The sequence below is a fragment of the Chroicocephalus ridibundus genome, chromosome 1 (genome assembly GCF_963924245.1).
Source record: "Chroicocephalus ridibundus chromosome 1, bChrRid1.1, whole genome shotgun sequence".
In the NCBI taxonomy this organism is placed as follows: domain Eukaryota; kingdom Metazoa; phylum Chordata; class Aves; order Charadriiformes; family Laridae; genus Chroicocephalus; species Chroicocephalus ridibundus.
Window position 1 is genome coordinate 185,702,294 of NC_086284.1, and position 72,089 is coordinate 185,774,382.

General features: G+C 39.9%; 1 protein-coding gene across 1 annotated transcript; it reads left to right on the forward strand.

Annotated features, from left to right (window-relative positions):
• The first annotated feature begins 3,733 nt into the window (after nt 1-3,733).
• Nucleotides 3,734-49,171, forward strand: LRIG3 (leucine rich repeats and immunoglobulin like domains 3). The gene is made up of 19 exons (XM_063323085.1): nt 3,734-4,096; nt 11,353-11,424; nt 11,708-11,782; nt 26,241-26,375; nt 27,385-27,528; nt 29,686-29,829; nt 30,152-30,295; nt 30,717-30,860; nt 32,270-32,350; nt 33,024-33,095; nt 33,469-33,540; nt 36,570-36,733; nt 40,269-40,589; nt 41,627-41,908; nt 42,498-42,950; nt 43,160-43,318; nt 44,415-44,558; nt 44,645-44,920; nt 48,050-49,171. Exons 1-19 carry the CDS (start codon nt 3,903-3,905, stop codon nt 48,292-48,294), a joined length of 3,321 nt encoding a protein of 1,106 aa, XP_063179155.1. The 5' UTR covers nt 3,734-3,902; the 3' UTR covers nt 48,295-49,171.
• Nucleotides 49,172-72,089: the final 22,918 nt, after the last annotated feature.

The following is a 72,089-nucleotide window of genomic DNA, read 5'->3' on the forward strand; positions in this document are numbered from 1 at the left end:
CATTGTCTTTGACTAGAAATAAAATGGAACTGGGGAATTTTAGGAATAAATAGACAGGACATTAATTCTGCCAATACTTCTACAGGGCCATTTGCTGATAGGAAAGTGGATAGATGGGCCATTGATTTCTATATCACTCTATCAGAACTGAGATGTGTCAAAACATAAGCAATGTTGTTCTGCTTTGCTTCTGCTTTTTGTTGCTGAACTTTAGCACTTTATTTACCCATGAAAAGCAGACAATCCAAAACAAATACTAGCCACAGATTTGGACTACCTGGTGATCCAGGAGTACATGTGGAGACTCTTAATCCCCAGGGTGACCTTAATGGACATAATAATTTAGTGGATGTAACCATCCACTCCTTTTGACCTTCTGACATAAATCCTGCAGATTTAACTATACATAACTACATACAGCTATATGTAATTGTCTCTTGTAGTGGCTTGAGACTCCTTTGAAAAAAAAAGTCTAAAAAACCTGAATTTAAATGAATCAAACTGTTAAAGTTACTAATGTTATTAAAGACATTCTAATTTTAACTCAAACCAGAAAATGCACAGTATGTTAAACTTGGCAATAAGTAAATTACTTTTAATAATCTGCTAAAACCAGACTGATTTAAGGTTGACCTTTTCTGCAGGCAGGTTACTTGAAAGCAGTGCCTGATTTCAATGCGTTAATGATATGTAAAAAAAAAAAAAAAAATCATACTTAGACAGCTTCTGGGTGTGTCTTTTGCCTGAAGTGAATGCATATTTTAAACAACATACGTTTGGACTTGAATCTGTAAACTCGTGTTTATCTAATTTAAAATAATCAGGGACTCAAAGAGACACCATTAGAGCCAACCCATAACATCCCAATGCAGGGTCTACAGTTCACTGTGCAATCTCCTTTCCTCCACTCCCACCTCACCCAGACTACTCTGCTCGGTAGCCTCCTGGAGGAAACTAATCTCATTAGCCAAAGAGAGAGCTTGAGGGTCTAGTTTTACAAGAATTTTTCTCTGCTTCCCCCTCCTCAACAGCATCCCCTCAGGCTGACCTATATTCAGGCTGCCATGGAAAGGGCCTGTCTTTGCGTAACCACCATAAATAAGTCCTCTTCCTTGTGCAGCTACATGGAAAACTGGATGAGGGAATTATTCCAACTCAGAACTGAAGCGGGAGGTGGTGGTTGTTTTTATTTTTGATGGGGCTTCAGTCAAATCAGTCCCTTAATCCTGTTGAATATGCATTTACACTAATGCTGATGCCAAACAAGGGTCGGCAGAAATCCCTTGCTACATGTGGAGATAACAGGGCAGAGGAACATGAAACTTCTCATTTTGATATAAACTTACTTAGGGCAGATATACTCCAGCCAAACCTGTGAAGGAGACACTTGTGTTTGCTTATGTACAGTCACGGCACATTCTCAACCTAGAACTAATGATGGAGAGACCCCCTGGGCTTGGGGGCTGCCTGCGCTTGCTTCATATAAGGTGCAGAATTGATCCCCGAGAGTTCTGAAGAGAGCAAATCTCCCTGTGGGAAGAAAGACTTTCTCTCGTGGGCTCTGAAGTACAGCATATAAGCATTTTAGAATTCACATATAATAAGTTTTAAAATGTTTTATTGAGTATTTTGAGAAACTAAGCTGCAAAGACAAATGGATTAATTTTCTGAATTGATTTACCTTGTTTAATTTAAAACAGCTTCATATATTATTAGCACTAAATATGCATTAGGTTTTTGTAAGAGCACAGTATTCCATGACTGCACGAGTGGTTTTCAAAATTAGAAAACCAGTAGTTCTTGCCCTTTTCAACATTTTCATCTTTTTTTTCTTTCTTTTCTCAGAGTCTCTCATTCCATAGTTCACATATGCACTGTGTATATTATTGACTGCTATGATAAAGTAAGTTCAAAATGCTTTGTTTCTCTTTTTTCTTTCCCTTGGATGTTAAAACTGACAGCTTAATGACTGTTGCCACTTACTAGTGAATCACTGTCCTTGCCAACACTCAAGATAAGACAAGCTCACTTTTCCCAAATGAGAGGCCCTTCGCTGTGGACTCTGGGAACTGTAGTGTAAAGGTTTAGTTACTTTAAATCCGCTTTAGTTTTAGTAAGGCGCTCAATAATTCTCTGAAGCAACATAAACATGAACGTTTTCCTCTTGAGTTTTTGATTTCTTTGCAAAAGTAGCAAGTATAGCATATTTATCAGAGTACAGAGCAACATGTTCAAGTGTCTCTGTATTTTAGTACAATGGCGTGAAACAACTGGACAGCTAGAACAAATGCTGGCACTTTTGAAACAGAAGGAAGCTTTCCCACTGAATTCAGTGGGAACAGGTACAGGCTAATGATGGATAGCTTTGAAAATCTGAATCTGACACTGTCCTACTGGCTGTTTAGAAGAGCTCAGTGTTTCACAGGCTGTGTTGATCTAACATCACCCTAACGTTTTTGAAAGGAAGGAGAAGGCTGCAAAGAAACCGAACTATGACACCCCAACGCTGCCAAGACAGTTCTCATTTACAACAAATAAATGAGAGTAACTTGTAAATCTTATAATTTTTACCCTGTATTTTGTTTCTTTGCTTGCTTGATTTTATGTGAAAAAAAAAAAAAGTGTTTTCCTGCCTGTGTGTGTTCGTTTTCCCGCAGTAATTTCCCTGAGGAGCACCCGTGGTCGGCGGACACAAGCTGACAAAACACCGCACGGCTCCGCACACCCCACGCACTGGGAACAGACATGTGGCCACTGGCACGTGAATGTTTGCAGTTGCTCAGAACTTGCCTGCCTGGCATGCAAATTCACGATTCCTGGCAAACATGGCGTATCATTTATTTATTTCAACCTGGGCCCCGAGATACACTCGGGAACAACAAAAACAGGGACAAAGTTTCAGCCTTTACGAATCTTGACAGTAGGGCTGTCAGGCTTTTGGGGCTCCAGGTTCCCCAGTGTCTAAGATGTCTACAATCTTTTGGGTGAAACGTAGAGATATAAAGGCGTGAGAGAAAGCAGAGCATCCATGAGCAGTTTGGCATCTGCTGCTGCCGAGTGAGGGGTGCACGAAGCCTACAGTAATTGAATCCATCGCAGGGTCCGGGGCCTTACATATGGAACTCGAACAATAGGTATTTACTTAAATTACACAGATTACCTCAGAGATGTGGAATCCGCACGCCCTGCCCACTTCCCTGAACCTCTGGAGCTGGGATCCTGTGGGGAACATAATGGGCTTAATTACGGTGTCTGGACTCGCCGCGCAGGACCCGGAAGGCAGGAGTTAACCTCACCTCACCTTTTACATGCCAGTGACCCCCGCCTTGGCTGGGAACCTGCTGGGGCCTCTGCGGAGCGGCTTCTGGGTTGCCCCGACTCGCGTTAAGCGCCGCGACGGCGAAGGGAAACCCCGCACCGGCAAGGCAGGGCCCGGCCGCCCTCGCCTTCGCGCCTCGGCCCTGCCCGCCATCCTGCACCCCCCCACACCCCCACCCCTCCCCGCTCCCCTCAGCCCCGCGGGGCCGGGCCGGGCGGGGGTGGTGGCGGCGGCGGCTGTCACATGTCAGGGGGAGGGGGCTGCTGCGGGGCGGGCCGCGCTCGGGGCTCCCCCGGCCGGGCGGAGGCGGGCTGAGGCGGCGGAAAGTTTGCGGAGTGGCTGGCGGCGCTGCGGGGCCCCCTCCCTCCCGCTTTCTCCCTTTACTTTTTTACTACACCACCACCCCACCACCACCCCCACCATCACCCCTCCCCGCCGCCTTCCCCCCACCCTTGGCGGCGGCGCCGGGGCATGAGCGGGAGCCGCCACCCGCGCTGAGAGGCGGGAGGTCGTGCCGCGCTCGGCTCTGTCAGTGAGGGAGCGCCAGGGACGGGGGAGCGCGGGCAGCGGCTCCCGGCCCGCCATGCCCCGCCGGCCCCGCGCCGCGCCCGCTGCCCTCCTGACGCTGCTGCTGCCGCCTCTGTTGCTGTTGCTGGGGGGCCGCACCGCCGCAGCCCGCTGCCCAGCGCCATGCCGCTGCGCCGGGCACCTCGTCGCCTGCAGCCGCCTGGGGCTGAGCCGGCTGCCCGAGCGGCTGCCGCGGGGGGCGGTGCAGCTGTGAGTATCGGGGCGGCGGGGGGCTGGGGGTACCGGCCGGCGCCCGTCCGCCATCTTCTGCCCCCTGAGGGACGGGGTGCCCCGGCGGGGGCGGTGGGTCCGGGTTTTGGAGAGGGAAGCGTGGTTTTCGCGGCGGTAGCGGGGCGGGAGAGGGCAGCGCCCGGGGCCGGCGGCCGAGCTGTCAGCGGGGGCGGCGGGGCAGCGTCCCTCGGGCGGGCCGAGGGCCCGGACCCGGCTGGGGTTGGAGGGGGAGGATGGCGATAAGGGCCCGGGACGAAATCGGTCCCGGGAGCGCTGTTGGGTGCGCTGAGACGGGGAGGGGAAAAAAGTTCTGATGAGTTTTTTTGGAAGACGTGCGACAGTCGTCACGTTAATACTGATGTGCGTGTCGGGAAAACTGGTTTTATGTGTGCAATTCCTCATCTTCGTCCCCCGATGGTCGTGGGTTTGATGACTTTATTGGCACTGGAGGCCGCCCCGTTGGGTCCGGTGTCACGGGTGACGGAATCCGCGGTAACGCGCCCTGAATGCCATCTGCCGAAAATTTACTTTCGGTGACAAACTTTTACGGACGGAAGATAAATTCTGGGAGCTTTCTAAAAGCCTGGAAATTGCTGAGGGACTTCTCACATTTGTTTTTAATCTCTTGTCACTCCGAGATCTTCTATATTAGCCGTATTAATTTTCTATTACATTTCTAAAGCAGATTGAGATAAGGACTTTAAAGTAAACAGGAAGACTTTCAATTAGTTGTGGCTAATTCTGTTCAATTGCCTCGTCTGGAGGTCATGCTGCTTCACTCATGAAATGTGGATGGCTGTATTGACACCATATGGGACTGAGCATAGGAATGGCTCTGGGAGATGAATATTTCCAGGAGTGGTATATAGGAAAGTGTGAGGGTAAAGAAACTTTTTTTTTCTTTTGGCTGATGGGATTGAAGCGTACGAATCAAATACCGGATCTGCTTTACATTCAACAACTGCCTTTGCTTCCTATTAAATTTCATCCCTCCTGTTCTTTTGAAGTATTCAGTATGCTAACATAAGTTTTCTGACAAAACCTAAGGCTTTTTTGATACTAAGCTAAGCTTTGTATCTTAGTTTCTTAGCTTACTTTAGCACTGTTAAGTTAAAATTCAGGTGTGACAGCATGCTAAACAAAAAAAACAAGGAAAAATCACAGAACTTTCATATTTAGAGTTGCTTTAAAAAAGAGTTTTGCATTAGCAGTAATCCAAATTTGTCTTTTTCACTTAAGTTACTGAGAGACAATAAAACACATTGCAGGGCTTTTTTGTTAGCAGAAGGGAGGTTTTTCTAATTAGAATTCCCTTGGTAGTGTAAATTGTCCTTATGTAAGTTCACATTCCTTTAAAAGTGTGAGAAAATAAGTTCCACTTGTATAAATAAGCTTTGGTCTGTTGTAAGAAACCCTGCTGTGATTACTCATTGGACAGCTGTGTCCCTCGCTCTTAAACTCACAGGAGTACATCTTTGTAGGTGTCACCAAACCATGTGGTCTGGCCGCTTTTGTGTAAATATTTCTTTTGTTTGTGTCAAATGCCTTAGAAGTACCCTGCTCTTTCTTCCTTCCCCTCTTCTTAATAAGAGACCAAGGAAGAGTGTGGCCGTTGTCTGTTACCTCCAGCTACTCCACTACTTGGGACTGGGATTGCGCAATGTTTAAAATTATAATGCGTTTCAGTTTTTACATACGCAAAAAAGGTTTGAATAGCCTGGATTATTGTTGCAACAAGCTGTGTACTTACAAATTGTAAAAGATTGTTTATGAATTTTATTGGTATATATTTACTGTGTTTTCCATGGAAATCCGTGGCGGGTATAGCCAAAGGCTAGTAGTTTAATTACAGCCTTTCCAATCCTCTTTAGAAAACAACAACTATTACACCGTGTTCTCAACATACGCAGGCAAGATCTCCCAAGCACGAGAGGGAAAGCTCTTGAGCCTGAGAAGGTCCAGGCCCGTTTTAGGCTTTACACCTTCCTCTCACCTAGATGTAACGTCAGATGGAGTTGGCTTTCTGAAGCTCCCTTTCACTCTTTCGTTCCTTTTGTGTTCAAATTCCCCCATTGAAATAAAATGAGAGAATCTAATGTGGCAAGGCTGCACAACTTCAGGACAGACAAGGAGGGGGAAAAGAAAATGAGCCTGAGTACTGAGTTATGTCCCCTACTTTTTCATGGCAAGTGTGAGGCTACTGCTTTGTATGGAAATGGCTTCACAAAATGTGGTGTAAATAGGTATAATTGCCAGCTTTACTGTGATTTTTAACCCAAAATACCATCTTCTGTGATGCTGCCATGACGGAATGTGACAGACTGCTGAGAACCGATAAGCATTTGTAATGGTTTTGTGTACAAATAGTTTTGAAGTTAGATTCCAATTTACTTCTAGGATGTGTGTCCCAGGATTGTAAGAATGTGGCTTTGTTGGAGCTGATGTAGCAGGGCTGGAGGCAGAGGGAGGGAGGGAAGGAGGAAGAGTGTTGAGTGTTGGCCAGTGTCCTCCGTGTGTGCAAACTCCCGGTGGCACTGCCGTACCCCTGGCCAGGTTCACCGAGGAATGCTAAAACTGTCGGTGGGGCAGGAGGGAAAGTCTGAATGATGGTTTTCACTTGTGTTTGTATTACATCTTTAGTATTTACATTTTATAAATCCTCTAGTTCTCTACCAGATTTGCCAGAAAAAAGGGCCGTATGGTTTTCACAGCTGTTTTTCAATATTTTCCAGACTAAAACTTGAACATAGCAAGCTGATTTATGAGTCACTTTGGATCAGTGTCTTAAAACAGCTACAGCCTGGCTTTTTGTTTTTCAGCTCTCCTGATTTCTGCTGAATTAGCAGCTCTATAGGCCCCAGTGGGACTGATTAAGAAGCTGTTGCTGGATTTGCATTTTAAAATTTGACTTGGGGCTCAGGTTTCTGAGTTCTCTAAGGAAGAAGATGATAATTGTGACTAAGTGTTGTAAATTAAGTTAGAGTCTAAAAGTTATATTTATAAAATGTGTGAAGAAACACTCTCCCTCTCCCTTTTATGCATTAGGCCTTCCTTTCAATTTTTTTATCATACAAACATTGATGTTCAGGGTTATGTTTCAGCTTTCTAATACAGAGACTTTTGAGTTATGAAATATGGTCATACAAACGTAATGGAATATAGAAAATAGTTTATTTCCTAGAACGGGTTCTTAAAGGGCCTCAGAACTATGTCATGTTTTTTTCAAGTGGAAGCAATTCTTAAATGCTCCATCATTTCTATTAGAAATCTGAGGTGAAGAACAGGTATATGTACTTTTTATTGTTATAAAGAATTTCTTAATATAAATCTGGTTTCTGAAGTTTCTGAGTGCATTCATTGTTATATCTTTCATGGCTTTTGAAATTCTAGTAGCAAAAGTAATCACAGAGGAGATTTTCTCCCCACTTCTAATGTGGTTTTAACAGACAAGGAAAATTCAGAAATGGAAAATGCATAGTAATGATCTTAGTGTTTTAACGTTGTCAGTTCCATTTCTCTGAAGGAAGAATACTGAGTCGTTTTCAAACATTTTCTTCATACTCGTTTAGAGATACGATGAGAAATGAATTGGATTGAAATCCACTTGTAGCTTTGCAACAAGGGTGATAGATTTTTATATTTAAAAAATGCCTCAGATCCACTGCTCATAAGTTTCAGAAACTTCTGTAGGCTTAAGCTTCACTTAGAATATTAGTAAAAGACAAATATTTTAACTCTTGGTTCACTTCCAACCACTCTGTTTAATTTAAATGTAACTTGCAAGGCTTTTTTGGGTGAAGTTTCTCATGCCAGTAGCACTGAAATAATGTTTAATAAAATATTTATAATCCACATTTTATCCAACAATTGGTAGACAAGCATGTATACAGTTGTGTGAAACAGGCGATTCAGTATTGTCTGGGTTTTTTTTGTTTTTGTTGGTTTGCTTTGGGTATTTTGCAACTTGTGTTTGACAACCTGTTGTAAGGAAACCAGGAATGAGGATTTTGTATGTATGTATCCTTTAAAAGTCGGTGCTACGTGGAAAATCTGAGGGTATCTTTAGTGTTAAAAAACAAACAGAAAAAGTAGTTTGAAACCTAGTGTAAGTTGTTACGCTCACGGTTGCCTTGATAGACTCCAGATGGATGTGAGCTTGAGCTATGAGTGAAAGTGTCTGGCTCCAGTGTGGTGATCATGCACAGCAGTGGTTGTAACTGCAGGATTTTTTATAGTTTAAGGGCTCTGCCAGATTTTTTTTTTTTTTTTAAACATGTTATAACTCCAGCAGAACAAATCTACTCACGTCTGTTACTGTCTGGTAGGTCCTTTAGGCAAACATGTTTTAAATAAACCTTTTGCAGGGTTTTTAGATGAAATGAAGAAATGCAGGTTTTTAGCACTAATGTTGAAAGCTCTTTGTTGAAATAATTACTGATTCCTAAGTCTTGTCTGAAGCATGAAGAACAGTAACATGTTAGGGACTAACAGCCATAACTTAACTGAATTTTGGCTGTTTATTTGCATAGTTCTTATAATCCCTACAGACTAAAGCCAAATATTGAATTAAGTTTAAGGGTTAAAATTGTCTCTACTCTGTCTGCTTTAAAGGACCAAGTTAGATTCCCCCTAGATCTTTGTAACAGCATACTTTTTCAGTCTTTACATTTAAGACTGCAGTATGAGAATTTCAAATCTATGCAGTTAATGTCTCCAGGTGTTAAACAAAGGGATTTTTCTCCAGTCTATGGCCAGAGAAATGTTTGCACTAGATTTTTAAGCAGTGAACGATGCAGTCCTCTAACTCAAGTGTGGTTAACCTCATTTACAGGAGAACTCAAAATCATAATGATGAAACGAACATTTGTGGGTTTTTGAAAATGTTAACACTGTATTGGTTTTCCATCTTTTAAGAAGAGAATCTGTAGGGGTTTAGACACCTGGAAGAAGGCGCAGATATATATTGGGCGCTTGAGTTTGGAGCTGAGTCTCGGAAAACATTGCCTCTGTGGGCACCTGAAGGTGGTGGAGGGTGTTCCCATTCTATAGGTGGCTCCCCCCCAACCCTCACCCACCCCTTTTATTTGGTGCTGGAAAATGCCTTTCGCACCTGCGGATCTGCCCTGTGCCCACTCCTGTGCAGCCCTGGCTTGGGAAATTGTGTTATCTCCTCCCTGCCGTGGCCCCGAGCCTGTCTCAGGGCACACCTCGTAACCGAGTGCTGGTCGTACCCCTCATAATGCCCATACGTGCCTGGGATTATTTTTAATGTTTGAGTTGTTTTTTTTTTGTTTTGATTTGTTGGGGTTTTTTTACTGCTGACTCCAGGAGAGGACAAAAGGGACCGTGGAATTATCCTGGCCACATCGAAAACGTACTGCATAAAGCACCAAACAGTCTAAAGTCTAAACCATGGTTTTACTATCCCCATGTGCTGTTTAAGAAGCCTGGGTGCTCCTCTGGGTTGTAGCATTTCACCTGTGTCCGAGGATCTGCAACGGTGGGTGCAGAGAAACCGGAATTCTCTGGATCTGCAGTTGTTCAGGGCTTAGTCACAGGGGAGAACACCTAGCACAGACCCTGAACCTGGCTTGATTTAAGCCAGTTCTGGTCCATGTGGAGCAAGGATATGCTGGTCATCAGGTTTCTTTGATTCCAGAACTGTAGATGGAGAGTAGATGCATTCATGGCAGTCAGGCCTGTGCTTGGCATGCTCAGTGTAGGTGACTGTACTGAGTTATATTATCCGGAAAAAGTAAGGAATCCTGGAGTTTCCTCATAGATTCAATTTGAAATACATCATGGCCGTGTGGCTTGATGAGAACCCTAAGTGTGTTGGATGACTGAGCTCTTAATTAGCACTATTATGAAGCAAGAGAAATATGTCTTTGCCTTTACCTGATGGTACACCAGCTCACTGCTGAAGCGTGCTGATACAATTCTTTGTGTCTGCACTGTAAAGTCTCACCAGTGTGAGTTTAAGAACTCCTTGAAAATAGTGCAGTTTTTGTTTGCTCCTTGGATAAACCCAGTGTTATAATGTCCAGTGAGTGCTTTGCAGATGGCTGAATTGGTGTGGGTGAGGTAGTGACCGGCTGCAGTACGGGAGCAGGAGGGTTCATGTTGTGGTGGATGAGTGACTAAGAAGAGAGAGGTCTTCAACAGGGCTCACCATGGTTGCAAGATCAGTTGTGAATCTACCACTGTGTAGATCTCTATAGATGTGCAAGTTTGAGTTTCTGTAATTAGCTTCTCTAGCTTCTATTGTGTGGACATTCTTTTATTTCTGTGATATTTCCAGTACTTCTGAGGCTACAGCAAAAGTGGACTCTATGGTGGTGTGAAATGCTTGAGAGGACATAAGGACGTAAGAGGACATCTTCATGCATGGTGTCAAGAAAATAATTTCTTGACAGTGGTCAAGAAAATGTGTTGCATTCTTAGTACCCTGGCTTGTTTTGTGGCAAACACTGCAAAGCAGTAACAAGATTTCTTATAAACTGCATCAATATGTATTTGAGATCTTCAGTGCAGAGTGGTACAAGCTAAGTGCTCAAGCTACTTCTTCAAGTGTGATTAAGCACAGTATTAATGTGACTAGTATACGGACATCTTAGAACAGAATTAGGCCTTCCTGTGTGTCTTTGCTTTTGATTTTGCTTAAGATCCCCATTGAATTTGGTTATGTAGGGATGAAGTCCTCAACTGTGTGAAAGCATGAAAATAGAATTGAGATTTATGGACAGTCCTGATTGTGTGCTTGCAGTCTGTCTGTTGCTTTAGAGAAGTGAGTACATGCATAAACGATACAAATATTATGACTGACTCAAGGAATGAGATTGCAATGAGTATTGGTTTATGAATTTTCCTTGTAACCAACAGGTTGCTTTAGCCAGATCTTTTGTTGCGAAGGTATAGGGGAGAGGGGTTGTTGGTGATATATATGAGTCAAAATCTTCAGATCTTTTTCATGGGTCTTATACACATCCCAATGAACAGCTCTAAATTGTTCAGAGGTATAGGAAATTCTTTGACACTGCTGGCAGTGATCAAGGTATTTACACTTATTTATACCTTGTATACTCAAATGAGTTTCTATTCTAATTTTACTAATGTAAAAAACTCTTTTTATGTACTTGGAAACAAAGGATAACATAATTTGGATTGTAATTTTGTTGCTTTACATGATACATTGTGGCAAAACTGACAGGCTATTTATTTTTGCAACTTCATAGGGACTTAAGTCACAACAAATTATCTTCAATCAAGACCAGTCTCTTGGATCACCTTCATAGTCTTCAGGAAGTGTAAGTCAATTTGTCTTAATTAAAAAAAAAAAAACCTAAAACAAAACCCTCCCCCAAAAAAACCCAGCCAAAAAAACCAACCAGTGTTTGTGTATGCTAATTGTATAGATATTTCTGTAGGGATAATTGGTTGAACAACAAAGACGTTGGCTGTTCTGATACTTTAAGTGAAACTGGAATTATTTTTGAATTTTGGGATGACACTATTCGGCAATTTAGCAAGTCCAATGTACATACTTGTGATTAACATCAAAGCTGACTCTCCTTTTTTTAATATTAATAGGAAGTTGAACAGCAACGAACTGGAGATCATTCCAGATCTGGGACCAATCTCTGCAAATATAACTCTTCTGTCTTTGTAAGTAGATCTTACTCTTGTCCCTAGTTAGTGGAACTAACTCTACAGGGTTCGTGGAAATATGTGCATTACAGAGATTAAAGTGAAATAATTGGAAATAGAGCAGCTTGTGGTTAGGAAGTTGATTATGTCATGTTATTTAGCAGGTTGTTTAAAATGTGTATAATTGAGCTTAATCCATGTAGTTTTTATGCTACCCTCAGATACAAAGACTGCATTAGAATTAATTTATGTTGTGGTAGTGCCCAGAAGCCTCAGCCCGGTTGTGCTAGGCACTGTACAAACATCAGTAAACGTTATACAAACTTTTACAATGCAGACTTTAAAACAAGAGTTGCACTCTGTCATTATGCATCTTGGCTGAAATCCCACTTGCGCCAAATCATGGCAGAATTCCATTAATTTCAGTGGGCAACATGGGGAAATCCCTTTGAGACGCAGTTTCAGGACAATTATCTAGGTTAGAAGTTGTTTTACCAGTGTCTTTAAAATGTCTTTTTGAGCCCATTTTAATGTGTGGCATAACTTTTTTTTTAATGGCTGCAGTTAATACATATAATTGTGACACAATTATGTCTATGTTCATTGTTTTGTTTGAAAGAAATCAGGAGATTACTTGATGCGTCATCTGTAATATGAGTATAAAGTTGTAAAAGGCATATAGGGCTCATAACCCAAACCATTTGATTTTAAAGGAAGTTTTATTCCTGAAGTTTTCACTTGAAATTGGTTTGATTTTTTTTTTTTCCCTGTGATACAGTTTCTCTAAAATGTTGAAGAAACTGCTAATGAAAATAGTTACTATCATACTATTAATTGGAAAAAAAGAAAAGACATGTTTTTTATGTGTGAGATTTGGGGTTTATCAGTGGGAATCTAAAGTGTCTAAAGCTACTAATAATGTAGCCCTCTGGCCAAATCCTGCCCTTGAATACAAATTGCAAGTTACCTTTCTTGAAGAAGCCTGAAGGGTTAAAACAATACAGTAAACTTTGGAAAGCTGTTCAGTTAATTAAATTGATCACTGTTCAATTGCTTACATCTGGTGATTTATAGGGGTTTGTTTTTACTCTAGGCCTAGGTCAGCTAAGTCAGCTGGTGCAGCCGCTGTGTCTGGACTGCTCTGTTTGAATAAGAACTAAGTGACATTTGATACTGATGTGGTTTCTTACAGATCAGAATCAGAAAAGAATGAAAGAAAAAGCAGATGCTGTCTGACAAATAACTGTTGAATTTAAGCGTATCTTCTATTTTGCGTTAGTGTTAACATTATTTTTACACTGGCATAGCATTCTGTAGTTCAGGCATCTAGTTGATCTAAAGAATATATATATATGTTGGGGTTTTTTTTTACCACCTTGCTGAAGTTTTTTACCACAAGGTTGGAAATATTAACATAATAAAGTGGTTTAGATCCTTCTGCCTTACTTCTGATGAATACAAATATGAGAATTTGTCTTACTCTAGTCTTTCTCATTGAAACTTACCTAGTTTAGATAAACCTAAAATCATCCTTCTGCAGCTGTGCAAAGATTTCCGTATTCCTTTGGGAGAATAGAAATTGGTCACTGCTGGATTGGTTGTTCCATATCCGTAGGTCACTAGCTTGGTTGATTTACTCAGGTGGTGAAACATGGAAAAACCTTTGTTAGGTCTGTGCTTTGCACTATATATGCTGACACTTAGAAGGGGTAAAAAAAAAAAAAAAAAAAAAAAAGGTTTTTCTACAAGCTGTTACCATACTACCAATGCAGTTAAAGTTGGTTGGATTGGGTGTTAGCTCATTCTTGTTCTAATTTCCATTATTTCTCAGTGGTGTCGGGAGATTACTGAATTCAGGTGTGCTCCAGCTGAGATTTAATACCTATTCTATGACCACAGCAGAGTTTCCTTGAGGTTAATATGGTAGAAATAATTCATTAAGTAATTTAAAGGTTTAACTTAAGAATGTCAGTGTATAATAATTAATACAATTGTTTGTATCAAAATGGATGTACATAGAACATGAAATTAGTGGTATTGCATTGTTCAGAAAACAAAGCATCTTGTTTCTTTTGCAAAGGTTTCTCTTTAAAATATAGAAGAGAATCATAGAATCGTTTAGGTTGTAGGAGACCTTTAAGATCGTTGAGTCCAACTGTAAACCTAACACTGCCAAGTCCTCCACTAAACCATGTCCCTCAGCACCACATCTACACGTCTTTTACACACCTCCAGGGATGGTGACTCAAGCACTTCCCTGGGCAGCCTGTTCCAATGCTTGACAAACCTTTTGGTGAAGAATTTTTTCTTAATATCCAATCTAAACCTCCCCTTGCACAACTTGAGGCCATTTCCTCTTGTCCTATCAGTTGTTACTTGGGAGAAGAGACCATCTCCACCTCACTACAACCTCTTTTCAGGTAGCTGTAGTGAGTGATAAGGTCTCCCCTCAGCCTCCTTTTCTTACAGTTTGGAAGTTATTTATGTAAAGATGTTACATCTCATTTTACAGAAAAGAATATAAATAAAGAGGAATAAACATACAACAGTTGTCTGGCATTAAAATATATGTAATATAGTGGTATCATAGATGGATAAATATTCAATTAATGATTTTTTTTTTTAGAAGTGAAAAAAATATGTTCACTTATTTTTTTTCCATGTTGGATATTATTTGGAGGGGTTGAATCAAACTGAGTTAATGTATCTAAGTCATGCAAAGAGAACACATGGAACAATTAAAATATAATTTTTAGAACCACTGTTCAAAGAATAACAGTACTTGAAACATCTGATGACTTTTTCTAGGATTTTAAACTTTCATATAAAAGGAGCTTGTGGAGTCTTTCCAAAACAAACCACTGTTTCCTTCTTGAGTCTTTGTTCTGACTTTCAAATAACAGCAGAAAGGAGGGTGCTAGTATTCTGAAACTTGATTTGATTATATTTCTTGTGAGACACATATACATTGGTTCATTACTGTCAGTTGAAAAGCCAGTTGTTTTTCCAAGGAGTCTTCAAAGAATGCTGTGGTAGTGGTACCCTCCTTTCTTGTTAAAATCTTCATTGTTGAAGAAACTCTTCTGGCAAGAATTTATTTCACTTCTCAATACTTGTCACTCAGCTGTGGAGCCTTAGAATTTTACCTGTTCTGCAAGAATTTTCTTGCCCTGCAAAGGAAATTACACTGCTGGTATGTCTGCAGTGAATAATAGTGCAGGTATCTCCATGCAGCACTGTATATCTAAATTCTTTGAACAGTGTAAACAAGCATGGGTGGATTATCATGTTAGTGTAGTTTCCATTTCTGGTACTACCTCATTTCTAGCTCTCTAATTGATATTTATCTAGCTTAGATATTTACATACTGTTGAATTATGCAGGGTAAACATACTCAGAGCAGTAGATGTTCCCAGTCTCATGGTCTGTCTGTAATATGAAACAATGATGCCAACATTTTGTTTTTATGGATGCCAGGTGAGAGCTGAACACCATGGGAGAGAAAAGTACCAGGCAGGCACACACGCCCCCACCACCCTGGGAAGACCTTATGTCTGTGTGAAAGAGTGTACAAGCACATGTGGGCATAGGAGAGCTTCTGAGCCTCCTGGGAATCTGGAAACTGCTGTGAACTAAATGGGTGGTACCTTGTGGTAAATCTGGTCAGGAGGCTTTAGGTTGTGAAGCTGTGATAGCTTGCCTGACGCTAACAGATATATATATAATATGTTCTGGACAGAGCAAAGAGTAGGATTCATCTTCTGTACCCTAAATTCTTGAAAGTTTGACATTGTAAGTATGAGTTACTAATTGTAGATCCTCTTCACAGTGAGTGGAGAAGAAAACGCTCCCTCTGAAGTGATTTGTCTTCCCAAAGATAGTTCAGATGACTTTTCTACTGAAGACCATCCAGATATCTATTTTGAGCTAACTTTTAGGTGTCTAAAGTTAGGTTCCTTTTGAAACGTCTAGCCAATGTACTTGGGCATGCCTGTCTTACAGTGATGTTACCTGCAAAGGTCTGATTGCATCTTTCAGCATATTTGACCATTTAAGTCAAATACTTGAAACTGAAAATGCAGCGTGTTCTTTTTGTGCGGTCACTCAGCCCTTTTCTCTGTCTTCTGTGGGAGAAGGCAGGAAGGGAGCAGTTTACCAAAGCAGAAAGAGAGAAGTTCAGCCATTTGCCAGAGATTGCCAGCTCTCCAGTCAGCACAGTGGCTCTAGCCAGGAGGCCGGGTCACACCAAGTCCTTGACAACATAAGCGTTTGGAGAAAATACTGGATTTAACAACTGATTACCACAAAAATACAATGTACAGACACCATACACAGTAATACTGTATTTATCTATTTGTAGAACTAAAATATGTTAGATGTTTCCCAATTTGCATTCCTGAAGTGCTTGTAAAAATGGTTAAATAAATAGAGAATTGCTTTAAATGGTTGTGGTATTTGTATACTGGAAATTCTGCATTTCTGGGAGAATAAACGGATTATTTTTCATTACTTCTAGATACGTGGATCGCTTTTGTGTCAGGTAGAGAAACAGGCACTAATGCCATTGTTCTAGGAAAACAAGCAGAGGTTCTGAAGTTGGTTCCCATTCTAATGTCATTCCTTATGTAAGATGTTCCAGTCCTGTCCTATTTATCCTGAAAATCTGCTCGAATCTGTGATGCTGGTACAGGAGGAAAAAACTAGTATTTACATCTGTCATTGCTGTTACGTTTTCTACCTAGGCTGAATCTAGAAACAGATTGAAACCAAGTAATAGAAGTACAATAGCCTTGTAGAGAAATCCTGCATGGTGTTTAACTACCAATTGCCGTTTGTATAGGGCTTTTACTTTAAAGCTTTTCAGAAAATATTAAGTACTTTTAGTGTGATTAGTGCTTTGTAAGGAAGAAAGACACTGATATGCAAATACTGCAACACTGTTTAAGGTTTTGCTTAAGGATTTACAGTTTAAATAAGAAACCCATTCTACTTTACTTGCAGAATTTTAAAAAATATGTAATTGTAGATACCATCCAATATCATCAGTGCACTGTATCCTTGAGTACTGTGGAATATGGAAGGCAGCAGTGACTTCAGAGAGACATACAACTTTAAGTATTAAAGCATCCTGCCTCTCCCAACTAAATTTTACTGTTCTAATCAAAATGCATAAGTAGAGCTAGAATTAATATTAAAAAACATGTTTCTTATTACGCACATCCAGGATATGTTATACAGTAATCATCTTGTTGTCTGTAGGGACTAGAAAAGCTGTACATGCCAAAGTCTCTAGTGCGTATAGTGAAATTCTGATGTTAGACTAGCTTTAAATGATGTAGTGTTTTAAATAAGTTTGTGATTTTACATTTTATTGAATGGAAATTATTTTATTTAAAACCACTAGTACTTATGGTGCAGGTGGCTTAGATGGAAATATCCTTGTAGATTATGTTGTGAAGACCGATCACATTAGTCTAGAACACAAACAAAATTCAGTCTTACTAAAGCCAGGGTGGAAAATACAAAGTTCGTGATGCTGGAATAAAAGGAGTATGAATGATTCACAATTCAGTAAAGTTTTTCAAGTTTTACATTAATATGTGGTTTATATTAGGTTACCACCTTTTTCAGAATGTGAAGTCTTCTTTTCATGAGGCCTATAGAATATACAACATGCTACAGGTTTTCTTCTCCTGCCCTGAAAGGATTCTCCAGCCCCATCAGCTCAGGAATCCTTTAACACAGTTAAAACAAGGAATCACGTGGCCGTTCCCTTTAGAGATGATGAAAAATGTTACCAGTATTGAGGAGGTTTCTCGAAATGTGCCCGGTTGTTTTTCAGGTGCTGAGCTGAATCCACAAGTCACTACTCTGAAGGCTTTCTACAGCCTTTAGTTTGTAACGTCTTCCTGTCGGTATATGCCAGTTTAAATGCATTATCTTTGAAGACATGTGTCTTGTGTCCTGGATGTTTGAAGAGGTAAAAGAACAAAAAATATTAACAAAAAAGATGGGTCAGGAGGTAAAACAGGACAAAAGGACTGGAAAGAAGCCAGCGTTAATTGACTGCAGGGGTTTGCAAGTTCTCACAATAAGCAAAATTGTTCCAGCTTTAAATGTAGCTTTTTGATCAGCCAGTCTAAAATGATTCTGATTACTTCATTATTCATCTTGGGCCTTTGGTGTTCAGTGAGCACTTCTGAGATGCAAACTGAGAAGTTAAAACTGAATTGCTGTACTGAAAAAGTGCAAAGTCATTTGCTCAAAGGCAACAAAAAACCCCAAACAAAACAACAAAAAAAATCATCTAAGCCATCAACAATTATTTGTTTAAAAAAATTTATTATTTTGGTTACTGAAAACAAACAAAAACCCAGGGAGGTTTTTTTAAGCTGCAGGCAGTAGTATGCGCTCTCAATGGGAGGTTCTACTTGTTGCTCATCAACCCATGTAGCTGCAGTGGGAATTTATTGGAGAAGATCTTCAAGTTTTAGTGTATACTAGGCTCTATAAATAAGCTCTGAAACTTTAAAATTATCAGAAGAGCTGAGGCTTACCTTTGTGTTTTACTGTATTTGCTCCTTCCTTCCTTGCTCCTGATTTCAGTCATCAGTGAAACTTTTTCAGTGGACAGCACGCTTTGTTCCAATCTGAGTAAAATCCCGTTGATGAAAGACCTGGTTACACTGTGGCTGTTTCTTGAGGTTGGTGAAGCGTTGTGCTGTCAGGCAGTGGAGACAGAGCTAACTCCGATGCAGTACAAACCTTTAGTATGTGGAGATTATGATACTGCAGTGTCAGTATTTTTACTTTATGGGGCTTTCAGGGTGAACTGAGTTGTTCCTGATTGTACCTAACTTAGATATATAGTTTGAAAAAGGATTTTTCTTTGCAGCTCTTAAAACTAAATAAACTAACTCTTAAGTTGAAGTGGCTTCTCATAGATCTTTGCTAAACAAGATGCGGAGCTTATGACCAAGGATTTGTAAATTCATCTGTATTTTAGACAGCTTCGTGCTTGCTTCCATTTTCCTTACCGGGAAGAACAAAATAGTCCTACCTTCTTCATTTGGGGGGGAGTAAAAGGTCATATATTGGTCACTGATATTCGTTCTTGGTTAAAAAAAATACATCTCTGTTGCCAAAACGTACTCTTTCAAAATTTAAGCATGCACTGTCACATCCTGGCTTTGATTAATCAACATCCATCTGAAGTACATATCTAACTTCATGCACAAACGTAGTTACCGAAGAAAAGTGATGATTAATCCCTTATACTGTTTAGAAGGGATTTTATTTCAGTATCGTGTGTCCATTTCTGTTTAAAATGTGGAAAAGTGTATTAAAATATGTTTTGTGATAGTAGGCAACCCAGATTATGCTTCCAATAGTCACCTTGAGAAGTAAAAGTCAATTAATTGAAGCAAACATGCAAAATAGATTGTACATTTGCCCCAGCTGGCAATGTGGAAGTAAGAGTGATAGTTTTTACTGTGTGGCGGTGTCTTAATGAGGAAAGCTCCTGCGAGGGGCCTTCTATAAAGACAGCAGTTTTCTTCATAATCCTTGTTTGCAAGATTATTTGGAATAGGTGTAGTTATGAGAAATCTACCTCTTTGTCATGTCACAGTAGTCTGAAAGTAAAAGTTGTGCATAAAACCGAGGAGAATGCTGTCTCAGTTTACATTCAGAAAGCTAAAGTCAGAAGTTTAGATGCAACTCGTGAAAATGAAAGCTCACATTCAGTAGGAGTGGATGCCTTTCCCTTCTACGCTTGCCAGAGAAAGTGGTATTGTGTGTTTATAAAGCTAGCATACTAAACTGAAGTCTGGCTCCCAATATTAAGAAAATGTTGGTCAAATATTTTACATCCTTGTCATCTCTTCAGCTACCACTTTATTATGGGAAGGATTAAGATTTGGATGCTGCCTGGAAGAGTTTGTTTTGAAGAAGGATTGAAAGAAAGGATAGAGGAATGTCAGACTAGGCTTCAGGCATAAGGCTACTTGGAAAAAGTCCCAAAAATGAGAGTGGTGGTAAACCATGTGTGACTTGGGCTGAAGTTGCAAGCAAAAAGCAAGAGCAAAGAAGCCTACTGGAATTAGTTCTTGCAGTCTTTGACATTTGGTGTGGAGACTAAGAGGAAGTAAATGAAAGAATTTGAAAAGGAACCTGTCTTAGTCAGACTTGCAGACATGGAAACTGGATTTTTATGGCAGCAATTTAGACTGAATGATGGGAAAGGGAAGAAGTATGTAGAAACCAAGAGTTTGTTGTAGCAAAAATATACAGTAGTGAGAGCCTAGACGAATGCTTTTGCAATGAGAATGGAAAAGAATGCAAATTTTATGAGCTTTTTGCAATGGAAAAAAACTGGCATGATTTTCTGATCAACAGTGTTAAAGAAAAAGGTGAATTAAAAAGAATCATAATGGATCAGAAAATAAAGAACACTGTTCCTGTGTGACAAAATGGAAGAATGGTAGGAAGTTTTACCAAGGAGGAGGTACCAAGTTGTAGGGCATATGTAGAGAATGAGGGGAGTCAGAATGAAGTTAAGAGGTGAGGCATAAGTATTAGGGTTACATTTTAGAGAAATGGTAGGTGGTTATTGCAGTAGAGCAATGAAATGTAATGACTCAGTGCCTTGAGTGAAATAGAAGTGGACAGGAGAACATCTCTCAACTTAGAATCACAGAATCATAGAATCGTCTAGGTTGGAAGGGACCTTTCAGATCCTCTGAGTTCAACCATCAATCCAACACTGACAAAAACTATCACTAAACCATGTCCCTAAGCACTACATCTGCCGGTCTTTTAAATACCTCCAGGGATGACGATTCCACCACTTCCCTGGGCAGCCTGTTCCAATGCTCGATAACCCTTTTGGTGTAGGAATTTTTCCTAATATCCAGTCTAAACCTCCCCTGGTGCAACTTGAGGCCATTTCCTTAGGAGTAGATGTAGAAGGATGTGCAGTCTGAAGTGCGTAGACTTTGGTCTGTGCTCTCCTGAAGGGAGGGTTGGCTCTGTAACAATAAGGAATAGACGTTTTTATTTAATGAGTCCATACATCAGATTAGAAACATGATTTACAATATTGGAGGGCATTATGCTGGGTTTAATCCAGGTCATACTTACAATTGTCCCAGATTTTAGCATTAACTAACGGCCACAGAGTGCACCAGGTCTGCAGTGAGTTATTATGCCTGCTGTCAGCTCATGCCGAAATAGCTATGCCTGCATTGCTTTTGTGTACCTTCTTTAAAATAATGAACTTAAACATTCATTTGGCTATCATTTGTTAATTAACTTCTGATTACTTTGGAAAGACCAGAAAGTGTAATGGGAAACAGGCTCCAGGCTATCAAGAAAAGAGTTTGTAAGGAAAGTTTAATTGATTACATATTGGTCCTGTGACTGGAATCAGGAGAGAATTGCTATGGAGTACCACATGTTTGGAAGTTTGGAGTTGCTTCTGTCTTTTAGATGATGAAAACATCTCTGATCCCAGAGTTGTTTCATTCTTGCATCTTTCTCTTCCCGTCTTCCCAATTTATGTTTGGTTTAGGAACAATAAGCCTTTGGTCTCAAGTTTTGGACAGGGTATCAGTAGCCTACAGAGTTCTGAGTTTTCATTTTCTGCTTTATGCCTGTATACCACAAAGAGCACAAAAAATAAGATCAGAGAGTTACTGACATCCGGCTTGAAAGAGCAGTGACAGGCATGGATCATGGAATGAAGGAGACCTTCAAAAGAAAGAATAACTGCTTGCCGCAATGATTGTGAGAAGCCTATGTGTGAAGGAGGCATCAGGCTTATAGACCTACCAGTACGACTGGAAGTGACCCAGAATCCTGACTCTATTTCTGGTGTCTTTGTCTTGGACAAAAACAGTTTCACTTGAAATATTTCTGTCTCTAACAACTGCAAAGATTCAAAAACATGGAGGTTCTTAATTCAGTGTGGTTGGGTGTCTAATGGTGAGAAGAGCATGTAGTCCCATTCATATCAGGGGATTTTTGTAAGGGTGGTGTTCAGCTTGAAACCATAATTGCGATATTTGAAATGATGCAGTTGTTCATTACAGTCTGGCTAATTTTAGTAGTCAAATGAGTAGAAATTGAAGAAAAAAATAATAAAATCTGTGTTCTCTTCTTAACTCCTACAAGAAGGAAGAGGCTCTTTCTTCTGTTGTCTGCTCTTTAAAGTTGTCCAGCCTTATCCTAAAAGCCACAAAATATGAGTCTTCCGGCACTTTCTGAGGAGGTTTATTACAGTGTTGATCTTCGGTCTTTACTATAAATGATTTTTTTTCTTCTTGCTTAAATTTTCTTCCACTTCCACTTGGCATTATTGCTTCATACAAGAGCTCCAAAAATCCAAAAGAGTTTGGGAGGGCAGGAGGGGGCGTGCAAGAAAGGATAGATGCTATGCGAGGAGTCATATGATGTCAGTGGGTGAGTGGAGGAAAGAACAGGTGAAGCAACCCCAAAGATTTGAGGAAATGTGAAAAAGGAGGCTGTGAGCTGTAGTGGTACATAACGGAGGCCACCCGGTCTACGTGCTTGGATGTGGACAGTCACGTCTGCTTTGCCTGTGCTCTGATGTGGCTGCCTCCAAGACAGCTCTAATCTGGAAGCCATGTAAACACAAGACAGTCAAACTAAACATCTATGAACCCCAGTGAGTTGGCTTCAGCACTGCTCAGAAAGATATATCTAGCCCTAGCAGAGTACTTTTTTCTCTTTACGTATCTTCTTAGTTTGTGTTGCAGATTCAATATATCCAGCCTTTCAGGACTTAGTTGAGGGACAGGAAATACTGTCTTAATCCAGAGTGACACAGATCTTAAAGCATTTATTTTGCACCTAACAACTCTGGAGAACAGGCTGCACAGACACAGCTCTCCAAAATTGTCTTTCTAAGCAACTTTATTTTTAACCAGGTTGCTCCACTTCCAGGCTCCTACACATGCGCCTTGTCAGGGTCATGGTGTAAGGTAACACTAAAAGGTTCTCAAAACACAGCAGGTCAAGATCTGCCTAGAAGAAAGAGTTACGCTGGAGAAGGAAGTGCAAGAGTATTTTTGTGCTGAGATTTTGAATGGAAACAGAAGACAGGATTTCAGGTCTTAATCTGTTTCTGAGGTTGTGCTTCTGTGTTAATAGGATCAGAGTAACGAAGCTTGCATAGATACTTCTCTTACATAGAAAACATTACACATTGACAGTCTTTATCAAGAGATACTTGGTCATATTATCTCAGATCTCTAAAAATTGTGTGTTTTTTTCAGCACGTAAGAACTATTATGTCTAAATGGTGTTAACTAGATCCTTAACAAAATGTATATGGAAGTTGCTGCCCTGCTTTGTATTTCCCTAGGGGCAGGGAAAGTACAAGTCAATATGTGAGATATGTTGTAGCTGTTGTTTATATAGAATGAATCTTGAGATCATGATTGATAGGGCTGTTATGGATGTTTTGGCCTAGTGGTGTGGTTGAAGGCATGAATGCTAAGAGGGAAAGCTAAGGTTTCTCATACCTGTAATGAAAAACTGATATTCTGTCTTAAGCTGGTATTCACACAGGCTTATGTAAAAATAATTAAATCAGTCTGCATGCACTCTTGGGGTTTTTTTTTGTGTTGCAAGTCAGGGTGTAAGTACTCAAATTGCAGAAGATGTGTTCAAATTCATGCAGGTATTTTTGGTGGTTTTATCTGTGTTCCTCAGTGCTCCTGCTGCTTTAGCAGTAATGGAAGAAGTTGTAAGGAGTCTGCAGCACGTTGCTGTTCCTTGCACATGAAGAAATGGTGATCAAATTGCTGCAGGTCTGCATCTATGAGAGCTTGATGTGCTGGTTCTCTTGTTGCAGGGGAACTTTGTTGCTCTGATCTCCCCTTCAGGGGCTGTGAAATGAAACCAATGTGGTGTGTGCGGCTCCTTTCGTCTGAGCACAGTAATAACAACACTTTGCTGGAAAGTTGGTTTTCTTATTAGGTTTTTTTTGCCCCCCTCCCCCAGTGGGTACTGTTTGGTTCTGCTTTGACAATTAGATATGCTTGCATTTTCGCACACATCCTTCTTGACTAACTTTGACGGTGATTTGGCAGTTATGAGGAAACCAATACATTGTTTTTATTTCATTTACTTAAGTGACGATTGTGAAGAAAAATCAAATTAGAATTAAATTTTCTCATTTTAACTAAAGTCGGGTCTTGAACTATTTGTCTATGTTCAGTGCTAGATAATCTCCTGCATGTGAATTATGGTATTTATTTTTTTTTTAAGAGAAAACCGGACTAGGAGATTGGGGCAATAAGGAATGAACTGTTCAGAAATTTTGCATTTGAGTAGCTTCTACAAATATGAGTGAGCAGAAGGTGCAGTGAGGCATGGTTTGATTTGCATTGTGAGATGGACTAGGACTTTGATGTGTAGCTCTGTTTCAGTGAACAGAAGAAGTTGCTTTCTCCCCATGATATGACCTTACCATCACCAAAACAGAAAAAAAAGTTCCCTGACACAAACAAGCTGGGGTTTTTTTTTGTTTGTTTGTTTTTGTTGTAACCTGGTTTGTGTCAGGTAATTTGCCAGTTAGTTTAAGTGCTAATCTGAAGGCAGTATAAGAGTTTTATTCGGTTCCATTAGGTCCGACCAAACTTTGTAATACAGGGGCTATTATCCTGCCAGTTGTGAGGAATTTCTGTTTTATGGAGCAGCACTGACACAAAGACAGCACTGTGCAAGCCGTCTCTATAACTGAACACTTTCACACTGCAATTTAGGAGGCGTGCAGTTCAGGAAATTGCTGGCTTCTGCTGGAGCACACTTTTACTGCAAGGAAAATTTTATTCGTCACTCAAGTAATTGGCAGTTTTAATACCTTGTTAGTAATTACCTTATAAACAAACTAATGCATAAAGGCAAGGCTCTATGACCTGTTATCTAACTCACAGTCTTATTTGGCCAGTGGGACTGACACATGGTGGTGGTGTTTGTTGTTGTTTTTTATTAAAGTAATTTGTTTCCATTTATTATAAATACTTTCAGCTAAGAGCTAAAAAAATGCAGTATACCTCTACCAGACAGCCTGAGGAATGAAACACGATACGAGTGCAGCGTTGGAGGGGCTGCAAGATCACTTACCCATTCCCACATGTGGTCAGAAGGGCCATTAATCTAACTTCTGGTTCAGTTTTTGAGTCAGGACTTTTTTTGTCTTGAGCAGTAATCCCCCCACACCCCTTGAATATGCGAGGGTTGTCCGTGCTATCCTAAATGTGTGGCTTGCTATTTGATCCAGATCAAGTATTTCCAATAAAGGCAAACACTTTCCAGAATCAACATTCTTGTTGATAGGTTACTGAAATTGCCTTTGCCTGCAATCTCTAGGAGCTGGGGAGAGCTCCTAAATTTTGATCATTCATCATATTAGGTACAGAATGAACTGACTTGAACTTCCCAAGGTAACAGGGATCATTCTGGGTTACATTCATTTACTTGGTCGTGATCTGTTTTCCCCTATTCCCTACCATTAGCCCCAGACGAATAACCTTATTAATGTTGCTGATATGCTTGTATGATTCTGTATATTATGCAACTGCAATGGAAAAACTGGTAGGTTGCTGAGTATGAACATGAAATAGGATTGCTGGAAAAAGTACATTTCATTAGAAGTGACAGAAGAGGGGTGTTCTTTATAGTAGACTAGGATAGCCGTGCCTTTAAACAGTTGCACAGATTTTGTTGTGGACATGGGTATGATGCTTAGCTGAAGTTTGACCAGACACGAAGTCCAGAACCTCTGCAATGAGCTGTAATAAGCAGAAGTTTTATTCTTTGCTAACTCACCAGAAAAATCTATAGGATGAAATACTAAATGTAATTGCAAAATTAGATTAATTGCAAAATGTAATTGCAAAATCTTTCTGAGGGAGCACACTGTCATCTATCTGTTCTAATCTAGCTCTCTCTTACTGGAAATTCAGTCTGATTTTCATGCTATAGGATTTAAAAAAAAAAACAAAACACAATGTCTAGCTACTATGATGTTAATTTGGTTAAAATAGAAAACAACTCTAATCTCATTGCATTACAGTACTGTGACATACTGTTCAATGAAAATACCAGATATTTCTACGGTTCAGAAATAGATGATCATAGAGTTTTACATCTTGTTTTAAGAGCCATGAATTGCAGTAATTGGATTATAATGCAATTTTTTTCATCTTGTTTGCTGGGAATAGGTTTTAAGAAATTTTGATGAACACATTTATTTAGAGCATTTCAATTTATGATTTGGGATGGCTAGAAATGAATGTTATGTCTAGAGAACATACTTTATAGGTTTTCTTTAACTAGAAGTTATTTCAAGTGGGGGAATTTAGAACTAACTTTCGTCAGTCATGAGTTGTTAACAAGTGTTTACTCTGGAAATTACAGTCTTTTGACTACTGTCCTTAAATTTCAGGACCAGTAACAGGATTGCCAACGTCTTGTCTGAACATCTGAAGCCATTTCAGAGTCTAGAAACTTTGGACTTGAGCAACAACAACATATCAGAGCTAAAAATATCATCATTTCCATCGTTACAGCTCAAGTATCTGTAAGTAAAACTTAGTCTTACTTTATTTCTTTCAGGTTACTTTCAAAAAACTTACTGGAAAACTCAGATTGGCAGCTGTTTGTTAAGGTACTAAATCTTCTTTCAATTAGACATACGTTCAATATTTATTCCCACTCTGACCAGTTGAATTTTAACATAAGCTGTTAATTTGAATACATGAGTTGTTGCAGTGAGATGTTTTAGTTCATAAAAAGTGGAGGTCATTATCTTGAGATTAAACAAATAGATGTGTCTCTTCAGAGAAATAATTATGTAACAAAATCATAGAATCACAGAATCATAGAATCTTCATGGTTGGAAAGGACCTTCGAGATCACTACCATACACACACGAAAAAAACCCCTACAATCTCTGTCACTAGAGCATGCCCTGAAGTGCCACATCTACACGTTTCTTAAATACCTCCAGGGATGGTGACTCAACCACCTCCCTGGGCAGGCTGTTCCAGGGCCTGACCACTCTTTCAGTAAAGTAATTCTTCCTAATATCTAATCTAAACCTCCCCTGCCACAACTTCAGACCATTTCCTCTGGTCCTGTCATTATTCACTTGGGAGAAGAGGCCAACACCCACCTCTCTACAACCTCCTTTCAGGTAGTTGTAGAGGGCAATGAGGTCTCCCCTCAGCCTCCTCTTCCCCATGGTTGTGCTTGTCTTGAGTTACATGGGGTTTGGTGGACTTTTTTGAATCTATCTTAATCTTTATTCAGTAATACTGCAATGCTAGAGCTATACTGAGTGAGAATAAAGCAATGGGGTTGCAAAATGCTATCTTCTGCTAATAGTACACTCCTGCAGAGTAGAGCAAAATGTTGGTGGTGAAATACTATTTGACCATAGACGGAGCTGTCAAGAACTCTAATTAATATGATAAATGAAATTCCATTTATCAAGGAGTAGGCAGCGCAAGAGCTTTGTGTTTCACTACTTGGTATTAAGAATTTATTAAATAACTGTAAATTTAACCTTCTAGACATTGTTTCAACAGGTACATTAACAGTAACCGAATAACCTCCATGGAGCCTGGTACCTTTGACAATTTGTCTACCACACTTCAAGTATTGAAACTGAACAGGAACAAAATTTCAGCAATCCCTCAAAAGATGTTTAAACTCTCCCATCTGCAGCACCTGTAAGTGCAACCTACAATTGACTAATTGTTTTCAGGTTTTCCAAAGCACTGGCAGTGCTTGAACTTTAACCTTTAATTTAACCAGAGGCAGAGTGAGACAGACACAGAAAACATATTACTGCAACCCTTACTAACTGCAGCTTTGCACTGAACAAAACTAGTCGTATATATTGGTGAGATGTGAATAGTCTTTGCACTTAAAATTGTGTTTGCCTATTAAAAGAAAAAAAAAAGGCTGGAGAAGGGGTAATAGCATTCCTGTAAGAAGGCATTGGAAAAATACTAAGTGAACTTACGTAGTTCACTACAGCAGTCTCTTATTTATTTTGTTGCTTTCACAGTGAAATGAAGGGAACTAATTTGCTTTCAGAAGATGTGACAATAAGCAATATGCTTGAGCAAACAGACCTCCTTCAGCCTTGCTGATACAATGCTGTCTATAAATGTTTAATAAAGTTATTTAATATGGAAGAGGATGGGGAAATAAAATATCTTTTTCCTCCTTTTTTTTTTTTTGAAAACATGGAGTGCAGGAAGTTGACAAGAGGATGGGCCAGGACTGCGCTTTGTCAAATCCTGAATAATTATTTTCCATATTAGATAGTCAAGAGTTAAAAATGATCAAGTTTCTTAGGTTAACCTTGAAAGTGAAAGGTTATAAGAACACTGAAGTGTTAGGATGCTTGACACATCTGGAAACAGTGACTGTATCTTTTCTGTATACAAATGCAGGAAGAGTTTGATGTGAGCCTCAGTAAAGAGAATGAGAACAGTCCTGCAAATCTCAGGATTTGTTAACGATCTTAGTAGACTTTCAGATCTTCAGATTTATCTGAAATTTTGGAATTTGGTGATATTCTTGCCTGAAAGAGTTCTACTCGTTCACAGTTTAATCAGTATGCTGACCTAGTTATGTTAGGTAGCTAATCTGCAATGAAGGTCAAAAATTTGTGTTACCACCTGGAAGAAGTGTTCAGAGGAGGAGTGGGGAAGAACTGAAGGCTGATCTCACTGAATGTTCTTCACTGCCTATACACATAAACACAGGACGAGTAGTGTTCTCTGTCGGGTATCTGTTATCAGGTAGAGTTCATATCAGGATATGGGGAAGTAAGTTTTGAAAGGAGAGGATTCCTCTTGGTTTGGTAGGATGCAGGTTGATAGATCTTCTTGAAGGTTGATATATCTTCAAATGATTACTCATTGTTGTATGAAGGCCTTTTCTTAGTATTGTCTAATCCTATCTCTTTATACTATATATTGTTTATCGATATAACTGTTAATTTAACAAATGATATTTCAAAATTAGCTGTTATAAAAACAGTTAACCTTGTTCTTTGTGCCTGTGTGACTTCTGTTTTCACATAGCTCAGAAAGTCGCAAAGCTGCTTGGGGTTTGTGCAGGGTTTGGAGTTAAAAAGGACCAAAACCAAGACAGTGTTGCGGAGAGCAGGAAAACAGAAAATACTGAGTACTACTGTCACCGCAGCTTGCCCTCTGGCTAGTTATGCCTTATAACTCCCTTCCAGGAGTTACGGATACGCATGGGTCCCAGCTTCTGACCTACAAGGGGGGGTGTGTAGTGGCAGAAGGGAGAGTGTCAAGACCGCTTGAGAAAGAAGGAAGGACCTGTTCATAACTAGTTGTGGAGAATGAGGGAGGAATGTGTAATGAATGCTTAACTGCAGATTAAGAAAGAAAGGGATCAGCCAGGGTATTTAATTTTGCCCAGTTACCACAACTAAAAATTTTAACTTTCTGACTGATTATTGATTGCAATTATAAGCTACCCTTAATGGCTCTACTGCTGGATAAACACCAGGAACTTACTTCCACTTTTGAATTTGCAAACAGAACTAACCATGATGTTCTAGGTCTATGAGGATTCTTTAAATCTGAAAATCAAGGAGCTACCAAGTACTCGTCCTCAGTATCAGAAAGGCAGAACAGTGTTAGCATGGTTAAGCATAATGTGTTACAGTAAAATATTTGATTTTTATTACATCTTGTCTCTGTTGTTTTATGTGTTTAAGCATTTAAACATTTAGACATTTAAACAAAGAGCATTTAAATAAGGTTTGTTTCCAGAGAGGGAAGAAAGGTTACTGGCATGCAGGTAAACTTACCGTGCTGTAACTATAAATTTTATTGATGCAGGGAACTGAATCGCAACAAAATTAAAAAAATAGATGGGCTTACTTTCCAAGGACTTCCAGCTTTGAAATCATTAAAGCTGCAGAGAAACGGGGTTACTAGACTCATGGACGGCGCTTTCTGGGGATTAACCAACATGGAAGTCTTGTGAGTATCAACTTTCTGCTGATAAGATTCTGCTGAAAACATGTTAAGTACAATTGCGCAAAATGAATAGAATTGCTTCATAAAATTTAAAGATGTTTTTGAATTAAACTGTTCTAGTTGGTTTGAAAAGCAGCAAGGAGCCATTGGTGAATGTGTAGGACAGCACATTCTGAATGCATGCATACAACTCTAAATGTAAATAAAGCCTGCAGCTATCTAGCCAGTATCATGAAGTCAGATGTGGACTCATGGCAAAGCACGCACGCCACTGAGTTTCTGAACCTTATGTTTTTTATCTGTTTGTGTTTGTGAATGTTTGTAGGCAGCTGGACCATAACAACTTAACAGAGGTAACCAAAGGCTGGCTTTATGGCTTGCTGATGCTGCAGCAACTCCATCTCAGCCAAAATGCCATCAGCAGGATCAGTCCTGATGCCTGGGAATTTTGCCAAAAACTCAGTGAGCTGTGAGTAGCTTTTATTCTATTCCAGTTTTGAAAGCCGGGTACATGCCAAAGCATGAACTTCTTACCACTGATCTGTGAACTTTTCATAACAAAGTTTCCAAGGTGACAACAACTTTTTTGTATGTGGGACAGTTTTATTTTGTTGAAAGAAGTTGAAGCCAACCGTTACTGCTTCATTTCACTGTGGCAGTTGTACTAAAGCTGTAACACAGTCATTTTCAAATGAAAGAAATTAATTGTGCAGTAATTTGCAAATTATCAGAAATGATACACAAGCTGTGTGGTCAACAATACTGTAGTAGGTTTTGTGATAGTTGTGAGGGAAGAAACAACATCTCCCCCTGAACATTCACCTGGGTTGAACTGAGTAATATGCACTGCAGCATAAACATTAAAATACATTTTCTCCTTGAATTTGCAGAGATTTGACGTTCAATCACTTAGCAAGGTTAGATGATTCAAGTTTTGTTGGTTTAAGCGTGCTGGTTGGACTGTACATTGGAAACAACAAAGTAAATTACATTGCTGATTGTGCCTTCCGGGGACTTTCCAGTCTGCAGACTCTGTAAGTTGACAAACTCGATTTTTAAGGTCAAAAACCTTAAGAAAAACCCTCAGTGTTTATAGGTTTGTTTTAGTGTTTTTTTTTTTCTTATGAAATATGCAGGAACCTTTCGTTAATTTCCCAGATCAGCATATGTTTTTCTTACGGTAGGATTTTTTTTCAGAATAGTTAGGAGAGGGAGGACTTCCTCTTTCATTAAGGCTGTGCACAATGGATGGTGGTGATTACGATAACGAACTTTCAGAAGCATTATTATGGAAAAGGCATGTCTCCATTCGAAGGCAGCAAGCAGAACTGCTCCCCACAGCTTTAAGGGTCTGGATCATAGTTGTGTCTTAATCGAATCAATATTTTCCCTTGTGGTAGAAATAAGAAGACAAAACTCAAAACTGTGTATTACTACGGATGCTGACGCTTGTCGTGACTGAGCAATTGCTCAATTAAGCATTTGAGCGTTTTTTGAAATAGCATTTCCTAATGGAAGGGGGAAGAAAGAAGTAAATGAATCTAAATATATTCCGCTTCATTAAAATCTTCCAGTTGTGTACCATTGACCCATCTGTTAGCCAGACGAATGACATGGTTGCCGTTTCTTCTAGGCTTTGGAAAGGGTGCTAGTATTTTACTTTCAGGGGTTTGTTTACATACTCGCACTTTGGGCATCTAGCAAAGATACAATTCAGAGGGGTGTATGCTACGGTTTTTAAGTATACAGAAACGTATAGATCATAAAGAGAGGAATTCAGAGACTTGTGAAGTGTCTAGGAATTGTGTTACACTTTCCTCCTAGATTTTTTTTTCTCTTCTAGCCCTACCCTGTTGATTCTTTGCTGACACACCATTCTTTTCACAAATCTCTATAATCTCTTTATGCTTCACAGATAATTAAGTTATTGTTGTGGATATTGTAGGATGTAAAAATGATTCACTTATTAATAAATCTCTGTGTTCTCTGTGTGTTAATATTACGAACTTATAAAGGCGTGAGTATATTTTGTTTTGAAGGGGCAACAGTTGATCTTTTTCCTCCTATGATGCTCCTTTTCTTATGACAGTGTTTGAATCTGTATCTGAATACCCTTGTACCGGAATGTGGGTTTGTTTTCTAATGATTCTTAAAATTGTTAGGTTCATGATCTTTTTAATTATCAGTGGAAAAAGTAATAATAGTCTTCAAAGTCTCTCATTAAAATTGAAATGAAATGGGTAATCAGGAGATGCTTCGCTAAAAAAAAAAAACAAAACAAAAAGCACAACCGAACAAAAAAAAAAACCTCAAACCAACAAAACCCAGCATACTAGAAAGCTATTTCAGAAATTGTTTTAAACTATATATGCTCTTGAAGAAGTATGTACCTTGTTCTTTTTAATAGTTCATGTGGTTTGTTTTCCTCTCCCTCCTTAAATAGGGATCTGAAAAACAATGAAATATCATGGACTATTGAAGATATGAATGGTGCCTTCTCTGGCCTAGATAAACTTAAGAAGCTGTGAGTATTGCTACAATATTTGTATCTCATCATTCCTTAAAGAAAATTAGCTTAGGTTATGTGTGTTTCAAGAGACAAACCCAACACTTAATGATGATGTATTTATTTTCCATAGCTGAGGTGATTTTTTTTTTCTCCCTTACTATTTTGTTCTCTATAAAATGTTCCTTTTCTATAAAAGAAATTCCAGATTTTTCAAGTCAAACTAATCTGAAATATTTTAAATATTACTACTATATATGGAAACATTTCTCAAAGAATGAGGGTTTCCTGTAATAGAAAGTAGTAAGTGCATTATATGACAAAGGCATAATGACAGGGATAGTCTTGGATGAAGTAATGCAGCATCCAATGGAAGTGGCTTCATTGCATTGAAATTTTCAAATGCACATTGATGAAATAAAAAGATGCTTATGTGTATATGTTTAGAATAATTCATATCACTGAATTGTACACATTAAATGTCTTCTAAAATCATTGTAAAATCGAGATGCTTACTCAAGGGGAATAAATTACTGTATTTTAGAGGTGAGATGTTTTGCTGCATTGGGGAAGGCTGAATAGTGAATATTAGTCGCAGTTTAGAAATAAATGCCAAAACTGCAGCTGTTCAGCTCAAAAAATGCTTCTATTTTATTGCATCTGTTTTGCATTGTGTGCTTATGTTTTTCAGGATACTCCAAGGAAACAGGATTAGATCCATCACAAAGAAAGCATTTTCTGGTTTGGATGCACTGGAACACCTGTAAGTAGTAGAAGTTTACATTTAACCCAACATTGCAAAATATGAATTTTGCTACTAATTGAAATAAAAGTAGGACTAATAAGCTTTACTTATGACTTTGAATGAAATACACTTACCCCTGTTTGCTACTGTGATCTTGAGAACGTTCTTTTATTTTGGACTTATGCTGAATATGAATTTTGCAGTTAATGTAGAAAGCCTTGTGTATTAAGCATGCTATAAAACTCCTTAATTCTGTCTTTTTAGTTTTTGAGCAGGGTGATCCTTTGTATATCACTAGTGTAGCAAAACGTTCTTTGAGTCTTAAATACATTCAATTTAATAAATTACTCTTTCCTCCTCTAATGTTATTTTTCTTTTTTTTTTTCCCTAGAGATCTAAGTAACAATGCAATTATGTCAGTGCAAGGAAATGCATTTTCACAAATGAAGAAACTCAAAGAATTGTAAGTTTCTATCTAAAGACATCACCTCTATTAAATATATCTATCCATATAAATGTATAAATAAAAGCCTTGTAAGATGTTGCCTGTTGCAGTGATGAAACTCCCGTGATAATCTCTCTGAAGTCACGTAAAAAGGGTATGTCAGTGCTTTGGGTTTTTTTATTTTTTTATGTGATCACTGTATTTAAGTGAGATAGTGTAGGATAGGAGGCGTTCATTTTCTGCTACATTTGGTGTCTAGAGTCCTTATTTTAAATTGGCTGATCTCTAATAGGTATTAGATAAGGGAGACTTTGATGTAATGTGCTATAAGATCAGTAGTGCTATCACTGAGCTAAAGCTTACTGGACCAGTGAAATGCAGTGCTGTAATTCTTTTGTAAAGACCTGGTTGTCAGTGGTTGTAATTGGGTCCTTCTATCCTGTAGTAGCAAAGGGGCAGCTCTTCAGAGAAGTCATGAAAAAGTCACTAGGAAGAATGTATTCTTCTAGTGAGTTTTTGGTTTGTTGTTTTTTTTCTCCGCTTACCCTCTTTTTCTGTTGATCAACGCAGAAAAATGCTGTCACTGTTCCCTTTGAGCGCAGCTAATTCTTCCTCTTAGAATCATAGAATCATAGGGTTGGAAGGGACCTCTGGAGATCATCTAGTCCAACCCCCCTGCCAGAGCAGGGTCACCTAGAGCAGGTTACACAGCAACACGTCCGGGTGGGTTTTGAATGTCTCCAGAGTTGGAGACTCCACCACCTCTCTGGGCAGCCTGTGCCAGTGCTCTGCCACCCTCAAAGTAAAGAAGTTTCTCCTCATGTTTAGGTGGAACTTCTATGCTCAAGGTTGTGCCCATTACCTCTTGTCCTGTTGCCGGGCACCACTGAAAAGATCCTGGCCCCATCTTCCTGACACCCACACTTTAAGTATTTATAAGTGTTGATAAGATCCCGCCTCAGTCGTCTTTTTTCCAGACTGAAAAGGCCCAAATCCCTCAGTCTTTCTTCATAAGAGAGGTGTTCCAGTCCCCTAATCATCTTGGTAGCTCTCTGCTGCACCCTCTCCAGCACCCTCTCTTGCATATATCTTAATGTCTCCTCTATTCATATCAGCCTTCTCTAGTCAGATCTGTTGTCCTGAGCTGCTCTGTGGATTGTTATAAAGAATAACAAAAAGATGCTGCTCTCATTATGAGTAGAAACCACCTGGTGCTTTTCATTTGTGTTCTCCAGGCTCCTGTCAAGTATCAACCGAGCAGCTGGCTCTCTTCTTAATCTTACAATATTACTCCATGTTGAGCGCCGTAGAGAATGTAGGAAGGAGCCTTGTATATTTCATGGAATCATAGAACAGCCCAGGTTGGAAGGAACCTCAGAAGGTCATCTGGTACAACCTTTCATGGAAAAAGGAGCCTAGACGAGATTATCTATCACCCTGTCCATTCATGTCTTGAAAACCTCCAGTGCTGGGGACTCCACCACATCCCTGGGGAGATTGTTCCACTATGATTGTTCACACTGTAAAATATTTCTTTCTCGTATCTAGGCAATATTTGGTTATCTCTGAATTCAGTTTGATGTTACCGAGATCCTGATGCAGCTGCGGCTGCTCTAGAAAGCAGCAGCCATTCTTCTACCCACAGCCAGGCGTTTTGTGCCTTCCCTCTTCCTTGGGTTGGATCTGGTTGTATTGCTGGATTAGTTTGCCGAGCTCACTCAGCCAGTCGCAGGGCAATTGCTAGATTTGTCACAAGAGAAGCAGTGGGGAGCACAGTGCTGAGAATTAGGGACTGATGTAGATGATTTGAAGAGTGATGGAATGACAGGCTAGCACTGCTCCAGGAGGTGCAAGATGCAACAAGATACCAGACTCTGAACACTTCAATGAAATAACTATTCAGTGCTTGCCGGGGTCTTTTTCTGTATTTTTCTTGAAACACCTGGTGGACATCCGTTACGTCTGAGGAAGATGTAGACAGACGGTAGAAAGTACTTTCCCAGAAGTAAGATTATTTAGTATAAATTTCCATCTAGTAATTTTATTCTGAGGCCCCTAGAGAGTAAGTCTGAAAATAATATGACAGATACCTACTGCATCAGAGTAGCAAAAAATGCTGTGGTTTCTCTGTCTCCTAAGAGTAACAAGAATGTCCCTAGAATTTCAGTGAAAGATGACCTGTTTCATCTCAACGTGAACTGGTGAGCTGGCATCCCTAGGTTTTATCCATGCAGTGTGAAAAAAGTTCACAGAGACAGTCTTCCTTTTCCTCAAGAAAAATCAAGAATTGGTATTTCTTCATTTATCTTTAAAGCTGTTTCTTTCCCTGGATCCATAAATTATTTTTGCTCTTCTTCCAAGAACAGGTAAGATTTGAAGAGAGGAAATTTATTACTGACTGTGGTTTTTCATACGTTTTTTTAAGGGTGATTCTGAGTTTTCGGCCAAAACTGTGAACTCTTCCTACTTCAACTCCTGATTCTAGATGCTTTACAGAATATCCCTTTGCTTTCTTATTTTTTTCCCCTCTGTGAATGTAGCTATTTGCATAGGTTAGGTAAGCTGATAACTAGCTCTGTCTGCACTTGTTATTTCAACATTTCATCTCCCCACTCCCCTTTTAAATATTTTCCCCAAGATATAGTCTGACTGAAAGGGAAATGAGGGAATTAAATAGTCTTGGAAGTTTTTGATGTTAGCTTCCAGAGCGCCTCCCTTCTGGACTGTTCTCCGGCCTGCCCATTCCGTGTGTCCTACTGCTGACTGTAGTTTTGTACCCAAAACACTGCGAACGTGCCTGACTGCCTGGACTCGTATTTGTAGCAGAAGCTGGGATTTCAGGATAACACGTCTGCTTTGTAGAATGTAGGAATCATGACAGTGGTGTCGCCGCATCTGAGCTAAATAATATTGCTCTATTTCTCTTGTGATATATGTGTTTAGCCTAAAAGTTTAATTTTGTTACTGACGTGTGCTTATATAGATCTGTATTACAAACAGAAAAAAACCCAAGCAAACAGGGTTTGAATGTAATTGCTTTTTCTTAGGCACTTAAACACGTCAAGTCTCTTGTGTGACTGCCAGTTAAAATGGCTCCCACAGTGGATGTCAGAGAACAACTTTCAGAGCTTTGTAAATGCCAGTTGTGCCCATCCTCAGCTGCTAAAAGGGAGAAGTATTTTTGCTGTCAGCCTGGATGTTTTTGTTTGTGGTGAGTATAGCCTCTATTCCTCATTCCATAGAACAAATTTTGCTGAATGCATCGATTTTTGTTGTGGTTTCTTTGATATATTTTGAGTTCTCTGATGCAATGGAGAGAATTTAGTATTTGTTAACATTTCCTTCTCTGGTCCCAAACTGTGATGTAGATGCTCAAGGCCTGTGGCTTTGTACAAGACAGGGAGTGGCGGTTTTCTGACTTTTATTTCATGTACAACTTGCTTACATAGTACATAGCATAGCATGCAAGGGAAAGCTGAACAGCTTGTGGTGGTAAATCTATATGCCTCTTGATTTAAAGACGGATATTGTTTAGATAACTATAATTTTTAAGTGAGGCACATTTTGGCAACCTTAAGATGCAATTCTTGCTTTTGATTATTTCTAAATTATTTTCATACTTCATCAGTCTTGAGGTTATTCCAGAGCTGAGAAAATTTGAAGGTAAAATAGCCATACTGGCCTCAGCTCTGATCATTTTTTTAATATGTCCTTGTTGTCTACTTTAAAAATTATTTGGACCATGTAAGTTACTCCCTGTATGTAAACTGTATTTTAAAACATCTGATTACCACAGTTCTGCTACTGATATTTTATAGTTTAGTATGCCAGATATTTTTACTTTAAGACTTGAGAATTAGAGGTGATAGCATCCACCGTAAAAATGAAATTTCTCTGTGTGTTTAGTAACATTCACTATCACCTATATGTTACATTCCCTATTTAAAGCAAAGTGAAGCAAAGCATTCAGAGTAAAGATGCGTGTTTGAGTGCTCTGATACATTAAGTGGGAACTTTGAAAATATCAGGAAATTAAAAGCTAACTGGATTCCATGTATTTTTGTTGTATACATTTTATTTTTCTTTTCAGTAACTTTCATAGCAAATAAGACTCGTTAATTTTTGCTGTTGCCACGTATACCTTTTTTTTCAGTGTGAAAGCAGGCACAGAATATACAATGGTGTACAAAAATGTTGTTTTCTCCTTTCCTATTAGCAGCCAAATGTTTAATATATTAATGTTAAATAATGAGTAGAGAGTGTGTAATCTAGGTACTGCTGAAAAGGAGAAGTTGACGTAGTGCAGGAAATTACAGATTACTCGATAGCTAATGGAGTGTATATGAAATATAGTTCCTTATTTATGAGAAACTCATTCTGGCAAGAAATTAAATTGTGGGATTTAAATATATATTTCTTATTTGTTAAACCACAGGGGATGGTGATATTTCTTTTATCTGCTGAATGACATTTTTAATGAATTAATTTCAAACCCTTAAAGATATGTTAGCAAAAAGGGGTGTACTGAGAGTAAGTTGTTACCTGTAATATGTAAAGTAATTGTCATGCAGAAGTAACTAGAATCCCTTAATGCAATCAATGAATGTTTCACTGTTTATTAAATCCTAAAAGTGTGCCATCACTAGACGTCGGGGTATATACACCTTGCCGTGTAAGTTTACAATGGCTACTTTGGCTTTTACGGAATTTTCAAGAGTAGTGTGTTAAGTCCTGTCTGAAACTAAAATAAATAATCTGTTACATACAAATTATATGAGTGTATAAATCCTCCAAATCGTGCCAAGTTACTTTTTTGAAAACATCTAGGAGATAGGAGGGAGTCATCCTAAATTTCTTAAAGGAAGGCACATGTTGGACAAGGGTTCCGTGTCTATGAAACTAAAAAAAAAAAAAACCACCAGAAAGTGTGTGTAATTTGTGCTTCCTAAAATCACACCTTTCAAGCTGAAACAAACCACGAGACATTTCTGTGATGAAGATAACTGTGGAAGAAAATTGGAATAGATGCTGTTTGGACCTGTATTAATTACTTCAAGTTAATATAGTGATGCTAAAATAGTACCATCTAGGTGATGAATAGCTTATTTTCTCTTACATAGTAGTCAAGTGGCTTCTATAAAATGAGAAATATATTTCTCAGAAAGAGTGTATGCGTCTGTGTGTATATGTGTTTATGTATCTGTGTGTATATAAATGTGTGTGTGTTTCTGTGATACATGTATTCAAATATACTCTCAAATTATTCTGTTGTGACAAAATACATTGCCAGTCTTATCCTAGAGTGGTGTTCTGTATTCCATAGTATCTGCTTGAGTGACTTTTTCATCCCCCCTTCCTGCCAAATAATTAAGATTTTATTATTTTGTTATAATAAATAATAAAATAAAATTTTATTATTTTATTAAATATTTTATTATTCCACTGATAACACAACTAAACCAGAATGAAGTATGTTCTCTGGTCCTTTCACAAGCCTGATTTAAGTATTTACAGTGTTTTACTTAGTTATCCCTGTGCAAAGTCAGTGAAAGTATCAACTCAATTTGCAAATGGTGTAGTTTGTCACGGAGGACTTCAGGCATGGGTAGGAAACATGAAAACCAAATGGCCTGGGAGATTCTTAAGGCCCACGGGTAGGGTCCCAGACTGGGGGATCCGTGTTGCCCTGGTGCTGGAGCGCAGCTCCAGACTTGCAAATGTTCTTGCAGGCAGCTCATGGTCAGGCTATCTGCACATTGCATTTTCTTTTGTAACATGCAGTGTGGAGGTTCTTCAAGGAAATAACGCTTTGACCCTGGCATGTTGTTTCCAAACAAATGAGACACAGGGAGGCAGAGTGGCTAGGTAAGACCTGACCCTCTGTGGTGCCGGCAGGGTCTGCAGCAAGGAGGAGTATTTAGGGCCGAGGGCTTTTACTGCAGCGCCTGTGAAGTTTGGGTCTGGGTCATTGTTGGGAGGTAGGCGACATCTTGAAAGCTGGGAATATGCTAAGGCTTTTGGTTTTGGGAGACCAAGCATTTAATTGCCCATTCCTTTTTGTACATGCAATGTACACACAAATGACAGAATAAATAGTTCAGAAGGCAAACTCACAAAATGGCACTTTGAAGGTAACTTTCCAATAGTAAAAGGATCTCCAGAAACTAATCTCTTGAAAATCTTGTGTGCTGCCTTGCTTAAGGGATCTTCAGCACTGCTGTGTTTGTAAGGTGGACCAAACAGCCACAAATCACTGAAACATTGACTTTTGTACATGATTGGTTTTTGTGGGTTTGGGGAAAACCCTTGACTTCAACTTGCAGGTTCTGATGGCAGAAGAACTATGCTTTCAATAAAGTAAAACTCTCAGCAGCCTGAGGTGTTGTAAAGATGAAGGGTAGGCGTCATGACTGACGTTCAGAATAGTTCTTACGGATGTCAGGGGGTAGTTCTCTCCTCTTTAGTGCTGCTGTTGAACAAACTGTATACACCGTCTGCTTCTAAATGTGCTTTCAATAAGAGATGACTTTGCACAATAAACTCATAAATATGGCAACTTTCAATGCCCTAAGGCTTGCGAAATTTAAAGTGAAAGCATTGTGTATCCATTTTATAGAGTTACCTGACTCTTCTCTCAAACATATAAAACAAGGCTTTCAGACTCTTTCTAAAAGAGTCCTCGGGCCTCACATATATGTTTTTTTTCTTCCTCTGTGTTACTTTTTCTTTTTCTCCTTTCTGTGCAGATGATTTTCCTAAACCACAGATCACTGTCCAGCCAGAAACACAGTCAGCAATCAAAGGCTCCAATTTGAGTTTTGTATGTTCAGCAGCCAGCAGCAGTGATTCCCCAATGACTTTTGCATGGAAGAAAGACAATGAATTACTGCAAGATGCTGAAATGGAGAATTATGCACACCTCCGCTCACAGGGCGGTGAAGTGATGGAGTACACTACCATCCTTCGGCTGCGCAATGTTGAATTCAGTAATGAAGGGAAATACCAGTGTGTTATTTCAAATCATTTTGGTTCATCCTACTCTGTCAAAGCCAAACTTACAGTAAACAGTAAGTATGTTACTTTTTGCTTGTGGACTTAAAGTAGAATTATTTTAATCAAGATATGTAAACACAGTTTTTTCCATTCTCATCATCTGCATCTTTTAGGAGATCCCTTAATAAGATGTGATTATTTATTAAAATGTATCTAGTTCCAAAATCACCGTTTGGTTTTACATCTGGCCCCATTTTGCTGAACCATAGTATACAAAAAACCAAATAACAGACCCAATTTGTAGTAAATCTTACAAAATCTGTGTAACAAGACGGGAAAACATTTTTTCTTTAGAGGAGGTAAGCGTATACTCTCTTTCAAGGTACTATGGAAAGGTCACGTAGGAGGCTGTTAGCAGAAATGAGATTTTGATCTAGGCAGTCTCACATACTTCACAGCTCCTTCCCTTTCTCTTTGCTGGCTACTGATGTCCAGTTCTGGCCTCCCCAGTTCAAGAAGGACAGGGAACTGCTGGAGAGGGTACAGCAAAGGGCTACCAAGATGATTAGGGGACTGGAACACCTCTCTTATGAAGAAAGACTGAGGGATTTGGGCCTTTTCAGTCTGGAAAAAAGACGACTGAGGGGGGATCTTAGCAATGCTTATAAATACTTCAAGGGTGGGTGTCAGGAGGATGGGGCCAGGATCTTTTCAGTGGTGCCCGGGGACAGGACAAGAGGTAATGTGCACAACCTTGAGCATAGGAAGTTCCACCTAAACATGAGGAGGAACTTCTTTACTTTGAGGGTGGCAGAGCACTGGCACAGGCTGCCCAGAGAGGTGGTGGAGTCTCCGTCTCTGGAGACATTCAAAACCCACCCAGACGTGTTCCTGTCCAACCTGCTCTAGGTGACCCTGCTCTGGCAGGGGGGTTGGACTAGATGATCTCCAGAGGTCCCTTCCAACCCCTGCCATTCTGTGATTCTGTGATAAGTTTAGGTTTTACGCTTCTCCCGCATTTTTAGGCCCAAGAAGGGTTTAAGAATATGCTGTACAAAAAAGGAAAAGTATGTTTCCTTTATTCATTTTGTCGTCACTAACTTTTCTTTAGTGCTGCCTTCATTTACAAAGATCCCCATGGACTTAACCATTCGTGCTGGGGCAATGGCACGTTTGGAATGTGCTGCAGTTGGGCATCCTGTCCCACAGATTGCTTGGCAGAAAGACGGTGGAACAGATTTTCCTGCAGCGCGCAAGAGGCGCATGCATGTCATGCCTGAAGATGACGTATTCTTCATTGTTGATGTAAAGATCGAGGACACAGGCGTTTATAGCTGTACAGCTCAAAACACTGCTGGAAGCATTTCAGCTAACGCAACGTTAACAGTACTAGGTAAGACACTGGCAGTCCTTGGTGGCATAATCTTGAACAGAACTATTGCTGAGCACTTTAAAATCGTCAACTGATTAAAGATAGTATCGTTATGAAAGTGCTGTATAGAAATAAAAATACTCTGAAATAATTTGTATTGACACAAAGTTATAGATTAGAAACATGTATTCCAACACACAATCACTATTATGATGCAAAATAATAAAAGTTAGTTATTTGTGTGTACACAATATCTGATATGCAAGGGGGCTGTTGTTTTTGTTTAGAGACAGGAAATTTTGTTTAACCTATTGATTTCCTAACATTTTGTTAACCATTTTTAATCTAGTTCTCTGCAGTCTTGAGCATGTATGATTTGGCCTTTTTACCTTCTAAGGTAATCAAGCGTATAGGTCTGATCAATTGACAAGTAAACTGTAGGCTCTAAGTTCAAATTCCTTGAATGTGTTTTTTCTGAGAATGAGAGTAAGCTTCATTGGGCCTTACTGATGCATTTAATTTAGCTTTTCCTCTTGAGCTGTGAAGGAAAGGGACATGTTCCTATTCTTGCAAGGTCATTTATAATATAAGGCTTATGCTTTCTTTTCAGAAACACCATCATTTTTGCGGCCTTTGCTGGATCGAACTGTAACAAAAGGTGAAACTGCAGTCTTGCAGTGTATTGCTGGTGGTAGCCCTCCACCCCGACTGAACTGGACTAAGGATGACAGCCCTCTCGTGGTAACAGAAAGACATTTCTTTGCCGCAGGCAATCAGTTACTAATTATTGTGGATACAGATGTAGAAGATGCTGGGAAATACACTTGCGAAATGTCTAATACACTTGGAACAGAGCGGGGCAACATTCGTCTTAATGTAATTCCTACTCCTACCTGTGATTCTCCTCAAAACATTGCCCCATCACTTGATGATGATGGATGGGCCACGGTTGGCATTGTGATCATAGCTGTGGTTTGCTGTGTGGTGGGCACTTCCTTGGTGTGGGTGGTCATCATCTACCACACCAGAAGGAGAAATGAAGATTGCAGCATCACAAATACAGGTGTGTAAACTGAAGGTTTGCCTTGGAAAGGAAAAAAATGTTTGTGGTTGCTTTGAGATGACTTCATTGTAGGAACGCTTGTGTGCTCTGACTCAGAGTCAGAAGAATGAATTGCTTGTTACCTTCAGCACTTTGCTCATGAGTTTAAAAATGCTCTGCAAACTCTAAGATATGCTGATGACTTTGGTGTTTGTTTTGCTTCCCCACAGATGAAACAAATTTGCCTGCTGACATTCCAAGTTACCTGTCGTCCCAGGGGACGCTGGCTGAAAGGCAGGATGGATATGGTTCATCTGAAAATGGCAGTCACCATCAGTTCCTCACATCTTCCGTGGGAGGGTATTTCTTGCAGCAGAGGGACAATAACGGTAGGTGTAAACCGTTAAGCAGATTTTCCATGTTGCTTGAGTAGCTACAGTTTAGCTATTGTCTTTCTAACTAATGGAAATAACACTAAAGAAACAGCTTCACTGAAGTTTGAGAGGGTGTGAGATTTATTGCTTGGTATTGCTTCAATGAGATAGTAACAGAAACTTGGTTCCGTTCATCCGAATGATGTTACATCTTTGCTTAAATCATGACGTTTTTCTCTGGTTTCGGGGGTAAGTTTAAACTGATCACATTGCCAAAACAAGAGTGTCCAAAGGGAACTGAAACAGCACGTCTTCCTCTGCTATAGCTTGAAAAGGATGATTGTAATGGAATGGAGGGATAGGTGGTAAAACCAGTGTAACTTTAATATAATATAAGTGATTAAACTTTCATGTTACAAAAGTCATTAAGGTCAGAGTGAAGAAAGGATTTAAGGTGACTGCAAGTTAAAAGCTGCAGTACTTAATATTTATATGTCTGGCCCCTGAGAATACACAACATACTTGGGTTAGGGAAGAAAAGGCACCTTGCTGGGAAGGGATTGGGGTCAAGATACAGTCAGGAGTTGGGGCAGGTGGGAATGGAACAGTGGTGAGAGAGTTCTGCAGCTGTAGGGTAGCGAGAGGAGCAGCCTCTTTGTGGAGCAAGAACCACAGACTATGTCCACAGCTTTCAGGAACCATTAAGTTGAAAGTCAGTATAGCTGTTTGAGCAGCCAGTGACTCCCTCAGACTCTTCCACATGGGACTTTCTCACTAGCACTCTGTGCTCCAAAAAGAGCATGAGCCTGGCTTCCAGTGCTTTAGAGGACGGGAGTCCCTGGTTTTCATCCCTGTGATTGAGTTTGTTCTGTTATCCAGGGAACGCATAATAAAGCAAAGTGTGACACGTTCTCTGTCAAGCTAATTAATTGAACACTTGCTAGAATTGGAGTTCTCATCAAAAGGTTAGGTTAAACTTAAGCAAGTTCTGAATACACTATGAAATTTAGTTGAACAGATGAGGTTCTTAAAATAACACGTCTTACTCAGGAAACCATAAGCTGAAGCTTATGAAAAGACCATATGCTGACATGTCCATTTTATTTTTAAGGCATTTGCCATCTAGATAATGGCAGTGAAACAGACTTGGAGGGCGTTGCAGATCCGTTCCTGTGCCACTATCTGGGGACTTCGGGGACTTTGTATTTAAAAGGAAACGCATATGGCTCTGAGGCTTTTGAAGCATACAGTGCAAGTAAGTGGTGGTGGGGGAAGTTTTAGTCCTAATTGGATCTTCTGCTATGATGAATCTATGTAAAAACAATTTTGCATTTTCTTTAGGTTGCAGTCCTGACCAAAGAACAGCATGCCTGGACCCTTATGAGTCTGGATATCTAAAGAAAAAGGAATGCTATCAATACTCACCTCCACTGGAAGATCCCTTTGATCAGTGTGTTGGCATAATTGGGATGCAGGCTACAAGTAGCAAATTGATTAACTCCATTTATACTCAAAATGAAGGAACTGGACTAAAAAGCAAAAGTCTGAACTCAGACATATTTGATTTAAACAGAAGTTTGGAACCCTCATCTATTATCAGTAACAGCACTTTCATGGGTATGTTCTACCTATTGGGTTTTATTCAAGCTGCTGGTATTCTTGTTGTCTCATTTCCTACTTCCAACACTAAGCAAAACTGATTTCTTAGCTTTTTCTTTCGTGCTCCTAATAGGATTAATTCTGTAGTAGTGTTTAGATGCTCATATAGCTAGTCTTGTGGAAAAGCTAATTTTGTGCAATTTTGCATGGGCTTCTTTTTGCGAGTGTCTGTGAATTTAGTAAGATAATACAGCACATGGAAAATAAATACTTCAGAAAGGAGGAGAGGAGAGACGAGACAGGAAGTAGCTGAGGAAAGGCAGTTTGAGAGTTGTCCTTGACTTTTTGCACGTGTTCATGTCTTTTTGTTTTCTTCCCCCTTCTTCCTCCCTGAGTAACTTGTGATACTGCAGTATCTATTTTTTTAAGACTCGCACAACTGAACTGTACGCATAGACTCACTGTCTCTCCATTGCAGTGCATGAGGACAGTTGGATGCCCCAGAACTCAGGGTGCCATCAGGATCCTACCAGGGGTTAGCCAGGAGATGGGCCCTATCCTGTGTTACAAAGGGTGCAGCCTCAGGCTTGGTCAGAAGCAGTGCGACATACATCGAAGAAATCCTTAGGTCAAATATGGCAGTCCAGTGAGCCCTCTTCTGCTTCTTGGGAAACCTGACTTTTAAGGACCGTTAGATACGATGTCCCAAATGTTTGAAGGTCATGAACAGAAAAGGGATTACAGTAAAACTGCGTAATGAGCATGTTCAGATTACCAGAAGATCTTAATAGCTGATGCTTACATAAAAATCTCATCAGGGATGTGATTCTTATCTTTTATCTTAATGTAGCTGGCAGATTTCCATAACCGTTAGGATGCTTACTTAAATACACCTTAACAAACTTCAGGCAAACGAGAAGTTTTGCCTGAGAGGCAAAAGGTGTGCGAGGTCCCAAGGAGGGCTCAGGGCAGGTGGGGGGACTTGAACTCCAGTGTGTGAGGATATATTGTATAACACAGTGAGCCAGAACTGTTTGCCCATGAAAGTAAGGCACTGTGGAAAAATGCCCTCTCTACCCCTCCTTTGTCTTCTTTTCTCATGGTGCGTATGACAAGAGTTTGTCATGGTTTAACCAGACAGAGTTCCTGAACTTTAATTCAGGGTTTAGAATTTTAATCCAGATTGCAGGGAGAGGTGGGGGGAAGGAGAAAAGCGTTGCTTTACCTTTGAAGCTCCTTAAGTTTTGGGTATTGGTTTGGTTGGCTGGTTTAAAATGCATGTAAACTCCCATACTGTTTTCATCCCTGTGACATCTGAGCACCAAGTGCAGCCCTGGTCCCATGGATTGTCTCCCGACTGGTGTGTCAGCATGGTTGATCAAGGCCTGGGTCTGCTGGCTCTGTGAGAGGACCTGGGGGAATGTGCATCAGTGGGCTCTTTGTTCTCAGGGGGTGGGGAGAGAGGTACAAGCTCTGAAGTTTTCCCTCTTCGAAAGCCAGATGTTCAGACTGTAAAACATTGCAGATGCCATGCCATCTGGCAGAGGCCCTGGGTCTACACACGTTCTCCTGGCTGCCTGCCACTGTTACTGTGGTGGGACTGTGCAGATAGGGCTTTACCACGTCTCCTGCAGAAAGTAGTTCTACTGTACGTGGGTATACCCAGGAGTTAATCTAGCCTCGAGGGCTCAGATTCCCATTTCTGCCCTAAAAATCTATGCAGAGCTACTTTTTTTTGGTAGTTCTCTGAGCTGCTACCCCACCTAAGTTGCATCTTCATTGCCTTGGATGCTTCATAATCGTTACCGCTCTTCACTCAAAAAGCCTATGGTTAAGTCTTGCAGGCAGTAGCTGTAGAAGAAGACTTCATAGATTTCTTGTCTGTAGCTGTGGATTCACTTCTTCGGCACACTATCTTCAAATTCAGCCCCCCTTTTGCCTCTACTATCACAATGAGGAAAACAGCTGGCATTAACATCACTGTTAATGCATGAGCTAGAAAATTCACAGCTTGGATTTTTTTTTTAAGACAGGATTCATTTGTAACTTTGGTGCTGTGAGGCTCATCCTTTCATATTGTGTTAGGAGCAAAACTGCTCTGCAAATCACTGATGCAAATATGGACTTTGTCCAAATCCATTTTTAGTAACATCTCAGATTACAGTTTTACTTGAAACCTTTGCTTCTAGCAACTCAGCAAAACTAGAAGTATGTGTTTTGGGTGTAAAATTTATGAATGATTGTAGTCTTAAGTTACTAATAAATCCAGACTTCTTCAAAATCAGCCTATGGCACATTGTCTTCTGAAAATAAGTCTTTTGAGTGTCACTTACAGACACCGTGACTTGTGATGGCCATATCTTTCTTCAGTGAAAAAAGAGAAGGCCCTTCTTGCAGAGAGGTTGACACTAACACCTTCCCAACGGTGAAGAGTGACAGGCACACTAATTATTTTCTGGCTAGTGAATCCACGTAACTATTAATAAAGATTCAGCTGAAATGCCACATTCTCTTTGGGCTACATCTGTTCTAGCCAATTGTGGGCAAAGAGACGAACAGGTGTGAATGGAGAATTTGGCTGGCAGGACCTTTATTATTAATGGTAGATGCTAGCCAGAAGAAGATTATTTTAGCATTCAGATTGCACAGTGGGAAGATGTTGTATAACCCTGTACCTGTTGGGGTTTTTCATTTATTTATTTTTGCTGAACGGTATGGCAGATTTTATGTGCTATTCATTCACCGAAGAACAAAACAGGGACCCTGTTCTGACTTTCGTATTAGAAAGTGTCTTGTGATATGTTTGCAATTTGGCCCGTGTGTCCGTCTCCCCCCTCACCACCCTCCCCAAAGAAAAATGGGCATGGGATAGTCATAAAAACAAAAGTAATGAAGTTGTGTGTGGCTATACGTTTACTTTGGAAATGTTTTTAATGTCTCGGGTGGCAGAATCTTGCCTTAGGCTTGTGATCACACGGATGTTTTCTTTTAAGGGGTAAAATAACAGTTAAGTAAAATCTAACTTTGGTGAGCTTTTGCTTGTGTCGATCCTTGGCTTGCATTCTAACGTGCAGCCCTTAGTGAAACACAAAGCTGTTAGCATCAGTATGTCTGTACTTACTCACTCACTCACTTGATGTCTTTCAGGAACATTTGGAAAGCCTTTATGGAGGCCTCAGCTGGACTCTCTTTCAAGTTGTAGACAGCCAGCAAATTGCCAACCAAAAACCTCCCATAATAATCCTCATGCCTCACTGGACTTCGATGCAGAGGCAGATGAAGATGGAAAGGAAAGGACAGTTCCTAGGGGAGAAAATAGCGTTTATACTTACAAGCAGTCCTTAGAAAACTGTAGGACTTCAGCTTTCCAATCCTGTGATTTGGATACATAGCTCCTTTTGGACCTACCATTGATTTCTGGAACCAAAGAAATATTTTGACATACTACTACCTCAGTGTGGAATTTTATTTAAAAAGGGAAGAAGGAAAGGAAGAAGGGAAGAAAGAAACCACGTGATGCTATGAATTCACAACAAATAAATGCATTTTTATTCAAATAAAGCATAATTGCCAAAATGCTCTACATTTTTATACAGGGAAAACATTCCTTATAAAAAATACTATATTTCTAATTATTTTATAGCTTTGTTTTATGCAAATAATATCTTTTGTAAATTAATGGTGTAAATAATACAGCATATGTATTTCTATGTCAGACTTCATTTTATTGAAATGAGTAGTAATCATTCTAATTTTGTACTGTTACTTGTACCTTTTTACAAATGGAAACTCCATGCTGTTTGCAGGTATCATGCATCTTAATTTGCACATTACTTTTAATAAAATATGCTGCCGTGTGGTCTCTGACCCACATTAGTGTATGAAGAATGGAAAGTGTGAATTATGTTTATAGATGGAATGTTGCATATGTAGGTGCCTTCTGTTGCATGTCTGCAGCTTTATTTGACTAAAACTTGTATCTCTGGATTTACTGCGTTAAATATGTTCAGCTTCTAAGAGCGGGTGTGGACCTGCCACAACTACTGGTGGCTGGTAAGGTGGGTTGAAGCTATTTGTGCCAAAATAAGTATGCATATCTTCCACGTTGTGGATTCCCACTGTCAGATGCGCGTGCACACGTTCTCAGTTTTCATGTGCACAAGGCTGTAGTACCAACAGTCTGCCCAGGCCTGCGTGCAAATAGTGCGCAGGCGTCTGGTGGAGGGGATGCACAGTGGGTGCCCAAATCCGTTTCAAGCTATTTTGTTAAGGAAGGAAATAGCCACTGGGTGTCTGTCTGTTAGCATCACTTTTTTCTAAGTGTCTAGTGTTAAGCGTTTGCCAAATATGCAGTGCATGCCTGAGTCTTTGCTTTCCCATACCCTTTCTCCCTCTTTTTTTTCTTCTGCAACCACTTCCACACCCAACTTGAGAAGGTAATCCAAGTACAAGATAATGTTTTCTTTGGTTTAACTTACGCTTCTGTTCCTTATTCAGCCGCCCTTTTCTTGTTATAGGTGAGATCTGTGCTTTATTCCGTTGCTTAGTCAAGTTGAGCAATTGTAAATTCTTGCTGGCTTAAATTTGAGGTAATGAACCCAATGCTTTTAACTATACGAAGTCAGAGAAACAGGATTGTTCACACTAAAATGATAATTAAAACTAAGCAAAAACACTCTTAATTTGTTTTTCTATGTACAGATACCTACTATTTTAAAAAGCTGTGAATCCTGTTGTCATCACCACATTAAAACAGCGAGACTCCAAAATGGTTAATATTGCAGGACATCGGCTTTTTACATCTGTCTACTTTGAAGGTGCAAACTTACATGGTTGCCAAATTGCTTCTTTTAAACTAAATTAAAAGCAGCTGCTAGAGTAGGCCATCACAGACATCATGGCTAAAGCTAGAGCAAAGGTTCTGCTGCCTGGTATAGCTGAGCTAAGGGCTTTTTGTTGTTTGTAGCCAGAAACCTGGTACCCAGATTGCAATGCAATTTCCCTTTAATTTAGGCGCCAGTATTAGAGACAGGAAGTTAATCCATCCTTAGTCACTGGTGGTCTAAGTGTAGAAATGGATTTTGCGTGCTTTAGTTGATCATATTGCCAGATTTTCTGACTCCTATTGTTAATTTGTCTTCATTGCTGCCAGATGTGCTGATGTGGTGACAGACATTGATATGGGTATTCGATTATAATTAAGTGCATTTTGAAAGAGATTAATTTTTCCTGAGTTAAGCACAAAGCTATAAGTCAATAAGGCACGATATCTTAAATTCGATTCACTTGATAACTCTCCTTTTCCTTCCCCCCGCAGTGACCTTAGCTTTTTTAGGGGGAGGAGAGGTGGGGACCGTAATAGCTTGTGTTTGTAACCAGACATTGCTTTTTGACATACCTAAAAGACCAAAGAAAGTTAAAAACAGTAAGTACATCTTTCATTTCAGAATTGTTGTTTATGCTTAAGACTCCATGTTAAAGGTCCATCATGAACAACAAGCTTTAAATTTATTTTCTCTAGTGGGGGAAGCTTGGGAACAGCGTCACTGTCATTCCTTTTTCATCTTTCCCTTAAATACTACTTTTTGACTTGCTGTTGGAGAATATAAAGATCCTAATCTTCCAAGGACATGGATCTCTGTACCCAAATAAATGTTCAGGGTCAGTGACTGAATTTTAAATGCTTCCCATCAAGTTTCACTTAGCATCCTAAAAATACAAATGACTAAAATTTCCATTTCTGGGTATTTAAGGCATCTTTCTGCCAGTGTGAGTTTTCATGTTTAGTAAGTTGATTGTGCTTAAATACAGTGGCAATCTGTGAATTGCAAAATACTTGCAGTATCATAATAGTTCTTTTCAAGACCGCTGATGTAACCAAACATCTGTTTTAAAGGCTTGCAAGTGTTTCCTTCATTTTTTTTTTTTCTTCCCTCCTTTCCCCCTCTGACGATCCAGTCGTATGGGAGCTGGTAGTTTGATACTCACACAGCTGAAAGCTAAATCGTAAGTTAATGTGATGGGGGAATAAATTGCGGCCAACCCTGAGTAAAGCTTACACTGCTTCTCAGAGTCTTAGAATGAGAAACAAGAGTTGCGGAATGACAAAACAGACATTTTGCAGTTTTATGTCCAGCAGCAACTGGAATCTTGTCATAGGCTCACTTAAAATTTGTAAAATGTTCTTTATAGGCAGTATCCTCTTAATGCTTTATACAACAAAATGTTTTACCCAATGAACTCATACAAACAATTGCTGAGGTATAATTTCTGCAAGCCCCGAATAGTAATTTTAATAATTCTAGACAGGGAAATGGAGTAACTTTTTTACCAGAATCTCTCTGGAGCAAACACTTCCTAACTGAATAACCTACATGGTGTGTCTGAGATGGCACTGGGGGATACCTGTGTAGTTTCTCAATTGAAGTCTTATTATTTCAAACACATAAAACCTTAAGGAACACTACACTATTTCAGGACCAAATGCTTTAATTTATAACTCGTTACTTAACTGGAAATGGATCTTGACAGTGCCATGATGGCAAAGAGTTAGGCCCAAACTTTCTGATGAAGAATATTGCCACTTTTCCAACTGAAGACTCATTAGTGTCATGAAGCATTTCTTACTTCTGTCTTGGGGATCTCTTGAACACTTGGGTCTTATTCCTTGAACTGCTTCAAAGAAGCTCAAAGTGAAGACTTAAGATTCAAGATCCATTAAACATTCACAAAGATTTATACTGCAGACATTTGTGTTCTGCCAACTTTACAAGCCAGGACCATAATTGGGGATTGTGTTTCTTTTCAAGTACAAATGTAAGCAGAAATTTTACTTACTACTTGTAAGGCTTCTTGTCGCAGATGTGACACATCTCAGAGAATTATGTGTTCTTGCCGAAGTCTTCTCCCTTTTTTTCTAACTTTGTGTATTGCTTTGTCACAGAGAATGTGTCTGACCAGTTGGATGTTTAGCAGTGAAATTTTATTAAGAAAACAAGGGGTGGGGGGCAGAGCCTCAGCCTGTTTAGTGGATGGGGGAAACCAATGTATAACAAGGTGCAGTTCTTACACATACGGTGTTAGATGAAGAGCTTACCAGATAATCTTCAATTATTGTATTTTAGGGAAGTGTTACAGCAGGGAATAAAAGCCATAGTGTCTTTGCTCACTTACATGTGGTGAAAAGTGCTTCTCATGCTTGTTGTGCCTAAGTATTAGGGTTCAGTAGTTCCACTCAAACAACGTATCTGCACATCCTATCACTTACCGAAAGGCACAGGAGCCCTCTCACATTTCCCACGCTCCTTTTTCTTTCGTAGCTCAATACTGCTCCCATGTCCTTTGGGGACCCTCTTTGGCAACCTGCACTATTCCGTTTGCAGTTTCTTTATTTGCCCTGTCACTGTGGTTACAGGCTAGGACAGCTGTATCCAGTTTACAGAGCACAGCGTAGTTGAAAGTAGTAAGTCAGTAGTGGTTGGGTGCTGGAGGAGACGAGGGGAAGCATGGGGTGACAGGCTGGCCACAGTTTTAGGAAGCTCTTGGTATGAATATGCAGTAAATGTATAATAGAGGAGACATACAAAATATTTATGATACCATACGTGCATTCCCATGCTCTTCACAATATTTTTGGTGTGTATTCCACTTACCCTCTGTGCTCTAAAATGCCAAAAGCAGCTATGCACCGAAGAGCATGTCATCTGGAGGGTTATGTCTTACTGCATCTAAAATCTCCTTTTCTGGTAGACAAAAAAACCAAGATCCACTTGTTATTCTGTGTTTGTGTTCAAGACTAAATACTGCTGGTGAAATACATAGTTTCCCAGAGTCATGTGGCCCATGGAGTCCACTGTGTCAGAATGTCTGTGATCAGTGGGACTCAAGAATGCCATGGGACAACAGGACCTGAGAGTGAGGTTGGTAGTAATTTAAGCTCAGTGCTTGTAAAACAAATTTGGGCTTTGTGACTTGAGCCCAGGATTTTATTTCCCATACAAGAGAGAGCAGAATCATAAATTACTCTAGATTATGGACTGCTGGTAGCACTTCAGCATGGTCACTTCTCCTCTGCCATCAACAAGTGCTTTCTTGTCATCTCATTCAGCTTGACTGTTGACCATGGGCTGTGCACCAGCAAGTGCAATGCAGGAGTCTGCAATCTGAGCACTTGTATATGCTATGTTCTGAAATGAATGGTGTCTAATTTTAAACTCTCTGAATTTCCAATATCATGGAAATTAAGATCTATCTTACTTGACAGAGGTAATAAGATCCCTTGAATATAAGACAAGGCTTTGAGATGTTGTAGGCCTTTACTTTGAAAGACTTGTATGCAGCATGGTCTAAAGACACCCTCATTTGCCGTAGCACCCTGCATCCTACTTATTTTCAGCACTTCCTTTGTAAATGTGCATGGAGAAGCTGTGACTTATGATTTGGGCCCACTGCTGGACAATCGAAATTCAGGTATTGATTATACAGCCATTTGAAATTACATCTTCTTGAATGGTGAGGCTTCAGCTTCTTTTGTGGTAAAATGATGCAAAACCACACCGGTTCCTATCCAGCTAAAGAAACTGCATTTGGCACTAATCCTGGTGTCCAGTCTACTTATTCTAGAAATCTACTGAAAAAGACTGTAATGGAGAAATTGACACTGTTGAGGTTGGAATTTCAACACAATTTCAACACTTATAAATACTTAAAGGGTGGGTGTCAGGAGGATGGGGCCAGGCTCTTATCAGTGGTGCCCGGGGACAGGACAAGAGGCAATGGGCACAAACTTGAACATAGGAAGTTCCACCTAAACATGAGGAGGAACTTCTTTACCCTGAGGGTGGCAGAGCACTGGAACAGGCTGCCCAGAGAGGTGGTGGAGTCTCCAACTCTGGAGACATTCAAAACCCGCCTGGACATGTTCCTGTGTAACCTGCTCTAGGTGACCCTGCTCTGGCAGGGGGGTTGGACTAGATGATCTCCAGAGGTCCCTTCCAACCCTATGATTCTATGATTCTATGATGTCCTTAGGTTTTGTTTCTGCCTCTGTCTTCCATTTTGCATTGCTATAACATGGAAAATTTGGGGCTCTGGCTTCCGTTCATCAACAAATGGTGGGGTTTCATGCTGATTTTCTTAGATGTGCCAGCACTTAACAACTATATGGTTGCGCTACAGGATTGGGGCAGAGTGGCTTGAAAGCAGCCCGACAGAAAAGGGCTTGGGAGTGTTGGTTGACAGCCGGCTGAATATGAGCCAGCAGTGTGCCCAGGTGGCCAAGAAGGCCAACAGCATCCTAGCCTGTATCAGGAATAGTGTGGTGAGCCAGACTAGGGAAGTGATCATCCCCCTGTACTCGGCACTGGTGAGGCCCCACCTCGAGTACTGCGTTCAGTTTTGGGCCCCTCGCTACAAGAGGGACATTGAGGTGTTGGAGCGTGTCCAGAGAAGGGCTACAAAGCTGGTGAGGGGTCTGGAGGACAAACCTTATGAAGAACGACTGAGGGAGCTGGGGTTGTTTAGCCTGGAGAAGAGGAGGCTGAGGGGAGACCTTATCACCCTCTACAACTACCTGAAAGGAGGTTGTAGAGAGATGGGGGCTGACCTCTTCTCCCTGGTGACAAGTGATAGGACGAGAGGAAACAGGTTCAAGTTACATCAGAGGAGGTTTAGATTGGATATTAGGAAACATTTCTTCACTGAAAGGGTTATTAAACATTGGAATAGGCTGCCCAGGGAGGTGGTGGATTCACCATCCCTGGAGGTGTTTAAAAAAAGGGTAGATGGGGCACTTAGGGACATGGTTTAGAAGTGGTTCTTGTCAGGGTAGGCTAAAGGTTGGACTCGATGATCTTAAAGGTCCCTTCCAACCTCAACAATTCTATGATTCTATGATTCTATATCTAATTCTGTCCTGCTGCTAGCGCACCGCATGTAAGGGAAGTAGTCAGAGCTACCGTAAGGGGAGGAAGGCTGGAGTTCCTGTCACAAGTGGAGTCCCCCAGGGATGATACTGGGCCCAACACTGGTTAGTATCTTCAGAAGTGATCTGGTTGATGAGATCCGAGTGTACCCTGATGAAGTTTGCTGATGACACCAAACTGAGTGGGGAAGCGGACGCTTCGGAAGGGAGAGCCACCCTGCAGGAAGGCAGAGGAGCGGGCTAACAAGAACTTTATTGACTGACATAGCTGAAAACCAGAGAGCTCACACAAAAAAATATTTGATCCTCTGGTACCACGTAATAATGGTAACAAATGGGCCTTTTGCTCAATAGGTTTTTAACAGCTGTGGCTCAGCAGCACAGCAACCAAGAAGCTACTATTTGAGTAAGTGGTACACGATATATATAAATAAGCCAGCTCTTATAACTGAAACTAGCTACTCTTGACTTGAAATAAAGTGTACTTGCACTGCTACCTGCTGCAGGCCTGTATGCCAACAGCATTAAAAAAGCATCAGTGCTACAGCAGGCAACTGCCCAGAGCCTGGCTTCTGCCACACGCTGATCGTATTCTTTATTAGCGTAAACTTCTTTCTCTATTAACCTTCCCTCAGGAAAGGGGAAAACATGGCCCCCATCGTAATTAGCTTACACAGCCTTCCATGTAGGCTAAAGAATGGAAAGTGTCAGGGGCGCTCGCAGCAGCTTTGGAGGTGTTTGCTGTAAGCAGGGAAAAGCTAATCTGCTCTCAGATTTTGGCGAGGGGACAAAAACCTATGTGTAAAATAGTACTTAGAATGAATTAAATTTCACGTAACTGTGACCACACAGTAGGCAAAGTAGTAAAATGATGGTGATGATGGAAAATATGACTAATCAGAAAGCTGTATTAACTTAATGAATAAAGTTATGCTTTAGTACAAACTGAGGTTCTTAAGTGCCTCATTTTAAAAATGTGTTTGTTTATTGCTCTGTAGCTTGTAACAACTGTGTTATTTCACCTACCAGCACACTCTAGCAGTTTCATCTGAAAAGGCATTTTCACTCAAAGTAGTTTTAAAAGAAAAAAAGATGATGAAAACCAAAAAAAGCTCTGTGACACCGAGACACTGAACTAGTTTTACTAAATTACTTAGAACATGAAAAAAATTCTGAAAAAATGGAAAAGCTTTGATTTTTCACTTTGAAACTGCTTGTTGATGCAAAATTGGTTTTTTTTTTATTTTTAAATTCTCACTTTTCCAACCAGAACTGGAATACAGAGCGCAGAGCCCTTTGGGTTATGAGGGCAACACAGACCAGGTGCAGAGACTGCTGTGGTCAGAGCTGTTGCTTGTTCTCTCCCCACCGCACAACCTTCTTCCCAAATCCGTTTGATCTGCATTTGGCAGGTCCTGCGGATTGACTCTCATTGCCATCAGAGCATGTTTCTGTTCACGACTTCTTCTTAGCAGTTCTGACTTAACAAGTTTCTATAGTCGCAAAGAGTCACGCCGGTCTCTACACTTAGAGAATTGTAGGAAGCTGGTCCCCCCAGGGACTTTCCGCATAAGCCCAAGGTGGTTTTCCATCTGAACAAGCACCAAGTGGACTCTCTAGAGGTGCTGCCATGTGTGCTGAGGACAGGGAAGCCACAATGACAGGGATGACCCCCACCCCAGGGCATGTCTCGCTCCAGCAGATCTACAACAGCACCCCAGATTCAGAAGCTGGGTCAGCACCACCCAAATCATCCCTCCTGTTAAACTGAAATAAACGGCTGCATCACACAGTCACCCCTCAAACAAGACAGCTGAGGAAACTTCTTAAAGTTTATAATGTTTGATCAACCTGATTTCCTTTTAAAATAAGCCAAACCTTAAACAGCACTCTGTTGCAGGATGATGGAAATCATGTTCAGCTTTCCCAAATACCATCAGCTGCCTTCCTCGCTTTCTTCAACACCTTACTGTCTTGCAGAGATTCGATAAGCAAGTTATTGCAGGTGCGGAGGCTGAGGAGAGGGATCTGGGAAAGGCATTCCTACCTCTTTCCTTCACCCAAACCTTTCCACCTCTTTGATACGATTGGACCTCTTTTCTTCTCACAAAACATTCTTAAATGGAAAAGCAGGGATTTGTTCATATAGTTCGTAGCAATTACAAAGTAAACATTATATAAATTTGATGGGATTTTTCTTTTTTTTTTTTGTTTTTAATGAGGTCTTTCACAAAGGAGTTTTGAGCCTATGTGGGCTTCCTGTTTAAGCTTCATATTTTCCTCAGGAAAAAAAAAAAAAGAAAAAGAAAAACCTCTGCTTTTTTAGGGCCAGGTGTTTTATATAGCGAAGTTAAAACACGCCTGGAAAGGCTGTGGTTATTCTCCTGTCTGAAAAGTAATGGACTTTCTACCCCCCTGTTTTTTGTAACAATTATCATATATGCCTTTAAACATGTTGTTTATTTCTAGTGTTTTCTGTTTGTGAATCTCCCACCACCGTTGGTTTCTTTGAAACACTGTATTCAAAAGTGGACGTTGGTTTCCTCCCCTTCCTCAAATACTCTTACAGATGTTGCTGTAAATCAATTATGAGGCTGACATAGCATTTGGCTGCCTGACAAATGTGCCTTAATAACGCAGCTCAGTAAAATGTGGAATTTCTGAGGTATTGCTTGTAACTTTTTCAATACTGTTGTAAATTCCCAGCCATGTCAGCGCAGGTGGAAAAAAAGTCATAAATAAAGTGTGTGTGTGTGCGTGCGTGCACGTGTGTATGTAGAGGGTGGGGAGTCGAGGTTGCATGTACTCATTCTTCCTAGAGTTCCCTAGGTGGTTCACCGCTTCCATGATTTAATTAATTACTTGAAGCAAATTAAAAAAATAAATCCCTTCTTTAAAGTCAAAATAATCTTGCTAACAAAGTTTTAGAGAGAGAAAGTGCACACACAAATTGAAGCAAGGAGGCTGTTGCTGCTGTGGGTATGAGCTGGCCCTGGCGAGCCATGCCAATCCACAGCAGCCCTTCAGATAGTGATGAAAGAGCCATTTCTGTTACCCACCAAGAGCTTCTGCTTCTCAGAGGGCTGAGCTGAGCTGCCCCCCGTCTTCAGGAGAAATCAGCAGTGAGCTGGAGCACTACGCTGGTGGTTTGCAGTGCCGGGCAAGGACAGGAATGTGCCTTGTCCCAACGTCATTTGCTTTCCTGTTTCTTTGTGTGACCAGTTCCAAGAGACAAGACGTTTGGATATTTCATTTTTCCTTTCGTCCTTAGGCCACTTAAGGGTAGGGACAAGTTTAGCAGTACAGCTAATCCGATTGAATGGTCCGTGCTGATGAGGTGGCCCCCATCCAGCCTGCCTGGCCATGCCGATCCTTCTGCCTTGCCTGCGGGAACTGGCCTTCACCTGGACACAAGCTGAGCCTGGCAAGGAGTTAGAACAACCTTCCCAACAAAATAAATAGTTTCTGGCGGTTCCCTTTGAATCCATGAGCGTAGGACTACTCAGGAGCTGTTACACGATAGCCGAGGGCAAAACATTTGGAGGTATCTTAGAGAGAATTTGATGATCTGGTTCTGCTGAACTACCTGAAAAGAAAGCTGGGCTCTGGGAGCACTGGTTTTGTAAATATCACCTCTTATTACAATCAGTGCTAGGAATTATTACTGCTAAGCAACCAAAAAATAATATCAACCTAAGAACCTCTTTCTTAGCTATTATTTCAATCATCACTAGAGAAACAAGGTTTAGAACACAATACCAAGTTGCGGTGCACAATAATATTTATAGTCCACAGATATATGACTAACTTTGAGTCGCACACAAAACTAGCATTAAAAGAACGTTTATTTTCAAGGTTACAGATTTTAAAATCAGGTATTGCTAAAGGTAGAAATGAGTATTTGGCCTTATCAGTGTCTTCACGCACTATCTGTCTTTAGATGCTTGGAAACAAGCGATTTCTTAAATACGATAATGTATGTATATTGTATTTTCACATCTTAAATTTATTTCAAATACAGTCTACCCACTAATATGCAACAGGATCATCAACTGGCAAGGATTATTAGACTTTAAAATTTACAGAATAAATCACTAACTTAATTGGAAGACTAAACAGTAAGCTAACTTTTTCTGCTATCTACTGTTTTATGGTTATCAGTATTTATAGCAGCATATCCCAAACACAGCACGCTTAAAGCTAGGTCCTCTCATACATCAAAGTATTTGATTTAAGGGAAAATTTATAATTCTGTTCTCAGCAGACTTCAAAATCAGCCTACTTCTAAAAATTATTATTACCCTGCATGTTGCAAAATGGCATACTTAAGAACTAGCTCCTGTATATCTTGAAACCAATTGGTCCAAAAGGTGACCAAACCCAGCATAATCTCCCTTAAGTGGTAGCACCTTGTTACTGCTGCTTTTCCTGGTCCCTCTTTTGTGTCAGTGCTGAGACGCCACACAAGACAAGCTCCTACTTGGTGAGGCTCCTAGCGACGTGGCGTTGCATGGTGGCTTGCTTGGGTTTGTCAGGAGCGTATTGTCGGAAGACTCAATAAATGCAAAGGGGAGCAAATATAGGAAAAGAGAAAGGGAATTACCAGGGAGGAGTGTGTGTGTGAGGAATATGAGGAGTGGGCCGTGTAGATGTGCATGGACTGGAAGGAACAGGGTTGTTCAGCTACCAAAAACCCCTGAGATAACCCAAACAAAACAGCAGAAAGTCCGACTGGCTCTTCCCTGCAGCTGTCCCTATAGGCTGGAGGTTGGGCTTGGAGGAAGGAGAGCTGAAAGTTGGACATCTGTTCTACTGCCACAAGGAGGGTCTACTGTGTACATTTTTGAGCTCTTTTGAACAAAGTTAATTCTAACTTCTCTGCCATAGATCATTACGAAAAATACTTTCACCGTCTTGTGTTAGCACTACCCAACCCACATGCCTGAAAGACACTCTCACATCTTCATGTGCATGGTGAAGAACCCACGCTGTGCAGTCTGGTGACTTTGGTGGAGGATTAAACTCATACAAATGGATACAAATGGTAGTTAGGGCTCGGGTTCTTCCTTCTTTGTTTTAGCTGGTGAAAAGTTGGGCCTCTAACCTCTGGTAACTGCCTTGGTTTCCTCTGGACTCAGTGGATAAGCGATGGGCGTCTCAGGAGATGCTTCTCCCCACATGTCTTGGAAGCCCATCTGAGGAGGAGCTGCATTGCTGTTCAAGGCTGCCCACGCCTCCGCCGACAACCTTAGACAACCAGATTAAATTAAAAGCCTAAATTTTGGTCATGCAGGGTTAGGTGAGTAAATCTTGTGCTGTGACAATATTTGTTCCCCACTAGCAATGAGAAAAAAGAGCACAGTTCAGCTGATTTCAGAAAGCCCCAAACTGGTTCATAAAAGCTGCAAAGAAGAAAAGAGATTTTTAATTGTAAGCTGTGGTGCATCTGAGATCATTAACACAGTAGCCTCTTCTGCTGATTTTAAATGCTCATAGTATAAATGGAGGACAGGAGGACTAGAGATTCTATCCTTTTTGCCAATATTATGACAGGTAAATGGCCTCTGTAGAAGCCGTCTGTATTTTCCTTCTCCAGTCCACTTAGAAAGGTCTCCTGAAACGCTTTCTCACAAAGGCTGATTTTCAGCCTAGGTTTACTCAGGACAGGCATTTACTCTTTGGAATATCATTTTTTTCAGTAGCTGAAAGTAGATGGAACCATATCCAGTATTTAGACTCCAGTGTTTTTACAAAGAGAAAGCATATTCCTTCTCAGCCTTTCTTTTGCCAGGCTAAAGAAGCCAAATTTTTGTACTTCCCTTTGAATATGATTTGCCTTTTCCTTAATCGATTTAGTCTCCTTTTTTGGCATCTCTTTCTTCTAAACTTATAAACCCAACCAAACATCACTGTAAATCAACGACAGGAATCAATTGAAAAAAATTAGCTTTATTTTGAATATTGAGTTAAATATTGAAACCCATCTAGGAAAGGAACAAAAACAAATTAATACAGATGTATCCTTTATGATTGATTAAAGCCCCCTTGTGGGATCCACCAAACCTATAATACAGCCCTAATGAATTCTTCAGACCTACAAGAACTGATAGAGTCGGAGGAAGGAAAAAATGAATTTCTGTTGAGCAGATGCACAAAAAGATAGGGGCTTGTTTTGGGACAGGTCATGTTACACCGGGTGCAATTTGGCCTTGTTTGACGTCAATGGTAATATTCCTAGTTACATTAAGATTTTATTAGTGTTCTAGCAGTAAAATATAGGACTACTGGAGAGGCTGGTAACAGTGCAACGGAACACTGGGTTTAGATCTTTCTATTAAAATGATCTAATTTCTCATTAATGCAGCCAGCAATTGGTGCTTACAAGTAATGGAAATAAATCAATTTGATCAACAATCAAAATGTGTTATTTCACAGAAATCTGTATTTTAATGAAAAGTACGGACATACTCTGACACTTTACCTTGTCTGATCTCCATTCTGTTCACACTATGTGTTAGTTGTTTAAAGCACGTGAATAATTTTAATTACACTGTACCAATTTAACATTCTAGCCTTAAACCCGAAATGATATATGAAGAAGAATGCAGTGAAAATTAAAAAGCAAAGACTCAACTTTGCCCAGAAAGTAACTAACTAAGCAAATGCCGTCATATTCAGACTACCTACATGTCCAATGTTGTTACTGCAATAGCTCCTGCATCTAAGTTCAAGAACGCAACAAAGCATCTCAGCTGCAGACTGTCAAGAGGTTGAGGAACCTTTCTCTCCATACAGGCAGTGTATGACTGGATGACATTTTTTACCCCAAACTTACATGTTGTTGGAATTTATCTCATGGTGCTTCTGCTGCCTAGCCATAAGGCACCTCTGTAACCATCCAACCTATTCTCAGTGATAATGGTGAGAACAACCACTGGTGTTCCTCTGGACCTTCCCTACAACTGGTATTTCCAGGAGGAGATGTGGCTGGTCGGTCTCTCTCCCTTCACATGGAACCTTCATGACCACAGGGAGTGGATATGTAACTGCCAGGTGGTAAAGCTGGGTGAAATGAATCCCAAAACAAATGGTAGATGGTTGAAAATGCCCTGCAGCTAGCATGTACCAAGTGTGGCCAGAGAGATGCATTGGTGTGAATTCTAGTTGTGTTTGGCAGAAAATATTTGTGTTCTCAATGTATTTTCACAGAGTTAAAGTCCCTTCAAAACTTAGCGGTCTTGTTTTTCTTGTTTATCTATCTATCTCCCTTCTGCTTTCAACTGAGACGTGTATGAAAGAAACATGGCATTTCTTGTTTATTTCCTCTTTCCTTCTAGTTTATAATTGCCTGAATTATAAAACCTAGCTGGAATTCGCTGACACGCTGCCATGCTTAGACATTTATTAAATGCCTCTGTGCCTCTATATGTGTCCCGACATGAAGCTAAGGCCAAGCAGGTGAAAGCAGGTTATTCTTTGAAAGGGTCATTCCTTCAGTAAGCAGAGGCAGTTTCCCAGCTGCCTGCAGAGCATTCCCAGTTTCACGTTATTTCACCCCTCAGGTCCAGCTTTGTGCACCAGGTGCTTCTTTGTTCTGTCTTCCTCACACTTATCATGATTTCATGAATAGGGCAGGTGGCTTTGCTCTGCAGTTGTGGGATTAATCTGTGTTAGCTCAATAAGCGCTTACTTCTAGCTTTTGGTTTCGGTTTGATTTTTGCTATTGTGTATTTGGTGAAGGGTTTTGTCCTTACATATTGTGCAGCCAGCATCGTCTAAAGGGAATTAGTTTTCTCACAACAGAACACTTCATTTCCTATTAATACTTCCTTAATTGAAAAGGTTGTTCAAACCCCTCATCAGCTGAGCACAAAATCACCTAGAGATACACGAAATTGTACAGATTGAGAAAGAAAATGTAATCTTTTTTTTTTTTTAATTAATTCTATCATTCCTGAAACACTTGACAAGAGTGCTTTAAGGAAAGCATTGTCATTGTTGCCTTGCAGAGGCTGGCTGAGCTCATCAGGTCCAGGCCCTTTGGAAGTGCCTGCGTTTCTCTAAGGACAATGAAATGTGCTTGGAGCAGACACCTAGGGAAACATCTTGGGGAAGCAAGAATTGCTCCTGGGCTTTTGCCTTGCATTGCTCTTCTCACACATGATGGAGAGACCGCTTTATCACTAACATACATTGAGAAATGTTGTATTCATGTATGAGGTTCTAACAGCTAGGATTTCATTATTAAGTTGGATGGAACTATAAACTCTTTGTTTAAGCACATAAACGTGAAAACGGGCACAATTTTTATCACACACTCCCCAGAGACCTAATATATTCACTCTGATTATGAATCCTGAGAGGCAAGCCCAAAGAACATGAAGCAGTATTGTATTTAATTTACTGCTTTGTTATAAAATGTTCTACTATGTAGGTATTTATTTTGTAAGTTTGAACGGAAAAAATATGTTTTGCTGCTGGGAACTCATAACTTTATACGACCACTCAGATAAATAAACAAAAGATAAGGTGTTTCTTAAAATACAGAATGGAAAGAGAGATTAACATTTTTTTCACAGAAAATATTTTTCCCCATCCATAAATCCTGAAGAAATTGTTGATCTTTTGAAATAGCTGCAGACTAAAAAAAAGTAATTTTGTTTTTCTTTATTTGCTTTTTTCGTAAGTTTGAATCTTCAATTTTAGTTTCGCTCTGTGAAATTTTAAGGTGCTTCCCAACCAGCGTCTTCAAGTTTTCAGAAATATCCAAACATCGTTATCAGTTTGTCTGATGAAACAGAAATCTCTGATCCTCTGATACATCAAAAGCCTGTCTTTCATATATCAGAAAGATTCAGTCCCAGCATCGTTAAACTTGCACAGCAAAATGAGATTCCTAGGTTGGGAGCCTGCAGAGATATGAGAGTACCTTCGCTGGCTTAACATCTCGGTTTCCCTATTCAAGCCTGACAGCTTTTTTTGGAATGAATCAACCAGTTCCTTCTGGGATGAAATTCAGTTGTGTTTCTGGGGATGACTCTGTTCAAGGCGGTTCCCAGTGGTCGTCTGGAGAAGGAGTGGGGACACCGTTCTTCCCTGCAGAGCCTTCTCACATGCCTTCAAGTCTAGGTCCAGGGCTTGCGACACACACACCCTCGGTATCATCATATAACAACCATTGGCTTGGTAGGCTGTAACACACTTTTCACATCATTTCAGGGCATTATATCTAGAAAAAAAAAAAGGGGAGGGGGGCAGGGGGAAGAAAGAAATTTTAAAAAGTGAAAAAAGCCCCAGGGTAATGAGTCTTAAATTCACAGAGGTGCCAAATGGAGCCTGGAGGTGACCCAGGCTTACAGCTGTTCCATAGGGCTGCTGCCAGGGTTTTGTAGCAGAGCTTGTCCTGAGCAGCATGCACACGAGCCACCCTCTGTCACTTGATCTGGAGCCAGGCATCGGTCCCTTGGGTGGATGGCTGTGTGTGGTGTGGTGAAACAAGTACTGGCATCTCGTGAGTGCAATTAGATCTTTGGCTGGATGAATTCACAGCCGGGTCTGTATTAAAAGCCATAACAGCATCAGTCTCCATGTGCAGGGGAGAAGCGGGAATAGCTCAGAGCATCTATGAGTTTGGGATTATTTGGGGCGTTTTTTTTGTTTCCACTTCTTCAACAAGCCTCTGAGGAAATTATATTATTACACTTTATTTTTAATAAAGCTGTGGCTGTGAAAGTAGTAGCAAAGACTTCTATTCACATGCAAAATGAGAAAAGGGAGGGAAAGGGCTGTGAAAAATCTCTAGGGGAAAAAAAGAAAGGAAAAAAAAACATCTGCAGAGCTCAACGTGTCTCAACATGTCAAACACAAAAGGCGTTTTTTTATTTTTTTTTTTAATTTCCTAATTGTGAGTCTTGCTAAGAATGAGTCCAGATAAGATTGTAGCTGAATTAGTCTGAGCGGGCTTGAACTGGAATCTGAGGAGTTAATCAATATCCAACTCGGGGGATGGAGTTTTTCCAACGGGGTCCTGTTCTACCGTGTACAATATTTCTACAGGATACCAGTATAGCACAGTTATGCTCATGGGATGTTTTTTCATTCAGTTCCATCAGCACTGAATACCTTCTCATACGTTGCTTTTGCTGTTGGACAAATAGGCTTGAAGCCTTAATGCTTCATATTTTAGGGCGGGCTGTCATGGTTTAACCCCAGCAGGCTGCTAAGCACCACCCAGTTGCTCACTCATCCCCTCAGTGGGATGGGGAGAGAGTCAAAAAGGTAAAAGTGAGAAAATTCATGGGTTGAGATAAAAGCAGTTTAATAGGTAAAGCAAGAGCTGATTGCACAAGCACAGCAAAACAGGGAATTCATTCACCACTTCCCATGGGCAGGCAGGTGTTCTGCCATCTCCAGGAAAGCAGGGCTCCATCACACGTAACAGCTACTTGGGAAGACAAATGCCACCACTCAAAACATCCCCCCTCCATTCTTCCTCCAGCTTTTATTGCTGAGCATGATGTCATAACGTATGGGAAATCCCTTTGGTCAGTTGGGGTCAGCTGTCCCAACTGTGCTCCCTTCCAGTTTCTTGTGCCCCCCAGCTTACTCACTGGTGGAGCAGTGTGAGGAGCCCAAAAGCCTTGACACTGTGCAAGCACTTCTCAGAAATAACTAAACCATCCCTGTGTTACCAACACTCTTCTCATCACAAATCCAGAATGCAGCAAATTACAAGCTACTATGAGGAAAATTAACTCTATCCCAGACAAAACCTGTACAGGGGAAAAAGGCAGCATGAGATCATAACCGGGGAATATTGTTAAATTCACCTGATAACATCCTTTATTGGTTATTTTCTAAGTGCCTTTCCTTTTTTTCATTTTTCATTTCCTTTCTAAATTACTTACAAGACATGCAATATGACATCTTGCCCTTGCTGAAATCAACTAGCTTTAGACAGATCAGGATTTAACCCAAAAACTTTAAAGAAAAAATAATTAACATTAAAATATAGAAAAGATTTTTGCAGGTAAACCTGTAAACCTTTTACCATATTCACTGACTTTACATAATCACCACCTTATGACTTGGGAAAACAAATGTAGTAGTATGAATTTTGAATTCCAATCCTTTTAAAAATTGACAAGAATTTTTTTTCAGAAAAAAAATATTGCAGAAAACAAAAGTCATGGTCTCAAAATTTGTAAAACAGCCATAAAATCATCTGACCAGCGATCTTCTGAGGAACACTAATTCAAAAGAAAAATAAATTAGATTCACTGAAATAATTGTCTTCAAGATATAATTTGACCAGCTCTCTAGTTAACTTGGCACTAATTTGACAAAAAAGAGCAAAACCAAATCATGTCTAGGGTATAATCTTTTATTTACTCTTCCTTCCTTGTTAAAATACTCTCACATAATTGTTATTGGTAGTAGTTTGGTGTTAGTGGGTAACCAACAAGTTTGTTATGAAGTTCATGCCATATTGCTTCTCCAACATGCAGAAACCTATTTCTTTCATGCATAACACTTTTTAATTTATTACCTCTTGAGAGCACTTAAGCAACTGTGATTCCATTAAACCAATGTTCAATGGCTGTGCCTGTGTTTCACACTTGGCTGATAAAAGAAAAAGACGGGATACATTACGACTATTGATTGACTGTAGTTTATTTATGGTTTTAACCTATAAGTCTTTAGCAATCACCTTAATTTTGTGTGTGTGTTTGGACAGGGCTAAGCTGATAAAAGAAAGCTACAAGTGCAATCCATACTGAGAAAGGAGAAGCACACTTCAACGTTTTATCTGTTTATGTAGTGAATTTATAGCTTGTGACTTTGTCAGTTCTAGAGACCAATTTTCCCTCCTTACATGCATAACAGGGTTGTCATGAGCACTAGTAGTGCAATCTTCCCTAAACTGGAATAGCCCCCAGTGCTATTTTAAGGGAATTTTATAGGGATTCAGTCTCTCGTCCATTTCTATTAGTCACTCTTCTGACAGGCTTTCTGGCAATAATGTAACTTCAGTTTGCAATATCAACGTATCAGAGAAAAGAAAACAGTCTTTAAAAATTATGATGGTGGGGAAAGTCAATCAGAGAACTGCGTACTGACTTGTCCAAGGTCATGTGGAAAGTCAGAGCCAAAAAGAACCCAAGTCTCTCATTTCTTCTTTTACACTGGGCCAGACTGGATTTGAATCCGGAGGGAAGCACTTAAAATTTCAGAGGCTCCAGCTGAGGGAATGAGGAACACAAAGATGGATAAAACTCAATCCTTTAAAGCACAAAAGAGAGAAAAAAAATAACATGATTGCACTATTTTCACTCTCTATTGAATCTGCTGTATGGCTCTCACAGGGAAGCTTTGAAATAAAGAGAGAAACTCAGAAGACAGAGTGGAAGGGTAGATAGTGAAAGGTACTTGAGTTGCTTACCCTGCTGTGTATTTCCCGGACTCATCTGAATGATAGCTCTTGAGGCTGTTATTTTGCCGGGGTTCACAAGAGCAAGGCAAAACACAGTTCGTGTTTGGCTTTTTATTAATGCATTTGTGCAAAAGGCAGTTTTCAGGAACACTATCGCAAGCACAGCTACCAAGATATCTCTCTAGAATCAAAACACAAAAGCTTACTGACGTGATCTGTGTGAGGTTCCTGTACTGACTAAATCCTCCTTCACAGCCCACAGAAGAGGCTGGGTGAATTTGAAGAGTTCAAAACTTTCTTGTATAAATAGGTATAAAACAATCACGGAAACAGTAAGTTGGAACTCGTGGAAATTCTTCCTTTTTTTCAAAGGAAATTTTCAAAGGATATTTTTCCTTTTTTCCTTTTCAAAATTTTATTTGGCATAGAATAACTTTTAACAAACTTCAGATTTTTTTTTTGGTGAGAAACTCTGACTTTTTATACTTTTTTACACTTCTTAAAGACATTTTCTCTGAAAACAGAAAGTAATTTTGTAGGATTCGTGTTGTGTGGGTTTTGTTTTTTTTTTTTGAGGAAGACAATTATTTTTTCCCAACAACTTAAAAAATGTTGCTAGAAGATGGCAAAAATGCTTAGTTAAGGACATAACCTGTGATAGCCTGTTTTGGGAGTGATTATTCTAACCGGCATATGCATGGGAGGAGGAAACCCCAAGAAGGAAAATCTTCATCCTTCAAATCCCTTTCAAGAAAAGCTGCTTTCCTTCCAAGCCCCTCCCCAAGATCAGCTGTCCACGGCAATGCTCTGCAAGAGGACAGGACTCCCCACCTCTCCAGGATTCATCATCACCACAGCTGAGTGTTCGTGAGCGTTCACAATGACTCAAGATGGATCTCTTCCCCAGTGGACCAACAGATTTTCCACCTCATGTAAATGATTATGTAAATGCTTTCATCAGCTTTCTGTAGGACTGTTAGTGGAAGACAGGGCTGAGGTGAAACCCTTTCTGTAAGTCTCAGTGTAGCTGCAGTTATCTGAAATGCTGCATCTCTGTTCTTTCAGGCTACAGTCATTTATATGATGCTATTGTAGGCTATTTTATAGGACTTTGAATCCACTGTAATGTAAAGTAAATGAGAAAGGCAATATCTTATTACCTACCTCTACCTACCTCCATTGCCAAATTATGGAATACAGCATTCAAATTCAGTGGTGTGCTGTCTCGTAGCCTTTATCAGGACCCACGATCTAGCAGTCACCACAAAGGAGGTGAAATTCGCATCCCACACTTGCCCAAGCTTCACCCATACTTATCCCATGGACGTGGCTGCAGTTCTTCACCAGGGCCTACCACCATGTCCAGCAGGTAGGGATGATATGGCAAGGGTGGCTGACCAGTCAAGGGAAGGTGGGAACCAGAAGGACCCAGGGAGGCTACAGTATTCTCACGGAGATTTCTGGTAGGAATTTGTCTTGAAGCTGATGCAAGAGTTAAACACTAAATAGGACTGATTATTTTTTCTTTTAACCTTATTTTCTCAATCTTTTCATCACTGATGAGAGCCATGGATAGATGAAAGTTTTCTTTGTTTTATTTTGTTTTGTTGTCTGTTTGTTGGTTGGGTTTTGGAGTTTTTCCCCTACCAAGGCCTCTTTTCTGTGGTGTTGCTGTTCTTCTTATTGTTCCTGGTTTATTTCAGCCATCTATTTGGATAGGCTTTTTGTTTTACTTTGTATTGAGCTGTTGCTTTCTGGCTGTGGCTTCCACCTCTAATTTTGTACATAATGAACAAAATAGAAGAAAAACAAACACAATAGCAAAATATGTCATTATCCTTTGCATCTTTTCCATGCTTCTTGCTGATCATATGCACATCATTTGTAGAGCTGCCAAGAGCATCTGAGCCTCAGTCAACTACCTTTGGGATTGTAATTCCTTTATGATCTGTTTTCCTATTTGTTTTGAACTGAATGGTTTGGTAGTGCAGCTTGGAAAAGATACAGGCAAAGGTCTTTGGACTAAGTTTCTGTTGAATTAACATGAGCCGTTTCACATACCATTGGGTACTGTCATAATACATTTTGGACTGGCAATTGGCCTTGAGAATATAAATCAAATTCATTTATTTACTTTTTCAGCTCCTATCTTACTTGGGCAGCAGACACTTGCATCACAAGTCAGTGCTATTCTAGCAACAGATTACACCTGAAGAAGGATAATGGATACAAGTTCATTCATCTATCTATCTTGCTATTTATCCTACATATATTAACAGAACATGTCTGCTACACAGAATTCACTATATTTACTTTTCTCTCCTTTAGTCCTTGCATAGGGAGATGTAACTGGTGTCTGTTTTTTTTTTTTTTTTTTTCTCATGAGGATAGGAAAAAGGGACATGATCTGCATTATTCACAGGAAAAAAAATGTGGCCAAGAAGTAGGTCTGGTGAAATGAAGGAAATCACGGTGAAAATCAGTAATTAAACTTAATAAACTAAAATACGTACATAAGAGCCCAGCATAGCTCTCTCTGAAGGGCTGTATTTCAAAAGGTGCCTTTACAGTCAGAGACAACAATGTTAGCTTTCAAATTGTCTCTAGTGTAGATGTCTGTGCTGTAGAAATCTATACTTAACAGGGTATTCCAGTCTCCTTTTGCAGACTGCTATAAGAAACGGCTACTCCTAGAAAACACCTCATCTCAACCTGATTAACAGATTTAAAATGTTAGATAAAATGTAATTTAGTAATGCCTTTTTCTTTCCAACAACAATACAAAGAATCTAGCTGAGTAACTCAGATGTGTTCTGCCTGCTGCATCAGTGCTTAAAAGTTCACTGAGATGAATCCAGCTTATCATTTTATAGAAGTTCAAATTTTGCACTGTTTTTTGATACTGTGATAGAGTTGTGTTCCAAAACATGTCATGCCTCATGATGAAAAGGGTGCACGTGTTCTGTATTCAGGATCCTTAACGATTATGCAGGGAATGAGAACCAAATATTGACCAGTATACTTCAATGCGGATAGGAGATTTAATCATACGCTTGAGTATGATCATCAAATATTTATGGTAATGAATCAATAAAGATTATGAATAAGGGTAGCAAGATGCACACAAAAATTATTTAAAAGGGAAAATACCTTTTTTCTTATGGAGTTAAAATGAATAGCTAAGGTATCTATGTACGGACACTTGTGGATACATGTTACCGGCTTGCATCTGTGATTCAGCAGGTGGAAAGAACATTGGCAACTGCTCAAAAATGTCAGGGGGTTGGTTGCATTGTTCCTGACCATCTCAATTGCTGAATTAAAATTTGCTTAATTTCAATAACAATATTAAAAATATTGAACTGAAAATCCCCAATGTCTGTCTAGCTGCAGAATTTTCAGATAAAAGGAGCAGTTGAGGTAGTGAAATCATAAAGCAGTATAATATGAACTCATCGCTGTTGGAGAGTGAGATTAGAGCAGATAGTCAGTGCAGCAAATCTCTTTGCCATCTGCTTCTTCAGCTTCTTGACCAGGTTGCAAGGCAGGCAGTATCTTCCCTTTGGTCCTATTAAAAGTGACACGTGCTGTCTTCTGCATCAAGGAATTTGATGCAGTCCAAACTTCACACATTCAATTAAATGGAGCAGACTTGGCTCAGGCCGTAGGAAGTTATCCTTCAAGGGTTGTCCATTGAAGCATTCACTAAATGTAAACTCAAGAGTAGGCAGTTTAAACTCAGAGTTAGCAAAATAAGTTATAGGAACTATCCTAAATGAGCTAATCTGTGTACTAGAAGACAGTGATGTGGGTTTTTCTCCCTACAGTGTTTGACCCCACTAAAGAAACTCTCATGGCCCAACTCTCCCAGGTAACGCATTTAAAGTGAACATGGGCATTTCTACACAACTTGCCCTGCTCACGCGTAGCCGTGTCTTCAGTGGACTTATCCAAACTACAGCAGAGGATGTTTATATACATGTGCAATCACTGCAACAGAAACATATTCCATGGAGGAAAGTAAGGCAAAAAAGCAAGCAAAAGAATTTAACTGTAAATATTTTTCTATTTTTAATCTGGCTTCCTCTACCAAAATTAAAAAAGCTTGATGATGTTCTTTTTAAAGTGAATTTTCTCTGTGTTTTTATATACATTCATATCTACATATGTTGTTTCAAAATACCGTTTTCCTAAAAAGAGACGTCATTAATATATTTTTAAATGTTTTGTTAAAATGACAGCAACTAATTTTTTTTTTTTTCAGAGCTATATCAGAGACCAAACATTACTTCATTGTCAGGTTTTTAATGCTAAAGATTACAGCCTCAGAACAAAGGTTCTTATACCCTGGAAATTATAACTTTGAGGAACATGTATTTAATGAATCTGTGCTGTGACATACCCGAGAAAACACTTAGGAAATATATCTTTAAAAAATAACACCATTTAAACAAATCTATATTATCTTTAATTAGTATAAGTGAAAGGAAGGTAATTTGTGAAATCCATTTACTTGTCAGACTCTGTTCCTTTTTTTTCTTTTTTTTTTCATTGTCTTCTCAAATCAACAAGTACAAATACCTTGTCTAAAGAAGAGTGAAGGAGGTGTGAAGAGATGAAGAATGTAGGTGTACTCATCACTGGCTGAGTGTTATATTAAAAGGGCAAAAGAAAATAGAGAACCTTAGCTACACAAAGTAGTGTTCAAGGGATGATGGTTTCCATTAACAGCATAGTGAACAGAAGTGAATGAGCGAATCTCACCCATGAAAGAGCAGAGAGCGAGGGTGAGAACTAAGTGAACATCTGGAATATGAGGTCCACATGAAACC

Excerpts from the sequence above, each read along its gene's own strand:
- LRIG3 (XM_063323085.1), top strand. The coding sequence starts at position 3,903 with ATGCCCCGCCGGCCCCGCGCCGCGCCCGCTGCCCTCCTGACGCTGCTG. Across the intron at positions 30,296-30,716 it reads TGCCAAAAACTCAGTGAGCT|AGATTTGACGTTCAATCACT; the intron begins GTGAGTAGCTTT and ends TTGAATTTGCAG. Across the intron at positions 44,921-48,049 it reads CAGTAACAGCACTTTCATGG|GAACATTTGGAAAGCCTTTA; the intron begins GTATGTTCTACC and ends GATGTCTTTCAG.